The 60,948-nt window shown below is 35.9% G+C and overlaps 2 protein-coding genes across 2 annotated transcripts; both read left to right on the top strand.

Moving 5' to 3' along the window:
* Window positions 1-1,040: 1,040 nt before the first annotated feature.
* On the top strand, window positions 1,041-11,203 carry LOC123565551 (fibropellin-1-like). Its single transcript, XM_053550309.1, has 13 exons — window positions 1,041-1,053; window positions 1,906-2,028; window positions 3,053-3,178; window positions 4,041-4,163; window positions 4,932-5,057; window positions 5,432-5,554; window positions 5,881-6,006; window positions 7,178-7,300; window positions 8,833-8,958; window positions 9,236-9,358; window positions 9,791-9,916; window positions 10,862-10,984; window positions 11,193-11,203. The coding sequence occupies exons 1-13, from the start codon at window positions 1,041-1,043 to the stop codon at window positions 11,201-11,203; spliced, it is 1,392 nt and encodes a 463-aa protein (XP_053406284.1).
* A 235-nt stretch (window positions 11,204-11,438) lies between these two features.
* On the top strand, window positions 11,439-54,867 carry LOC123523191 (matrilin-2-like). Its single transcript, XM_045300878.2, has 11 exons — window positions 11,439-11,559; window positions 13,366-13,500; window positions 15,239-15,358; window positions 19,859-19,981; window positions 20,310-20,435; window positions 21,710-21,835; window positions 23,417-23,518; window positions 25,970-26,210; window positions 34,363-34,543; window positions 45,873-46,011; window positions 54,175-54,867. The coding sequence occupies exons 1-11, from the start codon at window positions 11,553-11,555 to the stop codon at window positions 54,183-54,185; spliced, it is 1,311 nt and encodes a 436-aa protein (XP_045156813.2). The 5' UTR covers window positions 11,439-11,552; the 3' UTR covers window positions 54,186-54,867.
* The last annotated feature ends 6,081 nt before the right edge of the window (window positions 54,868-60,948 follow it).

Raw genomic sequence — 60,948 nt, 5'->3', positions numbered from 1 at the left:
CAGTTGTGACTGACATATGCATCCCATGTCATCTACCTACTTTATATTTTAATGAGTTACGTCAAAGGGTAACAATTTCTTGTAACAGTAGATAAAAGTAACAGAAAGACAAACCAGCAACTATTAACAATACTAAATTTTTATTGATGAATTTAAGTAACAATTCAAATACCTTAAAAAATGTCAAAGTGCCGTAAAATCCAATAATATGTAAAACAATACAAATCCTGTCCAGGTCAAATTTAAATCCAGTCAGAATAAATTCCAGAATATTTCACAACAGTTCAAAAGTAATTTTAGTATATCCAAATATTATAAGTCCTCTCTTCAAAGATAACGTTTTAAATCCACAATTTAAATAAATCCTTCAAATACTCCTTCAAAACATTACGCATCCACACTGGTAATATTTTGCTATTAAGAAATGAACGTTTTCATCTAAATTTTATAATCTTAAGTTTTGGTCTGTTGTCAGATAGCACACTACTTAATGTATCATGGAGGGTTCCAGAATGTTCATGTATCACTAAGAATAAAATGAACATTCTTGAAAAAACAAGGACAGTCCTTTTAAAAAGTAACTGTTTATCAGTATTGTTATAGAACACAATAAAATATTTTGGAATACCACAGAATTTTATTGTAAATACAGGATGTCTTAAAACTAGGTAAGTAAACAATAATTTGCCTCAGGGGAATGACCTGTACAAAACACATGCTTTAAACTGCAATTTAGAAAATGTTTCTGAGGAAATTATTAACAATTAAAATAAAATTGTTATTCATTTTCCCCTTGTTTACATAAGCATTTAAAATCGCTAAGCAATACTGGCATATAGTTAACATGATTTTGATAGAAGAACACGGCTATGGGTCATCCTAGTACAAAATTCTTGTTGAACAATCTTATTTTTAATTTATTTAACATGAATTTTGTCTCAATGAGACTAAGTGAGGCGCGCAAAATCCAGGCTCCTGTCTCAGAGGTCAAGGCCACACTAAGGATCAAAAGTCAAATATATCTTGCCTAGATCATAAGCATGGAGCAAGCTTGTTGGTTGTTTAACTTTGAATTGTATGGGGGCTTTGTTTTTCATTGGATGAAATATTGGAGTTATTGAGGCGGTGTGTCAACAAATAACAAGCTCGACATAGCTGACCTTATGTTCAACATTCTAGATTTTATTTGATTTTCCTATTCTGGATGTGGAGACAGAGTTATTTTAGCACAAGTATAAATTTATTATACAGACTTTGCTGTATGAAACAGACTTTGTCAAAGGAATAATACAAATATAAAATATGTTGTGTTATATGTATTAGAAATTTGCATTAACAAATATATGTATTGCTTAAATTCATGAAAAATACAATGATTACTACCTCCCATTGCGCCATCTAGATAACTTCGAAATAAAATAAATGAAAAACGTTAGACATTGTCAGATTAAAAACTTGCCTTTTGGTTCAGAATGTTGAAATATTCCGGTATTTACCAAGTGCTAGACTAAAGCGGGTGCTTTTATTACCGACCACAAAACTAGAAAATTATATTGAAATAAAAAATAATACTCAGGTTTTTGAAAAAAAAATATTAAAGGCGTTTTATTAATTTTTTGATTTGAAAAACAAAATACATTTGCAACGGGAATATGATACTATATATATAGGTTCCTTAAATAGATCTCAATGTACTTAGTAAAATAGTGCTTACTAGTAAATTTGACTGACCACCTTTATCTCGGGTTTAATTAATCCTTATTTTACATAGATCTGTTGATATATCTCATCAGGTATCACTGAAGTTGCTCAGCAGTATGATCAGTTATTTTCTTGATTGTAATGCACAAGTACTGGAATTTCCACCTTTTAAGTATTGTGTTTATTTGAACTTATCTCTTTCAGCTGGCACGCTTGTTGGTGAGATATGTTTATCTCATTTTGATGTGTGTATAGACGATCTTGCAGCCTGTAACGGTACAGTATGTGACTGTTTACCTGGATATGCCTGGAATGGTTCTCAGTGCGGTATTTAACTTTATTTATAAGCTTTGTTTTATTCTGTCTTTTCTTTGTATATGTTTAAAGGTTTGACTATCAGGTCCATTCCTTACTTTTTTACTTCTTCCCGTTTGATAGATTTAAAAAGAGTTAGTTTTTTTTATAGACTGAATGCAAACATAAATAGTCAACAATTAAAAGTAACAACTGCTTTAGACATTTATATGTGACAGTTTAAATTATCAACATAAATTTGAATTGATATTATTACAACTGTACTTTGGAAATCATCGAAAACTAATAAACTATAAAACCTTGATGTATATTTTTATATCACAATGTGAATAGATCACAGAAATCTTGAGGAGAAGTCCATGACGTTAATTGAGCTTTATCTTTTTTTCTATAATTCAAGAACTTTCATGTTTTTTTCTAACGAACGATGTACATCCTGAATCACTAATAAATTATATAAACGTAAAAACATACGGTGTTTGCGATCATGTACTGTAAGCATGCAGTATTTGCACTGATGGACTATAAACATACAATACTTAAGTCATTGACTTTAAACATATAATACTTACACTCATTGACTATAAACATATCGTACTTACACTCATTGACCATAAACATATCGTACTTACACTCATTGACTATAAACATATCGTACTTACACTCATTGACTATAAACATATCGTACTTACACTCATTGACTATAAACACACACTTCATGCACTCATAGACTATAAACATACAGTATTTACACTCCAAAAATAGATACATTAGAATCTGCACTCATAGACTATAAACATACAGAACTAACACCTACTGACAATAAAAATACACTACTTACACTCATAGACTATAAACATACAGTATTTACACTCTTTGGCTATAAACATACGGTATTTACACTCATGCGTTATATACATAAGTATTTGCACTCGCGAACTATAACCATAGAGTCAATACACTTGTAGACTATATACATTAGTATTTGCAACATATAATATTTGTACCCATTACCTATAAAGTTTAAAACTTTCAGTTGGGACTGAACTATGCGACCCCTGTCATCCGCCTACTTTATCTTGTGCAGCACCTTTAGTATGTGGTGCAAGTACATACAAATGCGAATGTCCTTCAACATTAGTACAAGTTGGTGATATATGCGGTAACTATCAATTTCTATTAAATTTCTGTTTAGGAAATTTAATATAGTACAGATTTCCTATTGTTTGATCCACCGATTAAGAACCTTTCATTTTAGAAAAACATATTTCTTGATTTTGTAAGAATCAGTTATGGGATAGAAACATCATTTTTATCTGTACGGATAGTAACAGGAACAGTTATCTTTAATCGTGTTTTCGAAATACAATTTTCAAACATTCACGGAAACATACAGAGTCAAAGCAACTTTTTATATATAATGACAAATAAAGCCGAAAACGAGGTTTAGGCATTTGCAATGATTCGTTTCTGTAATTGCAATAACATGCCAAATGTGAAAAGGTTTCAAAGTTGAAAATTGTTAATCTGTCTCGAGTTATTATTTTCCCTTGGCCATTTTTGTATAAATATTAAGTCATTATATGCTTTATCATTAGGAAAATTATAAAGTCACAAAAAAAGGTCGCTTACGATTTATTTTATGAGAAAAACTATACTGGTTTTAAAAATATTGCGAATTTTATTTATTTGTATTCGATTCGGTAATCATATTAAGTCGATGACTGTCCTCGTTGTTCAAAACGGTTGTTTTCTTTTGTTATTTTTTGTTTTTTTGTTTTTGGTTATTTTTTTGCTTTGTCTTATTTTTTGCTGTATGAACCAAAACATTTTAATGGGTTAACATGATACAATCTGTAAGAAGATCATTTTGAAGCACAAAATGAAACAAAGCAAAAAAAATAGGAGAGAGACACTGAAACACTTATCATACCTCGCATCCCAAGCACCAGTTGGAACGGAATTCTAGTATAACAAAATTAAATTAACTCTATGATACTAAAGGATCCATAACCTATTTCTAGTTGGAACACTAATTACTGAGCCCTGTACAACAACACTTGACACATGTATTGATGATTATGCTGAGTGCAATGGTACTGTGTGTGACTGTATACCTGGATTTGTGTATAATGGTTCAAGATGTGGTAAAGTATGAGTTATACTTAGGCCCTGTTTCAGTTATAGGTCCTCATTTTGAGCCCTATGATGGGATACTGACTTGGATCACCATGACAAGCGGGTTAAGGTAACTAGCTCTGGATCACTTTCCCATGACCTCTATTTGTCCAAGCCGTGCTCGTGCGGCCATGTGATGAAGCTGTCACCTTGGCTTCTTGGAGATTATGTTACCATGGTTCCCGTCTGTTCCTGAAATATTGCTCAGATAGACAACTAATGTCTTTCTCCTCCATTCAAAGTTTGAGAATGTGACCTTAATAATATTGGTGTGTGACATAAACCCCAACATACAATCATATATTTGTAATAGAGGTTCTCTACGGCCGAATGATCGAATTGTTAAGGCCATTGACTCGAATTATTAGTCCATTACTGCTTTGTATTTGAAACATCGCTTAGTAGACACTGTTGTCAGGAAGCAATCCAGCTGACTTACGGAAGTCCGATGGTTTTTCCTCGTACCCTAATATTTGGGGTCTTTTTCACCATCAAATGTAGGGAATTCGCCATCTGACATACAGTTATGTCAATGAGAATTTTGACTATACAAAATGTACCGTTAAATAGTATTAGCTAAAATATGAAGAAACGCCTTTTCCGCAGAAAAGGTTTAGTATATAACAGGTTATCAGGTCTAATGCTTCTTTATCACTTATATGTTTCTCTCCAATAATGTGAGTTTTAGCTTCTATGTGCTGTTGGTTCACTAATACATGCCTTTAAATTTATGACAGTTGGACCTGACCTATGTCATCCATGTGATCCTTCAACGCCGTCCTGTGCATCTCCACTTGTGTGCAGTCCGGACACATACAGATGTGAATGCCCAACCAATCAAGTGCAAATCGAGGATATGTGCTGTAATAAAATATATTTCATATTAGTTATGGAATTAAGTATAAAATTACAGGAATACATGTACATGTGTATTTTAAGCCCTTAATATTAATATATTATTTTATATTTGAAAACTTTATGTACTATATGAAAGATGTTACAGATAAATATTACTGATTTTTATTTAGTTTAAATATGACGATTGATGTAGAAAAAATGTCGCTTTAGTAAACTAAAACCATCTATACGATAACGCAATATTGAGATTGTTTCTTCGTTTAGTTTAAGTTACATTGAAACAAAGACACTTTTGTTGATATGTGTCCTTTTTTAAGTCAGCTTGATAGTTACAAACAACGATCTGTTATTAAATTACCATATTATCTTATGCCGGTAGATGGAACACTTGTAACTGAACCATGTACGACAGCACTTCCCACTTGCACTGACAGTTACGCTGAATGTAATGGTACCGTGTGTGATTGTGCTCCCGGGTATTTTTGGAATGGCTCGAGATGTGGTAACTTTTCTTGTGCAAATTTCAACAGTTATTAACTATGAAATGTTTCTACGTATTCAGAATCAAAGAAAGATTTCCTGTACAATTGCTAAAAATATATAAACGCTATATACTTTTAAGAAATTAGACGAAATTCTTAAAAGCGCAGATCAGCCCTTCCGTTTTTTAACTTAAAGACGTATATATATTCACTTTGTTGTTCCATTATGTCAAATCCAGAATAATATGCAGCAAGATTCATAAAAGACAAAGGGTAAGGGAAGATTTCCCGGAAGTAGTGAACACCCCAAATGCAGTAATAAATTCATTTAACATTATGTTTGCAGTTGGAGAGAAACTGTGTGATCCATGTGATCCTGCCGATTCAACATGTGCGTCACCACTGGTTTGTGGCTCAGAAACATACAGATGTGAATGCCCAGCAGAATTCGTTCAAATTGGCGACATGTGCTGTAATTGCAGATATATTTCAACCTATATTTCGTTAAAAGATACTATTTAGCAGTTAACAATTAAAATTCGTCAATTCTACGCTGACTATTTCACCACAGGCATAAATGTTTTGCTGTACTTTTATCATGTAGTCTTTTATACAAAGTTTATATAAATATTGACAGATATACGGTCAGCATTCGATTGTTCTTAATTAAATTATATCCAGCTTACGGTCAATAAATGGTCTAGTTGGTTGCAGCATTACGGGGGCAAGTCTAACAAAACAAACCTGACAAAACCTTGGTTCAAAAAAGTCTTTTAGCTCATCTGTGCACGAAGTGTTGGGCGCTTTTGGGATAATTGGATGTCCGTCTGTCAGGCGTTCACAATTACTTTAAAATACATTTCCTTCCTAATCACTACGCCAATTTCAATAAAACTTTACAGAAATATTTCTTGGGTGGTCTCCTTGCAGGGTCCTTAAATCTATGTCATCTTTTCAGAATTCTAGTTTTCATGGAAACAAAAAAGAAAACCTTTCTCACACAATTCTCTTCACAAAAATCGGTTCCCCGTTTTGAGATACTTTCACAGAAATGTTCACTGAGTAGTCCTTATAATCATTCTGTTTTGTTAGAACATGGCCACCAGGGTGTTTGGTTAGTTTTCCTTATTTGGTTAAATGAAATGCTTTGAAATTTTTCTCTGAAACTATTGGCCGATTTCAAATTTATTTCACAGCAATTCACAGCAATGTTTCTTAACGGACCCTCTAATAAATTCTTTCACATGATTTATTTTCGTTAAAAAACATGGTCGCCAGTAGACAGGGCCAGTTTCTCTGTGTGGCTTTATGGAAAACTTTGAAAATTTCCATCTGTCAGACAGCTATTCCGGTATCAAAGTAATTTAGCAGCAGTGTGCCCTTAGGTGACCCTTTACGACATTTATTCAAGCCATGTTAACTTGTTAAAAAATATGACCTCCAGATGGCGGGGTAAGTTTTCCTTGTATTGCTGTGTGGAAACCTTTTTAAAAAATCTCTGGGCCTAATGGCCGATTTGAAAAATATTACTAAGAATGTTCGTGGGTGACCCGCTACCAAATTATTCAACTATACCATTTTAGCCATCATTGGCTTCTTTTTTTAAAAAAAGATTGATTTTTAGTCTAAATTTACAATTACAGATGGGACACGTGTCACACAGGTTTGTACTAACATCCTCAACACATGCGTCGACTGGTATGCCGAATGCAATGGGACAGTTTGTGACTGTATATCTGGTTATATATGGAATGGTTCAAAATGTGGTAATGTGTTTTGTCTCTAAATATAATGAACTACATTATTGGAAAATGTTTTAATATGTGGTTTTTTTAAAGAATTTTGCTGATGTATTTCTTAACAAACAAATCAAAAAAGAATCACAGTACCTATAAGTAGAAAAGGTAATTGTCACTACACGTAACGAATCTTCTTGCGCAACACTGGGAGTTATATCTTTTTAATATCCGAAAAGTTACCTAAAAATAATTCTGAAATTATGCTTACGTTATAGACAATAATAGTTTAAATGTCATAAAGAAAGTGTAATTAATCGAATCTAAACAGTCGATAAAATGTTAAAAGCCACAGAGCCTCTCGGACAACAGTCTTCTACTTCTACATATTGTATTTGACTTCCAAAACCTCACACAAAAGTCTGTAACCGCACAAATGAAATGAAAATATTGCAATATCAACAATATTTGTCTTATTAAACATGTAAAACACCATGTTTTCATTTCACAAGCTCTGATTTTTTGGCTCTCCTGGTCAAATCTGATGACGAAATAAAACCCATTTACCTATGTTCACGTCGCTGCAAATGATACCACCAGTAACGCAGTAAAATCTAAAAATAAATGAGTCGCATCAAGAGAAAATCAACATAGTGGCTTTGCGACCAGCATGGATCCAGACCAGCATCCGCATCCGCACAGTCTGGTCAGAATCCATACTGTTCCCTAACGGTTTCTCTAATTGCAATAGGCGTTGAAATCGAACAGCATGGATCCTGACCAGACTGCGCGGATGCGCAGGCTGGTCTGGATCCATGCTGGTCGCAAAGCCACTATGTTGGTTTTCTCATGGCACGGCTGAAATGATAAATGTAAAATGAACATGAAATTTAATTTTTCATTCTGTCAAGTGTCTGTACATGAGTTATCTCTTAAAAATATTGCGGCAATAGATTATTATCACACATGTCAAATTTTAAAATGGAGTTTGAAAGAAACTCTTTTTTACTGTAAAAAAAATTGGAACGAGTAAATGCAGTTTATTTAAAAATGTGTCCTTTTCGTCTTTTTAAAATGTGTTGAGGTGTTAAAATAAAAAAAAATGAATCGGGTGCTGTTTACTATTTTTTCACTATTTTCGGGCATCTTTTATTTGATTTGTTACATCAATAATACATTTTATGTTATCATTAATTCATTTATAGATATCACGCATTAATATCCTGGTAATATTTACGATTTTTGATATCATAAAATTCATTTAAATATTTCACTAAATGTTTTAAAGATATATCGATAATTCGATGTTTCGATATCTTAGAACACACTAACATTATAAATAGTAAAACGGCTTCCCGTAACATTTTCAATTTCGCTGTAATGTTTTGAATGTAAAACTTGGTCAGTCGGACTGTAAATGCAATAATTCATCATTTTTAACAAGTCTTACAACTTAAGGCTACGTAGTATCACATATCTGTTCTGTTCAATATAAAATAACAAAAAGACCACTACGTATTTATTCGTCACACTTTCTGATCGAAATCGTTATTTTGTTACAGTTAGTTCTACACTGTGTGATCCGTGTGATCCTTCAACACTCATGTGTGACGACGGTCTTGTCTGTAGTGCGGACACGTACACATGTGAATGTCCAACGGGCCAAGTACAGATTGGAGATAACTGCTGTAATGCTATTTCCTTGTTAAGACATTGTATTTAGAGTTACCTCCCATATATGTAGATCACGCGACCAATCTAATTGAGACAGAAGCTTAAATTTACAATTAAATGAAGGTAGTCTTAACAATGAACTATAACATGCAATTTTTATGCATGTACTCATTTTCTAATATCTTTCGCAAACATACTGAATATCAAACTTTGAATAATTTTCCGAATAACTTGTATTTATTTTTAACACATGCAAACTATCGAGATTATCATAAGCGATTTTCATTGAAGATGGTACCCTTGTCGGCGAACCATGCACACCAGTTTTGAACACATGCAGTGATAATTACGCTGGCTGTAATGGTACAATATGTGATTGCTTAGCTGGCTATATCTGGAATGGTTCAGAATGCGGTAATCTATTTTAGTCCATATTTTTAAGTAATTTCTTAGTGAGATCTAAGCCGTGGAATCAGGATGGTCGTGATTAAGAAGCGTTGGCTGGAATATATCTTGTTTTGTACATACTAACATTCACTTAACGAACCATCTTAAAACAAGATCCTCCATGGCCAAATGATTAAGGTCGCCGACTTCAAATCACTTGCCCCTCACCAATTTGGGTTCAAAACTAACTCGGGGCGTTGAAATCTGCATGTGAGGAAGCCATCCAGCTGGCTTACAGAAGATAGGTGGTTATACCCAGGTGCCCGCCCGTGATGAAATGGTTTTCCTCCACCATCAAAGCTGGAAAGTCGTCATATGACCTATAATTGTGTTGGTGCTACGTTAAACCCAACAAAAAATTTAAAACATTAATGTAGTACCTGTTTCTTGATCTTGCAGTTGGAACTGATTTTTGTGACCCGTGTGATCCATTAAGTTCTACATGTAACCCTTCGCTCGTTTGCAGTCCAACTACGTACAGATGTGAATGTCCATCTGATCAAGTTCAAATCGGAAATAGATGCTGTAAGTGTGACGGCTATCTTTCTTTTTTACAATGAAAACACATACTTATTTTTATAGACATAGTACATGTACTTTTTATTACAACACTTCAGTTGATGATTCAAAGCATGCTATGGATGACTTTCTTAAGTTTCTTATTTGGTTTCCACTAAGCTTCACGTGTAGTACTTCTACCTGTCGAGTTACTTTAATGGGTGTAATGGGAGATAGAGATTTAAGGCGGATGTCAATTACATATATTAAAATGTAAATACTTAACTAGATGACTTTAGAAATTGGCTACATTCCAGAAAAATGTGCTCAGATCTACTTTCTATGCTAATGATTAGAGACAAAATTACACATTATAAGGGTATAGAAAAACACAAACGTTCCCCAATATAAACTGGGATATCATGACTGGTCATTGCTGCTTTGAGTCGGTTTGGAAAATCCTAGATAGGACAAATATTGTGATTATTTGGCCATTTTTTTACATTGTTGAAATACGTGCACATTCCCTAGGCGTAGGAGCAGGGATGGGGAGGGGAAGTTGCCGACAAAAGCACTTTGAGAGTGGTAGGCTTATACTTCGGCCTCCAACGTTTTGTAAAAAACAAACATTTGACAGGACATTTAGATGTAGTGGTAAGGATTTTATGGCAATGATAATTGGAAATAATTGGAAGAAGGTTTCTCTCACATTTTTTGTTGTCCAAACGTTTTCTAGAAAATATCAATAGGCTTGGCTGGCCCCCACCCTTTTGCCCCTACGTACGCCAGTGCAGTTGACATTATGTTTAGATTGAGTATTTTATTTCGATTTGGTATTTTAGATAATAGAAATTAATAGAAATTAGCAAACACTTTTAAAACAAGAATCTTATACGATATATTTTATTTTATCCATACCACTGGCAGTTGAATTCTACCTTATTATGATATTGTAAATTTTTGCTTTAAAAGATGGAACACGTGTGACAGAGGCGTGTACAACAACCCTTTCCACGTGCGTCGATTATTATGCAGAGTGTAATGGCACAATATGTGACTGTATACCCGGATTCGTATGGAATGGTTCATATTGCGGTAAGTTTGAATGATTATAGGTGCCTTTCTACCTTTGGAATGAACATAAAGACTGCTTTATTGAGCAATTTCTTATTGACGAAATCTTATTTTTCATAATTGAATACAGCAGAAACAAAAAAAAACATTGTTACCTTAAATCATTTGGTCTACTTTATTGACACTTAATAATCACTAACAAGAATGCATGGTTAAATTTGTATTCTAGTATCAAAGTGATGATAGTGTTTTCTTAAATGCGTGTTTTAACTTGAGAGTAACTTGAGAGTAAACATGTGTGAACAAGGAGATAATTGTTTACAACATTTTTTTGTATTACCGTTCCAGTATGAAAAGTGAACGTAGAATGGCCCAATAATGCACGGAATGCTTATCGGGATTTTTACAGATGCTGTAACGCAAAAACCTACCATTGTATTTTGTATCGCAAATATTTGTATTATCAACAGGTGGACCTGATTTATGTGATCCCTGTGATCCTTCAACACTGTCCTGTGCAGCTCCACTTGTGTGTAGCTCGAACACTTACAGATGTCAATGCCCAGCCGGTCAAGTTCAAATCGGAAATATGTGCTGTAAGTTTCAAATATCGCATACACTATTCCCCTACAATTTTTTTATTAAAAGAAATTTGCCTTTAAAATACCCTGCATCATTAAGGACCTCGGAGAGTTTACTTTGAAATCTGCCTATTTTTTTTTTTTAATTATGTGAAATAACTCACAGTCGTCTGAATTGCACACACACCAATTTGGAACCTTTGCCGGTATTAACGCTTAACAAATGTAAATCAGTAGGACATTTTGCAAATGCGTTACGTTTTATGTCTAGGTCAAGGGTATTTTTTCGAAATGTGAAACTATTATGAATTTCAATTTTACTTTTTATGTTCCTGTTTTGTTTATACACCACACTGAGATCAGTAAATATTGAAATTAATCAAAATTGCCGTTACGTTTTTACATTTTTGAATACATAACAAATTCTTTGCTTTGTATTTTATTTTGAAACAGTCTTATGTGTACCTTTTTAGTATGATCCTATCAAGTTGTATAGTCACTTAAGATGATATTTACTAACTTAAGTAAGATATTTTTTCTATACGATACACATAAAAGCTAAAATGATGTACCCTTGTGCACTTCTCCAACTGGACCCTAACATATTTAAGAAATTAACAAAAGCGATGGCAAACAGGTGCCTGAAAATTAATACAATTCAATAAAGTGTTATATTGTGTAAAAGACCATTTCTAACATTAACACATTTCACAAGGGGCACCTCGGCGATCCGTAACAAGATCCTGCAGTCAAATGTAGAATGACTTTGGTCATATTGTACTTATTATTAAATTCTTTCGCTCAAAAGGCCATTTCATCTAATTACATGAAGCAATCTTTGTGCCTTAAATTTCTGATATGTCCTAAAATGATTCGGATATGTTTTTTGTAACTTTACAGAAAAATGATTTAAAATAGTACATTTCTGAACGAATATCTGACCACTATTTAGACCGCGTCCTTATAATGAACCAAAGATTCATCAGGCCTAGTAATTTCAAAACCAAAAAAAAAAACTCATTAGTAAATTAACAGAAACTTTTCTGTGGCAGTCAAGCTCCGATCATCCTAACTCTTATTTTTTTTGCGTTTGAAGCAACATTTTGATGTTCTAAATTCAAAGATTTTGCTTTAAAATTACCACAGTTAAATGTATATTATATCCAAATACCATATTTAAAAACATGAACAATTACTTCATATAGTTTATGTAAAAATAAAAGAAAGAGCGCTATTGTAGTTCGTCTACTGTTTTAGATTTAGGGCATATTAGAATCGAAATAATTTATAGCAAAAACGTGTTTTAACACTATTTATACACTGGGGCGGTAATACGTTGTACAAATAATTCACTTGGGCTGCGCCCTCGTGAAATTATTGAGCCCGACGTATAGCCGCCTATCGTGCATAAACAGTGTTAAAACACTCTTTTGCTATAAATTATTTCTTAAACACATTATAAATGTGTACTACCATTAAAAATATTTTAAAAAATGGCTGTTTTTTTCAGCATTTAGTTATGAATATAGCTCTATCTGCAAACTTAATTTATATATCAAGTAAAGCTAAATACAAAAGGTTAGGATTTTCTACATTTAAAGTAAACGTTCAAAGATGAATTATTTAGTGAAAGATGTCCATTGGATATCTTTAATTCAAACTTGTTTTGGTTCAATACGACCTTCCATATTTCATTGAAGATTCGTATAAAAGACTGTTTGCTATATTCTTATATTGCAATTGATGCGGATCGTGTTAGAATACGAACTAAATCATAGAAAAATGTCCTTGATAAATACTAGATTTTTATATATTTTGCAGATGGTAGACTTATAGGTGAGAATTGCACAACGGTCGCCGACACGTGCATTGACAACAATGCCGAATGTTCTGGAGTGGATGGTGTGTGCGAGTGTATTCCGCCTTTTACATTTAATGCTTCACTTGACATATGTGGTAATTATTTTCTTTTTTTCTTTCCTTGCAATATTAAAATGATTAAAACATGTTTTCTATATGTATCTGAAAGAGTTAACTAATTACTCTGTTCTAATATATTACTCATGCCAGATCTCTAGACATGTAATCTTCCCTTGTTCGATTAATTTATGTTATTACCTCTATGATTTAACTACACTTAAAATCAACAGGGTCCGTGTGATGGGGATAATATTATAAGCATATGTAAACCTATATAATTAAATTTTGGGGGAAAACCTATAGTCCCATATTTCTTAATATATACGCCTTACTTAAAATATACTACTTTAAATTAACAAAGAAAAAGTTATAGAAAAGAAAACATGTTGTTGTACGGATGGTATTTACTGACCATATGCGTTTCCTTCGTTGGCGCGGTTTCCTTTCAATTTCTATCAAATCCCCCTGGTCCGTTCAAGAGATCATGTTATCAAATCTCCCCGATGGTAGATCGTTTAGGAAATCATGTTATCGATCCCCGCGATGATAGGTCATTCGAAAGATCATGTTATCAAATCTCTCCAATGGTCGTTCAAAAGATCATGTTATGAAATCTCTCTGATAATAGGTCATTCAAGAAATCATGTTTTCAAATCTCTCCAGTGCTCGTTCAGGAGATCATACTATAAAATCTCCCCAAAAATAGGTAGTTCAGGAGATCGGTTGGTAACGCTTGCCTGCCTAAGCGCATTTTAACCAGGCGTTGCTCGCGGAAAACGTGTATGGTGACGCGACGTTAAGACAACGTAGCTAATTTATGATTTTGTCGTTTAAGAGATGAGATTAATTTCTTCAGAGGTACACAACAGTAGACCAGCTAAAACGACCTGAATGAAAGATAGAACAAAATTGTTAGCCGTGCAGTTGAAACATGTCCGTGTATTCAATACCTAAATTTTAACTACACGTACTAAACAGCCATCCTTGTCTTAAAAATGTATATCTGCTCTATTAAAGAACTTTATAAGAGTTCGTTGATATAAATATTGAGTTTGTATTACTTTGATGTCAACAAACAAAAACCGATGTGGCAGATCAAAAAGTGTACACCCAAGAAAAACGTTTTCCAATAGAAAAGCCACATGCATTTCGTGAACGCAGCCCCTTCGATCTGCAACCCTATAGCAGTGAACGTATTGACGTTATATACAAAAATGTGTATAGACAAGAAAAATGTATAGACAACGAGCCTAAATTATTCAAATGTCTTGAACAAAAATATCATTACTGGTTGTTTTAAATATCAAAATGCTTAATATATACATTTGTATCACTGTGTTTAGTCCGTTGTCTTTAAAGTCAATGTTACAGTCTAAACAGATCTAAAACAATGTTACGAACCCCTGTGCTAAATTCGCCTATGTTAAAACGTGTTAGTTTTACCTGGAAGTTTGTAATTTTAGAATAATCTTTAGCGATACATGGTGCTTAACTTTGACAACTACGGTAAAATCGCGATGCACAATTAATATCTTATACTTATAAATATTGTGTCTATAACATATCCATACATTTCCATTTCATATTTTGATACTTACCTGATGTTTTTTTTTCTACGTCTTTATAGTTGTTAAATCTAAAAGATATTCATCTCTAAAAAAAACGAGCCCAAGCGGACTACTGTAGCACGCCTTTTAGAGTTAACAGGTCAACGCTCAACTAGGGGGTCCGCTACACCTACAGTAACACTGTGTTATTTTATTTTTCAAACCAGTTGGACCAAACTTAGATGACCCGTGTGATGCTGATTCTTGTGGTTCGGGACTTACCTGTGGCAGCACCAGTCAGAGGTGTGAATGCTTATCCCCTCGCTTACAAATCGACAATGTCTGTTGTAAGTACGATATAATTTCTTGGAGCAAACTCAAGTTTCTTATTTAAGCTGCATTGACATGCAGAAAAATTAGGTACGGTCGAGCACCTGAATCATTAAATAGATTCACCGGTATTCCGTCAGCAAGATGAATGACATGCCGAGCGAGTCTTGCAGCAAAGAGAGACAAGTGATTCCATGTCGTCGGGTTTGATCCTGGTGACACGGGATCCCAACGCACCTTGAGCCGTGTGACCGTAAGATGGAGAGCCGTGTCGTCGGGTTTGATCCTGGTGACATGGGATCCCAACGCACCTAGAGCCGCGTGACCAAACGATGGAGAGCCGTGTCGTCGGGTTTGATCCTGGTGACACGGGATCCCAACGCACCTAGAGCCGCGTGACCATAAGATGGAGAGCATTGTTATGCCTTAGTACCAAAACCTTGGTAACATATGGTATTTTGAACTGCCCGTCCGTCTGTGCGTCACACTTTCTTGTATACTCAACTCCTATGACCATTTTTGGCATTTACTCACCTCCTACTCACCTCCTACAGTTTCAATTCAGTTGTAATTAAACTTTGCATACAGTTTCAACATAAAGGGGCCATGTGCATATTTCCAACTATTTTTTCTTGACTTTTGGCAGCTTTTCAAACTTTAAAATATTACAACTGCATCGTATGCACTCGACTTGTACAGTTTCCGTCCAACAGAAATGAAACTTGATATACATCATCAGCATATGTATGTTACCGGGACATTCATGTCCGATTATTTTTTCTATAGTTATGGTTCATTTTGGAATTTGAAATTTTACAACTTCATCACTCCTACGGTTTTTGTTCAGTTCATGTGACAAGAACACATGTGCATTTTATCTGGAGATTCGTGTCAGGTTTTCAAGCGATCTCCCTTTTTGGACTTTTATAATAAATTGAGGATTTTCGAGTTGAGTCAAGTCGCTGTGTGACGACATCATTCTTTGAGCGTTGTTGCGAGGGGTGTTCTGAAAGTCATGATACTAGCCTTACAACGTTATTTTAACTGACTGGAATCATGTGCAATAAAAGGGTCTGACCTGCGCCTTAAAATGATATGAATTGCAGGTATACATCTTTATATTGTACAAATTCATATAGGTACAAACGTGGTGTGTCAAATGCACTGGTCTTTTGGCCACTGTACAGCTGTGAACTCACTCAGGGGACTTTGTAATAACCTGTACTGTGTTTTGATATTATTAGTCCCCTACTGGTTGAAAAACAGTTTCGGGGACTATAGGAATGCACTTTTCCGTCATTCCGTCCGTCCTTCCGTCCGTCCATCCGCAGTTTCGTGTCTGGTCCATAACTCTGTCATCCATGAAGGGATTTTAATATTACTTGGCACAAATGTTCCCCATGATGAGACGACGTGTCATGCGCAAAATCCGGACCCCTAGCTCAAAGGTCAAGGTCACAATTGGAGGTCAAAGGTCAACAAGGCTTTTTTCCTGTCCGGTCCACAACTCTCCCATCCTTGAAGGGATTTTAGTATTACTTGGCACAAATGTTCCCCATGATGAGATGACGTGTCATGCGCAAATCCCGGACCCCTAGCTCAAAGGTCAAGGTCACAATTAGAGGTCAAAGGTCAACAGGGCTTTTTTCCTGTCCGGTCCACAACTCTCCCATCCTTGAAGGGATTTTAGTATTACTTGGCACAAATGTTCCCCATGATGAGATGACGTGTCATGCGCAAATCCCGGACCCCTAGCTCAAAGGTCAAGGTCACAATTGGAGGTCAAAGGTCAACAGGGCTTTTTTCCTGTCCAGTCCATAACTCTCCCATCCATGAAGAGATTTTAATATTACTTGGCACAAATATTCCCCATGAGGAGACGACGTGTCATGCGCAAAACTGGACCCCTAGCTCAAAGGTCAAGGTCACAATTAGAGGTCAAAGGTCAACAAGGCTTTTTTCCTGTCCGGTCCATAACTCTCCCATCCATGAAGGGATTTTAATATTACTTGGCACAAAAGTACCTCATAATAAGACGATGTGTTATGCTCAACTTTCAGACCACTAGCTCAAAGGTCAAGGTCACACTTAGCAGTCAAATGTTAACATAGCATGAACAGGGTCTGTTTCGTGTCCGGTCCATAACTCTGACATTCATTAAGAGATTTTAATATCACTTAGCGCAAGTGTTCCCCATGATGAGACGACGTGTCCTGCGCAAATCCCGGACCCCTAGCCCAAAGGTCAAGGTCACAATTGGGGGTCAAAGGTCAACAGAGTTTTTTTTCCTGTCCCGTCCATAACTCTGCCATCCATGAAGGGATTTTAATATTACTTGGCACAAATGTTCCCCATGATGAGACAACATGTCCTGCGTAAAGCCCAGACCTTTAGCTCAAATGTCAAGGTCACAATTGGAGGTCAAAAGTCAATAAGGTTTTTTCCCTGTCTGATCCAGATCTCTGTCATCCATCAAGGGATTACAATATTACTTGGCATAAATGTTCCCCATGATGAGACGACGTGTCATGCGCAACACCCAGTACCCTAGCTTAAAGGTCAAGGTCACACTTTGAGATCAAAGGTCAAGAGTATTTTTTTCCTGTCCGGTCTATAACTTTGTCATGCAAAGCAGAATTTAGATATCATTTGGCACAAATATTCCCCTGGATGAGACAACATGTCATGCGCAAGAACCAGGTCTAAGGTCAAGGTCATATTTAGAGGTCAAAGGTCAAATTCAAGAATGACTTTGTACGGAAAATTTCTTCTTCATGCATGGAGGGATTTTGATGTAACTTGGACCAATTGTTCACCACTATGAGGCACCCTTGTTTTTAGAATTACGTCCCTTTGTTGTTACTATAAACAGATTTTATTGTAACTTTTTTATTACTGGCGGTAAAGAAAAACCAAGACCACTTTTCTGTGGTACAGCATGCATGTTACGTCCAATTTTTAGGTGTATTTTGACCTACCTCTACCTGGTAAAGAGTTTCTTGTGGGCTTATATTATATAGATTTTTTTTAAGATTAATTTCCCTTTGTTGTTACTACTACAAATAACTTACATGATAACATTTTCATAATCAGCCAAAAAAATTCAATATGAAAACAACTGTGGGTTTTTATATATGCACATTTTAATCCAAGTGTGTTGTTATAATATATTGTATATGTAGTACAGTATTGCTTATACATCATTGACAGATATCAGTTCATTATGTTATACTGCAGTAGAGAAAAATTAGGTGCCTTCCAGTAGGGGACTTTGTATTGCATGGCAATACTTCATTCACTTGTTTTAATTGCTTTAAATTTACAAGCACTACGCTGATAATGCTTACAATATGACAGATATCAAACGTGACTTTTATATCACGGTTATTAGATTTATCGAGAAATATGCATGAGTTCTGCACGGAATATGGGATTCAGAGCGCAGTATCATTCGCAAGAGATACTGTCAGTTATAGTAAATTGACATAAACCTTTTGTCTGCGCCAGATAAGTGCGAACTGACATTTGATTCAGTCATATTTTGTCTGCGCCAGATCAAGTCATTACTAAGAATCAAGACAAGCTCCATTGCAACGACAGCGTTCGCCTAGTGGCTAAGTCGCCGACTGCGCAAACCCAAAGTTCGTGGGATCGAGCTCTACCTTGGTCACATCTACACATTTTTTATTGTCGAGCCCGCTTGCGGTGAGCTCGACTTAGTCGCCACATTTGGTGCGTGCGCCCGTCCGTAAATGTGTGCGTTCGGACCATAAGTTTGACATGCATCGAGCAAACTTGTTTATGTTTGGCATGAATGTTAACCTCAATGAGAAAGAATGTCACGCGCAAACCTTATGTTCCTATCTCAAAGGTCTAGGTCACAGTTGGAGGTCAAAGGTCAAATTGAAGAATGAGTTTGTCCGGAGCATTTCTACTTAACGCATGCTGGGATTTTGATGTAACTTGGCATGAATGTTCACCATTATGAGACGGAGTGTCATGCAGAAGAACCAGGTCAATAGGTCTAAGGTCAAGGTCACACTTAAGTCAAATGTCAGATACAAGAATGACTTTGTCCGGAGCATTTCTTTTTCATGCATAGAGGGACTTTGATGTAACTTGGCACAGTTGTTCACCATCTTGAGACGTAGAACCTAGAATTACTTCCCTTTGTTGTTACTATAAATAGCTTATATTGCAACTTTTTTATTACTGGTCGTGTGGAAAAATTAAGACCACTTTTCTGTAGTACAACATGCATGTTACGTCCAATTTTTATGTGTATTATGATCTATCTCTACTGGTAAGGATTTTTGTTTGGACTTAGATTTTTTTGCTCTCCCAATTCTTTTGACAGCTGGCGGGCTCGACATGTTGCCCATAGGCATCTTGTTTTTATTGGAAAGTGATTCAGATAAGAAACGGGAGCCCAGTCCGGCACCAGTACTAATGTAAAGATAGCAAGTGTAAAATACTCTGTCTAATATTCAATATCATTTACTTTAACCTCTTTATAGATGGCACACGTATTGGTGAAATATGTACAACAGCGGAAAATACATGTATTGATGACAACGCAAATTGTTCAGGTGGAGTTTGCGCATGCAACCCTGGTTTCACTTGGAACCATATAATATGCGGTAAATATAACTGAATACCTTTTTACATGAACCTTACCCAGAGGCTGTACAATTTTAGTGTTTTAAGAAATGAACATATGAAAAAAATGTTCTTTTTGATAAATTTTCTTATGTCTGGATATATTTGCCACAATTTTGTGAAAAGTTATTCTTATCCAACAAATGCTCTTTGTTTGTATTGAATATTATTTATTGTATCATTTAAGTTGCTCTGTCACGTGTTACGTTGTCATGAACTCGTGTTGCAAAATGTAGACGTGGCTTCACAAGTACCGTAGTTAAAATTTGAGGTAGCATACGTCTTTCTAAAGAAATCCATATATTGTAGTTGGGAAGGAGCTGGATGATCCATGTGATAATTCAAACGTGTCATGTCTTGCCAATGGACTTGTTTGTGGCCCAGAAGGAAAATGTGAATGTCCCGATGATGAAGTACAAATTCAAAACCAGTGCTGTAAGATAATCTATTTGTCATTTCAAAGTCAACTAGATTATTGAAAAACTATTATCTGTAGGTACAAAGTAATTGTTAATATTGTATGTTGAAACCAAAGTCTTAATATATGATCGTGCTAAAGAAACCAACATAGTGGGTGGCGACCAGTGATCAGACAGCTGCGCCATCGCGCTAGTCTGTCAGGCTCCATGCTGTAGCTTTTAAAGCCATTGGAATTGAGAGAAAAACTGTTGCGAAAACATTTGGATCTGACCAACTGGTATGCGCAAGCTGGTTGATCCTGTGGTCGCAAAGTCATATGTTGTTTTATCTGGCACGCTATATTGCCTCTTCGAACTGTAATCATAGGGTATGTTTCCTGGAATATAAAACAAACTTGCAATAATATAAGGGGCCATACATAGAACAATTGACACTGTTGTGTGTATATGAATATATCTGAAGAGTAAACAAAAGAAAATATGGGAAACAGTTTACAATTTAATTCTTAGAGTAGTCAATTTAGCTTTGAATCATTTTGATGAAGTGATTGTATGCTAATTAAATATATAGGTGAACCTTTTCTTTGTATTATCTCTAACATCAAAGTATATATAAGTTATGCAAGTTATATTAAGACAACTAAAACTTGACGTTAACACTAAGACTCCTGCAGTGTCTTTGCAATATTTACAATAGCTATGACTTGAAAAAAAAAACGTCATGAACATGAAATAGAAACTGTATTACACTAGTGTTAATACCATTTTGACATTGACGTGGTTTCAGATGTAAGATATGTTAGTCAGACTGACTTGGTCAATAATAGGTAATTGACTGTTTCAACAGAAAAAAAACTATGATGAGGTGGTGAAAAGAATATTACATCATTAACATCGAATTTATTAAACGAGTCGACTAAAATGATAAGATGATGAATTCGTTTTATACATTAATTAAGAAAAGACACTCATTTAACAACTTGATAATATTTTCAACTTGGTGAAATGTATGCATAACTTCCAATAGATAGCTGTAACAGTAAAATAAATACGACTCCCGTATCAGAATGCCTTAAATTACCTTCGTAGTCATTATTAGAGCCGAACCATGAGAAAACCAATATAGTGCGTTTGCGACCAGCATCCGCGCAGTCTGGTCAGGATCCATGCTGTTCGCTTTCAAAGCCTATTGCAATTAGAGAAACCGTTAGCATGGTCTGGATCCATGCTGGTCGCAAATGCACTATGTTGGTTTTCTCATGGCGCGGCTTATTTTCTGATGTGTTACAGTTTCCCTGACTTGTGAATCTTGTGATGACGATGACGATTGCCTTGGAGATCACCAGGTCTGTGAAGACCACATATGCAAGTGTGATACAGACTTTTACCTCGATAACTGCGGTGAATGCAAACACAGTAAGGACATAAAACAGTTTGAATTATAGTATAAGGTATAGAATGCGAGGCGAGGATGTTAGTCAATCAGGTTATGATGTTCAATTGTACGTTTTGGGTGCTTTCAAAAATGAAGTCTTTCGGCTATATTTTCGTGTGATTTTATCCTCAAATTAACATAAATAGCAGATGTATGCATTCGGTGAATTTTGTTTAAGCGGTTCTTTGCTGATTAGTTAATATGGTCTCACAAATGACAAAAATGTCCGTTGCTTTGTTTGTTTTGGGTGTAACGCCGTTTTTCAACAGTACTTCATATATGTAACAGCGTTACCAGTGTTCTTGGAATCTGCACCAGTACAAACATGTTCTACGCAGGTATGAATCAGAGGAGGAGGATGGATGATTTCAGACATAATGTCTTTTATCAAATCGTCACAGAGAACATATGCCCCGCCCAGGGATCGAACTCACGGCCCCGTGATCCGTAAATTACGTTCTCCCTATTGAGCTAAGCGGACGGGTATTTACTGTGTTGCATTTGCAAAACTTAGTTCAAGCGAAAGTCTAATTATTAATATAAATAGCTGTGACAATTTCAAATATCACGCATTTTTTGCCTTGCTAAAATATCCGATTTTACAGTGTATAATAAAATTTATAAGGTCATTTGTTAGCATAGAATGCATAATAAAACGCAAAATAATACCAGACTTTGTTTGGGTCGTAAAAAGACTCCGCGTACCTTCAGTCATAGCTGTTATATTTTTTCGGTCTTTGCAGATCGTTCGTCACGACATTCATGTTGAGTTAATGTAATGTTTATTTTTTCAGTTTGTAAATTTCGGTTGTGTAGTTCCAATACTCCCGCTTTAATAGCTTTGGGTATTGTAAACCACCCCTTGAATATAGTGCCTGCTCTTTTAATTTTGTCTTTTGGCAGTTCCTGTGATATGCATGCTCCATAACCTCAGACCTCTAGATGTCTAAATTCCAGTTTGTTTAGTTCAGCCCATTGTTTTCTCGTTTAGGCAATGGGGGGGGGGGGGGGGGGGGGGGGGGCATACTCCGCATTTCATGGAATTGCACTCTGTGTATCATTGAAGGTTCCATGATAGAATACATCCGCGGCTGTTGTCTCTGAATTATATTGTTGTTCTTATACTATGTATAATGTTGAGTTCTGCTCAACCCGGGGCTAGAGGGCGTGGATGGTAGCTTGCATTTCCACTACCGTCCATGAACAGGCTCAATCAAACCGAGTCTGCAATATTTTCGCTTATATCGTGTTTGGCGACCTGTGGTTTTTGCACTTATCTATTTGACTTAGTCTGTTCAAGAGAGGCGCTGGAATGAGTAACAACCCTCATGCCACCCTAGTACCAGCTTAAGCGGAATTCTGTTGAAGGTATATTGAATGTACTCCATCATGCTAAAGTATTCAGTTTACAAACCTTGCAAAACATTTAGTTAAATGTTTGATGCAATTGCTGTGGCTTTTTTGTGTGTAAGCCCGATTTGGTTTTGCATAAAATAACTGTCTCGTTACATTTGAGAAATTTGTTAGTACATATAATATATGTTAATTGAATGTTTTTGCAGAGGTCGGAGATCAAGGTGCATGTGACGATGACGAACAGTGTCAGTCTGGATTCTGCATCTGCGGTATATGCCAAGAAAATGATGATGATGACTGTTGCGACGGTACGTCTTGTAACGGTTTTAACCCTTACCCTGCTAAATTTCTATAATGAACTTGTCCATCTTTCAATTTGGACAGTACCATTAATTGGATAAAGGGGTGCTTACAAAAAAGAACTGACTGAATAGCGAACAGTGCAGATTTTGATTAGACAAGCCGAAAAAAAATTAAAGGAGCACTGTAGGGCACTGCCTTGGAACGGTCAGTAGCAAAACCACCACAGGGGAGCTTAAACTGGTTTATGGTGTGTATGGTGTACTAACCTTACTCTTACACTCACAATGATCCAAAGTCCCAGGGCAGTATGAATAAATGTTATTCCCGCCAAGTGAAACACTATTTTATGCTCTTCAGTGAAATACTGAAATTTCATACGCTTGAATGCGAAAGAATATGAATCATAAATAATAGAAAATTCCTTGCAAAATATACTTCAGTAAAGATATAGATGTATAAAAATACTAACAGGATTATAAATATATCCATTCTATCGTAATAAAATGTAAAAGAAATCGGGAAACGGAATAGAACTATTTAGGCTACAGTTTGTTCTACAAAAATATCATGGCGTCACGACATTATGACGTCATGATGTCATTCACGTCAGGTTGCGCGGACAAATAGGATATGATTTGGTTAAAACCATTAAAAGCACATAAAATAAATAGAAAATGTGTTTGTTTCATTGTAAGAGCAAAATATCTTTCACTCGTGAACATCATAATTTAAAATATTGCATTATGGTGTTCACTCGGCGAAATATATTTCGATCTTACACTGAAACAAACAAATATCCTCTATAACATACGCAATGATGTTATGTAAAACACAAAAATACTCTTGTATATTAATATAAAAAGAATTCCTTATGAATATAAAACGCATGTACTCATGTACTCTATGCCTTTGCAGAACACAGCGCATCAAGGGAAGCGCCTTTGAGGCCTTAACGAAAAAGGACAAAAGACAGAAATCGAAATAGCACAGTCCCTGTTAATAACTTCCTATCAGAGTTCCTGTTCCGTCAGACAAAATCAAAAAGGAAAGTGTCCAACTGTTAAGGGCCTGAACACCAAATATGCGGTGTGTCTCAAAACAGTTGGGTCATAATATCTTTTAATAAAACGTTTGATAAATTTGCTAAATATAATTGGAATATATCAGGTTTGATATACTTTGTCGCAAAAGTGTCTTTGAATTACTTTTAAATTCTGAACCCAAATCAGATTTACGATAGTAATTAAAAAATAAATAAATAAACTTATTTACGTAATGTATGATAACGGAACCCTTGTTGAAGAAGCTTATTTGTAATTTATTGATTACGTTCACAGAAATTCTACACATGACTTTTCGCTCTTGCAAACCAAACTAATTGAGAAATATATGTCTCATAACATGTTTCCTGGGGTACATCCCCATCCAAATGGGGGAAATTTACAATACTAAAATAATCACATAACATGTTTCCTGGGGTACATCCCCATCCAAATGGGGGAAATTTACAATACTAAAATAATCACATAACATGTTTCCTGGTGTACATCACCATCCAAATGGGGGACATTTGCAATACTAAAATAATCACATAACATGTTTCCTGGGGTACATCCCCATCCAAATGGGGGACATTTACAATACTAAAATAATCACATAACATGTTTCCTGGGGTACATCACCATCCAAATGGGGGACATTTACAATACTAAAATAATCACATAACATGTAAACAAAGTTTCGTTTTTTCAGGAGTACTCTAAACTTTCTCAAGAGCGTGTAGTCATGTTGAGAATTTCAATGAACGTAATCAATCTATTACAAATAAACTTCTTTAACAAAGCTACCATTGTTACAAATTCTAAATGTTACTATCGTAATTCAGGTTTGGTTTTGAAATTCAGAAGTAATTACAGACACTTTTGCGAGAAGGTATTTTAAAACCCGATTTATATGGGGATGTGGTTAATATGTAAGATTTTGGGTCATGGTAATTTTCCGATTGCATTTGGTAATATTTTAAAACGCTTTATTAAAAGATGTTATGATGCAACTGTTTCGAGACGCGTCGCATGTTAAGCATGAATTTCATAGGATTAGCGCGCAACTATTGAATATTGGCGCGAAACTATTGTATCTTGTATTTCATTTATATACATGTACACTTTTGCGCTGAGAGCCAGACTTGTTGTTTTTACAGCAATTAAGTCCTAAGTTGGGAAAATTATGCAATTCAGAGTTTGACAATACTTTAACAGCATCAGTCCGATTATCTTGAAACTTACACAAAAGTAACGTAATATGATGATATATCAGTACAAATCACTACATTCACAATGATATTCACATAAATCAACATTTTATTAGCCAAAACTCAGATTTACAACAACTGGCAAAAAAACAAAGAAATTTGTTCGACATTTCTCCAGGCAATGTTTTGTTTATTCTACTTGCAGACTGCGACGAGTTTATAGCCGACATCATATTTGTCCTTGATAACTCGGGTTCTATTGGATCATCAAATTACCCAATACAGATAGCCTTCGTAATAACCCTGATAAATGAGTTCTTGGTATCCCCGACGGATGCACAAATTGGTGTTGTCGATTATTCCACAGGAATAAACGAAGATGATACGTTTAATATGGACGAATTTACCGACAACCTCGCTATAACTCAAAAAGTAACGGAAAATGGGTAAGTTTTAGTCCATTCCTTTTATAGCAACAAAGGAATAAAGCGGTATGAGTGTACTTATAATGAAACAGGGTTTTACTTACAATTACAAGTTTTCATTTGATATATTTAATATTTAAAATTATACTTATGTATAAAAGTTGTTCAATATTTTTAAAATGTGGGGTATTATATAAGATGCTGCAAGGGACCTATATTTAATTTTCCGACGCCTTAAAAAATAACCGCAGAAACTGTCCATGTAGCGATTATTAGTCGTGAAAAAGGACATCATTTATATCAAGTCAACCTTTAAAATGTACTTATATCTTGGAATCACTTTGTTCTGTCTTTGTCACTTTGTGATTGTCCGTCCCTGTGCAGTCCTATCATGGCTTAATCGGAACCCATAAAGATACCATTTGGAAACTTAAAAGGTTTACGGGATCATAAAACACGTTCATATACAGGGCCCCATAACTCAGACATTTGTTTAGACACAGTTATTCCATTTTCTCTTGAAAAAATGTCTATGTGATTAATACACATATTATTATACACTGATATAAAGGATTGTATATAATAATACAGTATCTATACAATTTGTACTACGCAGATAGTCCAAAAATATAAACGAACACATATGTTTGACATAGCTTTTGGACTTGTAAATGAAAATAGAAGCTAGGTGGCAAGGGAGCTGGGTTTTTTTTTGTTTTTTTTCCCGATTTTCTGTTTGTATCATATAACTAAAAAACTATCAGCGCATCTACTTGTTCCGGCATTACAATTTCCTAGTAGTATAGTCAACTAGAAAATAGCTAAGAAATGAAGATTCCTGTTTATCTCCCTAACATACAAGTGCACGGGAATGGCCACCACTTATGAAAAACAACAATATCCAAGATGGCCACCAAGACGCCGCCACGATTTTGATAAATACCCCCTTTACATATATGAAACATCCCAACTAACTTTAAAATTTAATTGTTCCTAACTACTTGTGCTTTGTTAAGTTACATGGCAAAATACTTGATTGAACTATTTTCTGAAAGAGTTTGCTCGGTTGTTAGAAAACGGGCGAAAAGTCACCATGTTTTGGCCATATACATATTTTGTCACTGTTATATATAATAAATATCCATATTTTCTTTCAAATCATCTGATGATAATCATGTGATGTTTCATGAAGTAAATTAACTGTTTGCATTTAAATTGTATGTATGAAATGGATATACATGTATCCTTAACCCTCATTGTTCAAGGTTACTGTTTTCAGATTTTTTAGTAACATATAAGTAGTTGAACTCACATACTATTCCAAAACAAAATATTTCAGTACTTTGGAAAAGTTAAGTTTTCCAATTGTATACAGAATTTATAAAAGTTGAAGATTACAACTTTCAATATACACTTTGGTCTTTTGTCCATATATTTCAAAAATGTCAAATAATAGTAAAGTGTACAATGCATTTCTGAAATGTTCTTCAAATACCAAAGACGGTTGGAAAATGATGATGATAACATGATGGGGTGTCCCTAGAGAGCGGTACATATCTTGAAACAAAATAAATGTTGCTTTCATTTTAAGATGAAGTAATCAAAGAATGCTTAAAAAGGAAAGGGAATAAAACAGAAAGGAAGGAAAGAAAAATAAGCTTAACTGCTTAAAAGAAAATTCTCTACTGATATGCATCACCATGAAATTCAGTCCATTATGAATGGTACATCTAACTGTCCTTCGGACAATCAACAATAAATTCTATATTGATTCATTTCTGAAGATAAAGCTTAAATAAATTAAAACCTGAAGTTGTTTAACTGTATCTATTTTTAAAATTGAAATATTTTGCTTAGACTACGAATTTGATTTATGTCACATTCCTGGAACATGTGGAATTACTAGTATGTTTCTGGAAACATGGCGCAAAAGTCGCATAAACTGACATTCCAAGAACATGCGGATATACTATAGTTTGTTTCTGGAAACATGGTGCAAAAGTCGCATAAATTGACATTCCTGGAACATGTGGATATGCTAGTATGTTTCTGGAAATATGGCGCAGAAGTGGCATAAACTGATATTCCAAGAACATGCAGGTATATTAGTATGTTTCTGGAAACATGGCGCAAAAGTGGCATAAACTGGCATTCCTGGAACATGTGGATATGCTAGTATGTTTCTTGCAACATGGCGCAAAAGTCGCATAAAATGACATTCCTAGAACAGATATACTAATATGTGACTGGTCAGCCCGGTGTCAGTATAATGTGACTTGGTGGGGTATCATGTGACGTGTCTACGGCGCGACATTCCAGTGAAGCAGCACTATAAAGTTGGACTTTGTGCTCACTGTTACAAGTAGACACCGTCGTTTATATGACTGACAAAATGTTGAAAAAGGCGTTAAACCCGAACACAAACACACATGTACTAATATGTTTCTAGAACCATAGCGCAAAAGAGTCGCATGAATTGATATTCCTAGAACATGTGGATATACAAGTATGTCTCTGGAAACGTGGCGCAAACGTCGCATAAATTGACATTCCCAGAACATGTGGATACAGTAATATTTTCTGGAAACATGGCGCAAAAGTCTTAAAATTAATGGTAGAGATAGTTAGCACGTATTTCAAAAAGCATAATTGGGTACAAGTTTCATCACATATTTATATTGGAAAGCTCTAGGCTTAGAATCAATTGCACACTTTATAAAGTTACTCCCGATTTAGACTGTTTGTTAGAAATAATGTTCCCGTTTATCTTTCTGAGTTTTGGGTTGAAACATTGTGTTTAGTGTTCCACAGATCGTACGTACATCGCCATCAACCGTCTTTGTATAACGGAACGTTAATATGCCAGCTTTTGATATCAGTATTATAAGGCAAGGCTGATATTGGCTGGACGAGGAGAGGTTTACTGTTCAACCCCTTCTGATAACATTGATATCAAAAGACAGTAGTCTATTATTAAAGCCTTCAGGCATTGGAAAGCAACAAGTAGTGTAGCACATGTGTGTATTCAGGCAATTTTACCGACATGCGATTCGCTTATCGCATTATGGAACGCCGTTATCTTTGCGATAAAGCTGGCATATATATTTCCTACATTAAAGCGTAATGGTATAATAAAAACACAAGCATGCTATTCACCCATAAATTACTTTTTAGGCTGAGTGGTCACACATACATGCATAACAATTTCTGGTCTGTACAACTTCTGACCGCATGAAATATTCTGACTTCTATTAATAACATGATAAGAATCACATTGCTACAAAGTAGACACCGTCGTTTATATTGACTGAAAGGAGATGTTAAATTATGAATTTAAATACGTTTACATCCAGTTTATCAAAAATAAATGCCACAAATTAGTTATAATCAAGAATGCACGATGTTTATATAGTATCACAACATTTCAAGAAGCTATCTACGTAAACATTGTGATGTTTTGATGTAAACATGTCATTAAATACTGCTGTCTGTTGAGTAAAAATGTAAGCATACTGTGAAAATAAAATTACTAGTTGAAATTATAGAATTTATTATGAAACAAAGTCATACAACATTAAAACTGGACTATAATAGAAGTGGAACTGGTGTAAAAGCTGGCCTGTCGGAAGGGGCGAGCCTATTTTGTTAATTGACTCTATTTTGACGTGAGAAAAAAAATAAGCAAGTATTATCGAGCAGTTTCTAGGGTAATTCCAAGATAAAAAAGCAAGCCATTTATCTAAGTGATTATGACAACTGATTGACACGGTATAGCGTAATGGACAAAACTGATTACTACTGGAATGTGTTGTAGAGAATCTAATGACACTGTGCAAACAACACAACAATGTAACAGGTTGATAAAAAAATGGCACATTAACATGTTGGCACGGTTATATTTTGTTCTTAAAGAGGCACCACAAAATAACTGTATTCTTTAAGCAACCATTTTAACAGTTACTGGTACTGTCCAAATTGAAAGATGGAAAAGTTCATTATAGATATTTAGCAGGGTAAAGGTTAATGCATATGCATATTATAATATTTCAGTTCATCGCATTTTTATATTATTAAAAAACATGAAGAATACTGTTAGTAATACATTTTTATTATCAGATTCAAAAATTATTTAACTCACCATGATTGAATTAATAATAAACTTTACAGAATATGTGGACAAACATGAAGTTTTACTTATTTATGTTGACTGGGCCGTCACCAAGTGCTCACGTGCAGCTTGTTTTGAGAAAAGTAACAAAACACCATTTGAGTTTAAAAAATGGGCTTTTAATAAAGCCATAAAACATATATACACATATCAGAAGTTAACAAAGACCAAATATATTACATTTTAGAAATATGTGGACGACTGAACCGCCCATAAAACATACACATATCAAAAATTAACAAGACAAAATATGTATATAAAAAAATTAATTGACTAGAAAATGGTACAGACATGTATCCAAATGCTGGATTTCTATAAAATCAAAGCAAAACAAAAAATAAAAATAAAAATATAATAAAAATAAAGATGTATATCGATCGAAACATCTTCTTTAAACAAAGGAAACCGTGAAATTATGGTGATGAATCGCGACGCATATCACTTGTCTATCGCGACGCATACCACTCATGTTTTGTTGTACTGTAAAGAATATCTCGAAATAAGGAGTGACTTGCTCAGCAAAGCTAGCTTAATAGATAGTCACTTTATAAATTTGTCTGAAAATGAAAAATTGAATTTCGTTTTATCCGATCATAGAATTATGCGTCTGGCGGCAAAATCCTGTTTTCAAATTTTAAAACGTCGTAGGGAAAAGCTGTACTCCGTGTAGTGTTTTATTGTTTTTGTTTTTAAAACTTCTTTTATGAATATGGGAAGTGTTTTAAAACTGTAAATAACATTTTGTACTATGGTTTTAAAACATAAAATTATTTTAGATGTTCAACATGCAAATGGAGTTAGGGGTTTTATTTTCAAATACATTGGGAAGTGATACAAATTTAGAATGGTTGTATCCATTAATAAGGTCAGTTTTTTAGCCTGACCTTTCGAAGGAAATAGTAGAGATATTGCACCTTGCGTCGGCGTCGCCGTGCGGTGTTGTAAAGTCAAATATTTCTGTTACTGTCTATTGTCTACACCAGGAGAGACAATCCCCATAGCTCTGATTTGAATTTCGATAGGTTTATGTCCCTTTGTAACTTAGAATTTGTGGTTAAAGTTTTCGTTAGGTCAAATGTCTCTGTTATCATTGAAGTTATCGACTTGAAAGTAATATACTTCTGTTACTATTGACTTCAAACTTTAAATAATTCATTTATTATTAAATATTTACCAGGAGAATAACTCTGATTTGAATTTTGACAGAGTTATGCCCCTTTTTATTTTAGACTTGTTGGTCAAGTTTTGGCTTGAACTTTAAAATAGTTGTTTAATATCAAAGTCTACACCTGGAAAGACAATCCCCATAGCTATGATTGAATTTTGACAGAGTTTTAGAAAGTTTATACTGGCAAAGCTCTTAGTTTAGGGTTAGGCACTGAGAAAAGTCGAACGCACTGTTACTGTTACAAAGGCTACTGTTTTATTTAAGGCAGGTTTTCACGAACTATATGTGTCTCTTGTAATTCAATAACTGAATGGCAATGTACTGTATTTTATGCTTTTGCTTTTATTATGATGTGTTGAATGTGTACATTGATGAGACTATAATAAATAAAATATATATACCACTTGTCTGCGGCACCCGCTTATTATGCGACACCCACATATTGTATCCAAAAGTATAATAGACCAGCACATAAATGATTTTATGAAACATAAAATTCCATTTATGTTGACTGGGCCATCACCAAGTGCTCATATGCAGCTTGTTTTGAGAAAAGTAACAAAACACCATTTGAGTTGAAAATGGGCTTTTAATAAAGCCATAAAACATATATACACACATCAGAAGTTAACAAAGACCAAATATGTTACATTTTAGAAATATCTGGACTACTGAACCGCCACACACTGGTTTGTTGGTTGACCAACCAGCAAAGCACTACGACCAGACAAATATGAGCACTTGGCGTAGGAGTATGTCTTAGTGACCTTAGCAATATTGTGTAGAAAAAGGAGATTATATACAGGAAGTAATGAATCTTAACCAAGAAAAAAGATAAAATAGAATATTTATACAAAGAACAAACAATAGATACCTTTATTCCTACACTAGTAAAGTGCACAAGCCTAATATCAGCAATTTTGGAACCTATCTTGCGTCTAAGTAAGTAAGGAACACAAATTTGATTTCAGTCATTTTGAATAAAATTGTTGTCTAAGCTTGTAAAGAACACAATCATATGCCAGTAAGGTATACAGTAAGGTATACAAACATAATTTCTAACAGTTCAATAAGGCTGCTTAGCAGCGTTCTAAAGACGTAATGCTGTGCTAACTAGTACGTAATATATCATATCTGAAGCTGCTGAAGCGTCAGTACGTAAATTCAATTAGTTGAGTAAGGTGCTAAGCGTCAGTAACAAACATAGTGATAGCTGCGCTAGCGTCATACTAAATCAATAGTTGAGAAAGCTCAAGCCAATTAAAATACAATAGTTCTGAAGTAAGGCCTGCTGCCTAAGCCAGTCAGGTACGTAAACATAATATCAATTAGTTCTGAGTAAAGCCTGCTGCCTAAGCCAGTCAGATACGTAAACATAATATCAATTAGTTCTGAGTAAAGCCGGCTGCCTAAGCCAGTCAGATGCACAAAAATAATATGACAGTATATAAATATTGCATTCCTGAGAAGGTGATATGAAAAATGTTCACCGCGAGATATATGAAAATTGACCGAGGCGCCAGCCGAGGTCTATATTCATATTTCGAGGGGTGAACATTTTTCATATCACCCTCTCAGGAATGCAATATTTATTTTATTATGCCGAAAGATTATAAGGGTCAAAGCATTTACTGGAAAATCAACATAGTAATTTATTTAACATTAAAAAGTAATTACTAACCTAATAATGAAGACAGAATTAAAGAGTCTTTACTTGTTAGCACTCATAATTTGTGGCGACTTTTCTGTGTAATAAGACTTTTTTGATAGATTTAGTCGAGAGGTTTATAGCTGGCCCCTATATTTATTCTAATATTTCAACATTGCGCCAATCAGTAGCATTCGAAAAACGGCGATAACTGTCTTTTTTCTAAATTAAACATATATAAGTATGAACACTCATTTTCATAGTTAGATCATTTCCAAACTTATTGTGGTAGTTTCGATTCAATATTTAATGTTTTCTAAATATTTTGCACGTAGCATAAAAAAGAAACTTCGGCCGTGTTCGCATATGCAAGAGCACCAGAAAAGGGTAATTTAATGCTTACGTATAATTATATAAGCGCCTCGTCTGAAAATTTATCGACTCAGTCTTTTAATCAATGCGAAAGTATCAATCTCTCAACGGGTGATATGAAAAAATAATATCACATGCGCAGAAAAACAAAATAACGCTGTTGCGCATGTGATATAAAATTATGGATCATATCACCTGTGCAGAAATTGAAAATAACGATTTTGCGCATGTGATACAAAATCACTGGGGAATATGATATATTATTCAAGTTAATGGACATTTATGTGAGGTATAATAATTATGAATATTACCTGCTGCCTAAACCAGTCAGGTACATAAAAATGATATCAGTCAGTTCTGAATAAATCCTGCTCTTAAGCATGTCAGGAACACAAACATAAAATCACTCAGTTATGAAAATTGCCTGCTGCCTAAGTCAGTCAGGTACACATCATAATATCAGTTAGTTATGAATATTACCAGCTGCCTAAGCCAGTCAGGTACTTATTTATCAATTCAAGTTTTGTAAACTTCGAAAAAAATATCAAAATGTTTCATGGTCCAGGACATGTAAGATATCTAACTTATAGATACAAAAGATGACGTTTAGAATTGATGTATAACTTGCATTTTAATATTGAAGATAAAGCCGCAATTTACTTTTAAAACGTTCCTAAATAAATGTAATATTTAATAAATCAAACAAAGGCGGCAAAAATTTGTTTGTTTGCAGATAACGACATAAGTTAATTGGTTGGTTTCTGTGAGCAGTTAAGACTTTAGCTAAACTGTTTTACGATTTATCTTTTCGCTAAAGGTACGAAACAGGCTGGACAAGAACAGACTTAGCTTTAGACAGAGCTGTCTTCTATTTCAACTCTGCAGCTGATAGGCCTAGTGTGGACAACTATGCCATAGTTATAACAGATGGGAATACCAACAATGGTGGAGAGAATAATATAGCGACTTCTGCAAGCAATTTAAAAAATGTCGCGACGGTAAGATTGCCCCATAAGCAGAGCGGCAAATAATTTTATACTTTATTTCTCTATGTATCTTTATACACTCTTTCGGACAATGTAAACTAACGAAAACAAGTGAAATATTTGTTTTTAAGTGAAGTAAAGTAGAAGAACAATGAAGAAAAGTATGGGTTATGTTATGACGTATCACATTCAATTAAGAATTCTTGCTGGCGAGATATGTATTAGTGCATCCGTAAAGAAAATATTTGATTGTATGGATGATGTTACGACGTATGCATTCAATTAAGAATTCTTATATAGGTGATGCTGTTACTGTAAGACAACAAACGACGCTGCTTTATATTTAGCTGAAACAAACCTGAAGAAATTAGTGTTTTTCTACCCATGTGGTCATGCATAACATCTACTTGGACAGCTGTTTCATCTTTTTTTTTTAACATAAATTTATAGCTTAACGGAACTTTAATCAATCTGAATCTTGTCTGATGACAAGTCACTTGCCTCTCATCGATGTGGGTTCGAGCCTCACTCGGGGCGTTGAATTCTTCATGTGAGAAAGCCATCCAGCTGGCTTGCGGAAGGTCGGTGGTTCTACCCAGGTGCCCGCTTGTGATGAAATAATGCACGGAGGGGCACCTGGGGTCTTCCTCCACCATCAAAGCTGGAAAGTCGCCATATGACCTTAAACTGTGTCGATGCGACGTTAAACTCAAAACAAGAGGGCCATGATGGCCCTATATTGCTCACCTGATATCATTGCACTTGAGGACAACAAGGTCCTCAGAAAAAATATCTAAGTCCAAAGGACAGGAACAACAAAGGGAAGAAATTTAACCAAAAAGAAAAAAAAATCTTAAAAGGTACAGATATGTCAAAATACACCTAAAAATTGGAGGTACCATCCATGTTATACCACAGAAAAGTGGTCTGGGTTTTTCCCTACGGCCAATAATAAAAAAGTTACTAAAAATAAGCTATTTATAGTAACATAGAAGGGCAGTAATTAAAAAGAAAATTATTGTAAGTGAACAAAAGAAGGATCTGCCAAATAAATCTGTTGACATAAATGAAATTTCAGATCAGTATCTTCATTAGTTACGGAGATATACCCATTTTAATTTGAAAAAAGGGAGGTAATTTGACATAAATAAGTCCATAGTTATCTACCCTGATTGGCTCAGTCCAACTAATGACAATAATGCAATTTCAAATAAATCCTATAAGTACTTACTGATATAAATCCATTTTGATTACAATCAGGGGAGGTGATCAGATATAAAATAACTCTGGAACCTTCGATTGGATCTGATTTGACATGGAATCCAAGATTTATTGTTGTTGAAGATATTTTGGAAGTTTGTATCAAATAAAACCCGCCAATGTTGGACCTTTAGGGGGCCATAACTCTGGAACCCATGATGGAATCTGGCCAGTTGAAGAAACGAAGCAAGATCTTGTCGTGATACAAGTTGTGTGCAAGTTTGGTTAAAATCAAATCATAAATGAAGCTGCTATTGTGCAGACAAGGTCAAAATAGCTAATTTTGACCCTTTCAAGGGCCATAACTCTGAAACCCATTATGGGATCTGGCCGGTCCAATAAAGGAACTGAGATCTTATGGCGATACAAGTTTTGTGCAAGTTTGATTAAATTCAAATTATAAATGAAGCTGCTATTGTGCAGACAAGATCAAAATAGCTAATTCTGGCCCTTTCAGGGGCCATAACTCTGGAACCCATAAAGGAATCTGGCCAGTTCAAGAAAGGAACCAAGATCTTATGGTGATACAATTTGTGTGCCAGTTTGGTAAAAATCAAATCATAAGTAAGCTGCTATTGTGCAGACAAGGTCAAAATAGCTAATTTTGGCCCTTTCAGGGGCCGTAACTCTGGAACCCATAATGGGATCTGGCCACTTCAAGAAAGGAACCGAGATCTTATGGTGATACAAGTTATGTGCAAGTTTGGTTAAAATAAAATCATAAATGAAACCACTATCATGCAGACAAGAAATTGTTGACGGACGGACGCACGGACGGACTGACGACGGACGAAGGGTGATCACAAAAGCTCATCTTGTCACTATGTGACAGGTGAGCTAAAAAGGGGGGGAAAAGTCTATAACACTGAGGAAGATGACATGCCTTACGGCGAATAAAAAGGGACAGACGGTTTGATGATCAGGAAGCCCTGTGTGAAGTTTCAATCCTGATACATAGATCTGTTGCTGAGACACAGCCTGATAGTTAGTAGCATGCAAAAGTTTAACCAAGTTTTCTTAGCTGAATAAGAGTCATTATTTGTACGACATTCATTCAAGGATTATTCAGTAAGACCCCTAGGAAGCCTTGTGTCAGGCATTCAGTGGCTAATGAGATTAGTTTACAATAAAAAAAAGCCTAACCAAAGTGTGACGCCGACGTCGGACGACTTCGACGACGAAGGCCGGTGCTCGGGCAGGTAGAAAAATAGCCCTATTATTTTCTGATTTGGTATTAATATTTGTATGAGAAGACTACATGCCGTATGCAATATCTACAAACATTTTTACAGTAGGTTTGCTGATATTTTTGATAGGGGAGACATATTGTTTTTGCCTTTGCCGTACGTCCGTCCGTCCCTCTGTCCGTCCTTCCTCATTAAGCTTATCCGGCTTTCACAGGTAGAACTGCAGGACGGATTTCGACGAAACTTATATCACCGGAATGTTTCGCTCCGCTGCACATAATGACCGCTAGAGCTAAAAATAGAAAATTCTCGTCCGGCTTTAACAGGTCAAACTACTGGCAGAATTTTGACCAAACTTCACAGGATTGATCAGTACCAAGCCTAGTTGTGCATATTGCTGGTATGCTCTGCTTTGCCGCACAAATTATATAATTATCGTGTTTCCAAATGTACGCTGTAAACATTTAAATTACTGCCTACACACGGTATGTGCATACTGTAGTGTTATTGACTAGAAACTTCTCGAGTGTCGTTAAGACACGCAGCCGTATTGTCAGCTAGGCACACCTTAGGCAACCTAGTTGTATCCAAACGAAATAGTATATCTCTCTGGAATCAAATCGCTCAGATATGTGTTATGATATCACTCGAACTATGCCCTCGTTATGTAATTCCTTCACATCTGAACTCCAAATAAGCCGTGCCATGAGAAAACCAACAAAGTGGCTTTGCGACCAGCATGGATCAAGACCAGCCTGCGCATCCGCGCAGTCTAGTCAGGATCCATGCTGTTCGCTTTCAAAGCCTATTGTAATTAGAGAAAGCATTAGCGGACAGCATGGATCCTGACCAGTCTGTGCGGATGCGCAGGCTGGTCTGGATCCAGGATGGTCGCAAAGCCACTATTTTAGTTTTCATATGGCATGGCTCAAATAGTGATTATATCCAACCACAAATCATTGTTTTTGATATATTATGTCTTAAATAAAACCTTATCATCTGTATCTTCAAATGTAAACTTGACTTCTTTTTTCCTGGGACATTCGGTTGTTTTGAGCGAATGATCAGTACAAAATTTCATGAACAGAAATTTCGACATGTAAAGCGATATATTTAAACGATCTTATCCAAAATGATGTTTCATTAAAATTAGGTAAAAAACTGTAATATTGAATATACTGTTGCGTGATTATCGCTTTGTCGTTTTTCCTACTTGTCATGTTTACGCTTAGTCTTTCTAAAACGAGATCATGAGACTTGTCCTCTTTTGATGTATATAATCGGCCATAAAATACTTTCTGACCTTTAGCCTGCTGGCGGCAATATCGGTGGCAAGTGCCAGCCTTTGCGACCAGTGCAAACCAAGCTGATCATTGTCTGCACTCAGTAATTTTTCAGTGAACATCCCTTTAAATAACAAATGATATTGCCCAAATTGAATAACAGACCAGTCATATTTCGAAATATAGCAGCTAAAGGTTAAGTCAGTATGCTGTTACTTGATAATTAGATGAAAATGAGCACTTTTCTGTAGAGGCCTATAAATGTTACGCATTATTTCAAAGAACTTGATGCCTTGCAACCGACTGCGTCTTTGAAAAACATATTGGAACTGCTGTAATTGTACTGACATGTTTATGTGTATTGTTGCGCGTGGTACTTAAAATTTAACATATATAATGAAGCTGTTTCCGACATTTTCCTTTCTTTTAAAAAGAGACGTCAACTTGTCGAACTTATTTTATTATCTGGTATGATTTTATCTGGTATGATTTTGAAAGCACGTTTATACTACGTCATTTCTCTGATAGCGAACATGAAAGCCGGATTTCTTCCATTTATTCTAAATCTGCTTTTTTTACTCACAGTCTATCCTGTCTTAAGCAGCCAGCCAGGGGAAGCAGACAGTTTTGCCGTTTAGGCCAGGTGACCGCTAATCGGAGGTGCAGCCAGTATATGTATTTTCAGACTTCTGACCAATTTAGCCTTTAGGCCCAGGATACATTGACGTGCATTTGCCTTCGTATTCTTCTTAGTAATCTAAATTTACTTACGCTTACTGTCTACGTTAAAATCTAAGTTTGCCGTTACGTTCCGTAAAAGAGCGAGTGATTTATATTTCTTTCAAACACAATGAATTCTGTATGAATTTAATAGTATTTTGATGAACGAAATATAAAAAAAAACTACTATTATGCTACTAATTAGATGCCGAGTAATATCTTTAACCGAGATCAAACTGTGAGCAAATCTATGACCAGCACAAGAAGAGAGGTTAAGCAAAGCCCTGAGAGGACTGTAGGGAAGCGTAGCTGAACTGGTATGCATTTTAATCGCGAAGCCTGGCAAGAAAATAAAATATTTCACTAAATGCTTCCAGTTTAACTCATTGAACCCAAAAAGTAACCCACATCCCGACCAAAGTCAGTAAAGGTTACTCAGATCATAATCTTTGACTTCACTCTAGATCTAATAGGGAACCACTGTCTGTATGTATGAAAAAAGCAGACGAAGGCTTTAAAGGTCGCTTTTACCTCGGCACTAAAATCAATAGGGGGTTGTTTATGTCTTTGGCAAGGTTGTCAGAAAATCAAACGGACTAGACTGAAAGCAGGTTCGACAGACAATCATGGCATAATCTTCCAAAGTAAGATGTCACTGCATAAAACCAAGAGAACAAACAGAGAAAATGTTAAAATATTTATTTTATCAAGTGTGTAACAAATTTTAAAAAATCCTACCAACCTGTGTAACACATTTTTAAAGGTCTTACAAAACTGTGTAACATATTTTTAAAACTCTTACAAAAAACAATGTGAGATAAAAATTCAGTATATTAAAAGTCCAACATTTTCTGCATGTCAAGAGATCCAACTGATTCACTTAATAGTACTGTGTGCGCACGTGAAATTAATTGGGCCAGAGTAGCAGCATTTAAAAAAATATACCACAAGAGGGTTAGCAAGAGTAGCATCATATCAGTAATATAAAAGAAAAGGGACCTAACGGCATTTTTTAATTATGAGTGACTACTATCTTTTGCAAATAAAAATGTACTTAATAAAAAAATCCATATCCGTGATTTCACGTTATAAAGATTTGTGCTACTGACGAGTTATATTTTTAGCGGATTGATATAGTTTTCCGTGTGTCATTCGCCTTGGTCACACGAGAAATATTTACCGCATAAGCTAAGTACAGTCCGTGTATGATAACTTCGGAGTGACGTCACGTTTGTTTATGTTTTCTGGACTTCTAAAACTAACAAAATAGGTAAAGCAGCTTACATAAACAATAATATTGGGTATATTTTATTGCAACATGTATGTCAGTCCCGGTAGCTCAGTGGTTAAAGCATTGGTGTTTGAAATATCGAATTTTGCGGGCCGTAGGTTCGAATCGAGGAAGGTGTTGTTGTTGTTTTTTTTCTCTCTTTCAGGGTAACCACCATAATCATTTCTCCTGGAATATATTAATATATTTAGATAGACATATTATTGAATTAATTTCTGTTTAAAGAGGACCAGGCATCAGCTCTGTGTAAACACATCGTATTATGAATGCATAGTCACGAAAACACTCGAGAAATTCGTTCAGGTTAAATTCATCTCTCGTATATTGCCAGTATTAGTGTAGTCAACATGTCCGAGGCGTCCACGTCTTTTTTTTTTTTTGCAAAGAGAAACACTGTTCAGTATAAGAATGATGCTTGATACATACTACAAACTACTCCGAAGGTTATTTCAAGCATCATCATTTTTCCATATTTCAGTTCGTTATTGTATACCGTAGTGCTGTATTACTGCATTTTGAATATTTTCAATTGTCTTTGAAAAAAATGTAATTAAAACATAGATAAAAAGCAAAGATTTAAAAAAAAGTGTAAATCACGGTGGGATTCGAACCAACGCGACAATGGAAATATAAAAGAATCGCACATGTAAGACTAACGCTCTATGACCGGTACTAATCTTCTACTTCAAAATAGGCGTTCCAGTTAGTAGTATAATATAAAAGTGTGTACTTAGATAATGATATTTATCGATTATCCTCCTGACTTGGACTCGTCCAAATAGTCACTCCGCAGTTATCAGACACGGACTGTAGTTCAACGCGTAAACAAAAATCAACACATTCATAAAATGTACAAGTGTAATCGGTCAAAACCACATTTTTTATTTAAAAATTAATTGTGTCCACATTTATTGCATATCTATAATAAAATTGCATCGATCTGTTTACTCACATATCTTTCAATTTCCTTGTAAGTATTGACCTACTTGTACGGTTCATGCATTGAGAAAGGTAGCGCTGAACCGGAACCGGTATAACTGAATAGCGAAATTCTGTATGCGCAGAAATCTCAAGTGTCAGGCAAAATCAAGACATACAAGTTAAAGCATAGCAAAAGTTCCTTCTAGGGCACATCTATATAAATATAAAATGATCATCTTGTAAAATTTTGGTTGCAATGTCTGTTTTATACTGCCATAAATGTCAGGTAAGTATTTACACTAGTTATTTAACATAATTTGTTAAATCCAACAACAAATTAAATATGTTACCACTTTCAGTAGAGTAAGTACGGCAATAAGACATTGACCCGGTCAATCCATTACGACTCGATGCGTGAATCTGTTGCGCATAATTAGAGGGTGGCGGTGGGGTTTGTTTTCAAATATTAACCATGCATTTGAATGTAACGATAATATTTAGTTGTCTACATTTAAATTTGCTGATATATGTCTATCTGGTCGACTGAATGTACATATGTTATGTTCTTCAAGAATGGAGGAAATAAAAGAATCAATAAATCATCCTCGGGTTTAGTAATATGTAATCCACGGAACGCGTTCAGTCAGAGAGTCGCCTCAATTAGGAAAGAATAGTTTAACGTCAGAGGTTATTTCTAAGGTCACGGAGTTTAACTGGCCAGCTTGTAATTACAACAGCTTTCGATATCAGTAGCTCAGTCAAGTGTGACTTATCGAAATAAAATATTCCTTCTCAAGAAAAGGAATAATAATCTAACGTAATGAATATTTTTAAAAATCCTTTTGAACTTTTATTAGGAATATATTTCTACGTGTCCATGTCAAGTTTCAAGAAAAAATATTTGTATTTGGCATGGTTTTGAAAAGAAAATCCTATGCGAGTGTTGATTTCGTCCTATTCTGCGCGGAAGCAAAATCAAATCGTAAAATTAAAAGTTTGTATTATTTATTAAAATCGTGTTGAGCCGTTATTGAGAATATAATGCCACATTTATATGTCGAAAAATAGTATTGTTTAGAAAAAGAAACGTATACGGGTGTATCTTGGTGCATTATTTCGATATTAAATCTAAGTTGGGTTTTAAAGTTATTACTTATTTTCATAATAATCCGGTAATGCAATCAATTAAGGAACGTGTGAAAATAATTAAATTAGACCGTGTTGCTGTAAGTGGGACTGTGTTACATGTAATGCACGCGGCGGCAATATACAACACAATACACAAATTTTATGCAATCATTTTTCGTTGCCATGAAAATACAAATGACAATTATTTGTAAAATATGGCAGAATTTGATTTAGCTTAAATAACGATATTGCACTTAACTTGTTTCTAGTTTCTACACGAACATAAGATAAACATTTTTTTCTAGTAATTTAAAGTTCTTGTTATGCAAACTTCATATTATGTCACTAATACAGGTTTTCTCGTGGAAAGACCCATTGTAATATGGGCCGTTCCATAAGAAAACCTGTATTAGTGACATGATATAAGTTTTGCATAATTGGTAGTTTAAAATACCTGAAAGTCATTGTTTTCTTATGTTTCTTATGTTTTTTTTAGCTCACCTGAGCACGATGTGCTCAATGTGAGCTTTTGTGATCGCCCTGTGTCCGTCGTCCGTCGTCGTCCGTCCGTCCGTCGTCCGTCTAGAGGTCACAATTTTGGCCCAATCTGAATGAAACTTGGTCAGAATGTTACCCTCAATAAAATCTTGGACGGGTTCGATATTGGGTCATCTGGGATCAAAACCTAGGTCACCAGGTCAAGTCAAAGAAAAAGCTTTTTAACACTCTAAAGGTCACAATTGTGGTCCAATCTTAATGAAACTTGAGTGTTAGCTAGCTTTAAAAAGCATTTATGAATTATCTTCATGAAACTTGTCAGAATGTTAATCTTGATGATCTTTCGGTCAAGTTCGAATCTGGGTCATGTGGGGTCAAAAACTAGGTCACCAGGTAAAATCAAAGGAAAAGCTTGTTAACACTCTAGACGCCAAATTTGTGACTGGTTATCGATGAATGGATCAGATGATCAAAATCTAGGTCACAGTTCAACGTCAAAGGCAAAACTTTTACTATCTTTCAAGGGACAATGTGGCAAATCTTATAAGAACTGAGTTTAGCAGCTTTTAAACCCCAATATATGAATTATCTGCCCATGAAAGGTCTAAATCTGTAACTTGATATCTGTAGGTCAAGTTCGAATCTGGGTCATGTGGGGTCAAAACCTATGTCACTAGGTCAAATTCAAGGGAAAAGTAGTTAAAGGCAAAGAAAATCTCCTATATAAGTGACACCCCCCCCCCCATACCCCATACCAGACTTTTTAATCCCCAATATACAAGATCCTGTCTGGTCCACTCTGATAAGGGTCCATAAATTCCCTCGTAGACTTGACTAGAGGACACATTTATGACAATACCTTAATGAAACTTGGTCGGAATGTTAATCTTGATGATATTTGGGCAGTAGGTCAGGTGAGCGATACAGGGCATTCATGGCCCTCTTGTTTTCAGAAAATAGAAACTAATTTATTGTAATTCAATTATCCAAGGCTCGTTATTCTACCATATTTTTCATATAAATGTTTTTGTGTTGTCATGATGTTTAGTTACTAATACGCATAAGTGTTTCCTTTAATGACATGCAAAATACACGCAATACACGAAGACGTATTACTGCTTACTGACTCAAAATAGTTTGTCTTCCGTGACTTCTTAAAAGCTTTGAAAAATAAAGTAAAAGAGTGTTTTTCATAAATATTTGGTCATCTCAATTTTGGAACTTTTGTCACTGATACATGTTTTCTCGTGGAACGCCTCATATATATGTGAGCCGCGCCATGAGAAAACAAACATACCATACGTGCATTATGGTCAGGATCAAGTTTTACTAATTGCAATAGGCTTTAAAAGCGGACAGCACGGATCCGGCGAGGCTAATGTATACTATGGTTATGTACTATATTATCTGTTAATTCTGATAAAATCAAAGTACTGATAGAACGGCTTGGAAATGGTACCAATTATAAAAGACAGATTGCTCACTGACACAGGTTAAAAGGAAAAGAGCTGAGAGATCTAAGACTACATCAGCGAAGAGGCGCCTTGTGGAAGAAAAATGAAATATAAAATTAACTAGAAACGTGAGAGTTTAATCAACTGAAGAAGATGCTACGCGATTTGTCGGAAAGGGCAGCCTTTTGACTTTACCGGGTGTTCTACACTCCGACTTGACAAATAAGATGAAGAGGGGAAATCAACACAGGCCATGACTTGAGCGCCTCCACGTTGATGTGGTCTGGATGCATATGGATAAATCGATCATGATCATTCGCTGTAAAAATTGTAAAAAAGTGTTTTTAAACATGATTAGATTTTGATATATCCATATGTAACAGAACGCTCTAATGTTGATATACTTTTTAGTTTCAAAACCATAAAAAAATAATAGTTGTTATTGAAAATTGACATGCAAACTATATTTATATTCCTGATAAAAGCTTAAAAGGATTTTAAAAAATTATTCATCACTTTAGATTTTATGTCTTGATTTTGCCTGTTATGGTAGCATAGAGGGGACATAGGAAATATTTTATTTATCATGTGCGCACGTGTTAGCTAACACGTGCGAACGTGTTAATTAACACGTGCGCACGTGATAACTATCACGTTCGCACGTGGTAGCTGTCACGTTCGCACGTGGTAGCTAACACGTGCGTACGTGAAAAATATTTCCTATGTAAACGTGATAGCTATCACATGCGAACGTGATAAATAAAATATTTCCTATGCGAACGTTATAGCTGTCACGTGCGCGCGTGTAATTTACACGTTCGCACGTGGAAGCTAACACGTGCGCACGTGATAAATAAAATATTTCCTTTGTTCCCTCTATGCCACCATACACTTGAGATTTCTTCGCATATAAACTCTGGCGAAATCAACACCGGTATACGTTTTTCGTTTTAAAACCAAACTAAAATCATCACTTTAAATTTTATGTCTTGATTTTGCCTGTCACTTGAAATTTCTGCGCATATAGAATCTGGCGAAATCAACACCCGTATACGTTTTTCGTTTCAAAACCACCTTATATATAAATATTTTTTCTTGAAAATTGACATGCACACGTAGATTTATATTTTTAAGAAAAGCTTAGAAGGATTTTTAAAATTTTAAATATTCATTAGTTTAAATTTTATGTCTAGATTTCGTATTTTGATTAGATTTCGCTATTCAGTCATACCCAACCGGAACCATGTTTTCCTGGTCTTGGTCACGTGATAAATATATACGTCGTAAAGTAGTACAACGTGTACACAAAGTTCTTTACTAGAACTTATAATTCCTGCCATATTTTTCATTTATTTCTAATCATAAGTGTTTACATTTATTGCATACGCTAAATAAATGGTATTGGTATGTTTACTCTCAGGCACTTCAATTTCATAGAAGTACTGAACTACTTTTACAGCGTATGTATGGAGAAACGTAGTAACGGCATTTGTAACTACAATTTCGCCAATGTCGGTATACGTAGTTTGGCGACTTATGGAATTAATGATAAACCCTTCGGCCGTTTTAAAATCTGATTGATATGCTTTTTGCTTTTAGGTATACGCTGTTGGTATTGGAGATGGTATTGCCGTTTCGGAACTACAACTTATAGCATCTGATAATTCTAAGGTTTTCATTGCAACTGATTTTGATACGCTGGACGAGATAACTGCGGATCTACTGGCTTCTATTTGTGGTAAGTATGTTTGCTTTACCTTTCACAAGATTCTTTCATTTTCATTGATTAAAAGTTCTTCGGAGGAATACATATACACACTGGCCATAGCTTTCGCAGAAGCGGTGGTTCCAACGTCGCGGATTCGTCGCGGAAGCGGTGAAGAAATATGACCGACTGACTATATTGACACCCTCATAGGTACTTTTTCTAACGAGTGTTTCACGTTTGACTGAAAACAACCAGTGAGACAGGAGCCCAAATGTGTATTCTCCAGCCACAAACTCTTGTTCAGTGCAATTCTTTGTCATTAATTTAAAGACTTCTGTACAGTTTGACGAGGGACTGCCGTTTTTGTAGAATTTCTAACAGAAATGGTAAAATCTTGTACAAAACGACTCCTGAACACGTTTGCATCAAAATGTAAGTCTGACACTATCATGCAAAAACTTTTTCTCCGTAGTCGGTGATTTTTCATTGCAAGCATACAAAATGACGAATTCCAACGCAGTGTGCGGTGGGTACAGCTGCAACGCATTACGGTGGATCTTGTTTCTTTAATGTTCGCTATTGACTTTAAATTGGAGTAAACAGCATTTTCCCAGAATTTTGATTGGGTAGGGCCATGAAATCACTTTGACATTAGATAGCAACAGAAACTGAAAGAAATAAATACGACATTGATTTGGACATCCGTAAATACATAATATCAAGTGATGATATTTAATTTCTGATTTGACCACATGCGACTTCTGCATCGTATGATAAACCAACTTGAATAAAGTACAATACAATTACTAATACATAACATACCTTAACAAAATGCCATTGAGCAGCTGTGTTACTGGAGTTAAGACTTTTTACAAGTAGGCTAATTTACCTGTTCTTCAACAATATCCTTTTTTTAGACGTTTACCACAGAATCTCAAACTGTGAAGGGAAACGTTTATATTTTTTTCTTAGTGACAAGTTGAGATTATTTAATTGCCCGTCGTCCGTCAGTCGTCTGTCCGTCCGTCGTCGATTCACAATTTCTTTTGAACACGATAGAGACTTATTTTTCAACAGAATGTAATCTCTGAAGGTGCCAAAATGTTCACCTTATGAACATGATAGCAGTGACATTTTACTTTCGACTTTAACCACACTTACACACAAAATTAAGTCACAATAAGATCTCGGTTCCTATTGAAAACCAGCTAGATTCCTACATATGTTCAAGAGATACTATCCCTGAAAGGGGCAAATTTTCTATTCTGGCCCTCTCAGCCATATAAGGTTTCATTTATGCTTGGATTTGATACAAAGTTGCATATGTGTGCCCAATCACATGATCGCGCTATGTCATTTTGAGCTCGAAATTGAAAGTGGAAACGTAAACAAAAATTATAAATAAGGGCATAATTTTATTATTCAATATATTGTGTTAATATCATGTACATCATTCGAAACCTGTTTGAAAGTGCTACCCCCGGTACTACAATTGTCCTGCCAAATCAACCACTTTCGACAGTATGCGCTCAATGTGCAAGTCAATTGAATAGGAATAGCATTAAAACGAAAAGCTTTTGACGGGAAAACCGTAGTACTGGGGATAGCACTTTCAAATAGGTTTCGAATCATATGCGTGATATAAACACAATATATAAATTAAAAAACTTACGCCCTGATTTTCAATTTTTGTTTACCTTTCTACTTCCACTTTGAGCTCAAAATGACGTAGCGCGATCACGTGGTCCATGCACTCTGTGCATGGAATTTTTATCTTAATAATCTCTAGGTCAAGTTCGAAACTTTGTCATGTGGGGTCAAAAACTCGGTCACCAGGTCAATGATGATTCTAAGGCTAAGTTTAACATTGAAAGATAAACGGAGAAACAGAGTACAAACAACTAACAACAGACAAGCAGAAAGAAATGTTACAATAAATGAAAGACAAAACTTCATTCTCCTCTGAAAACTGCCACAGCGCCAATCAAACATACTAAGATACCTTTAACTCCTTGTTCTAGTGCCAGAGGACGACAAGGAATCAACTCATTTCAGTTATTCTTATTATAACAACTGAAGAGAAATTACAGCTGGGAACATACTTAAATATGCTAAAACATGATTAAAAACCCAATAAAATGACAAATGGTTGCAGCATGTACAGTGTGTTGGAGAATACTCCCCCGCCTCCACCCCAGTGCGAACCCGACTTCGATATTATGTAGACAAAACAAAAACAGGGGACGGCAAAAACCCTGTCAGTTTATATATGAGATAAGTTGGTCTGTTTTATGATGTAAAAGTCGCATGTGGTAAGCATTTAATCAGACAATCGATATTGTCAGTTGATATTTTGTATTTAATAAGGGAAAAGGAAAATGAAGAAAACCTCCATGCTTTAGTATCAGTAATCATAATTGAGGTGTATTTAGTACGAAAGAACATGGCGTTATTACTTGGCAGTTGATTTAGTAAAATAATTATGGTTTTAAAAAAGCGTTTCGTGTGTGCATTCAACAGAATGGAAGTGCAAATCAATAGAATATTATTACTAAACATTAAGTTTCTGTTGCTGTCTCATGTCAAAGTGATTTCATGGACCTACCCCAATCAAAATCCCAGGAAAATGCTGTTAATTAATTCAAAAGTCCATAACGAACATTAATAAGAAACAAGATCCAGCGTAATGCGTTGCAACTGTACCCACCGTACACTGCGTTGGAATCATTTTTGGTCGATTTTTTCATATGCCTGTAATGAAAATTCACCTATTACGAAGATATAGTTTTTGCTTGACAGGGCCGTACTTACGATTTGCTACAAACATGCTCAGGGGTCGTTTTGTACAAAATTTTACCATTTTTAATGGAAATTCTACAAAAACGGCAGTCCCTCGTCAAACTGTACTGAAGTGTTTACATTAGTGACAAAGAATTTCACTAACAAGTGTTTCTGATTGGAAGAGTACATATTTGGGCTCCTGTCTCACTGGTTGTTTTCAGTCAAACGTATAAAGGTCATTAGAAAACGTACCGATGACAGCATAAATGTAGTCAGTCGGCCATATTTCTCCACCGCTTCTGCGACGAATCCTCCACCGCCGCGGCGTTGGAACCACCGCTTCTGCGAAAGCTATGGCCAGTGTTATATATTCAAGTTTGCGTATGATGCTATGAAATCTTCAACGATTCGTGTCTTATTTGTAACATTTAGAAAGTTATACCTATACATCTATGAAATGTCGAAATGATACCATAGTCTTTTGGACGGGTCAGAGGGGACAATGTCACATAATTTAGATATCTGTCTTCAAATTAATTAAATTAATTAATCTGTGACGTGGTTGCCATGCGTATTTGGGTATACGGGACTACCTTCAGACATGGTATAAGCATCTATGGGATACTTGACTCTAAATTCCATGTAGATCCTAGTTTAATCTTTAGCCTGCTGGCTGCAAGAAGTTTGCCTTTGCAACCAGTGGAGACCAAGATCGGCTGATTATGGTCTGAACTGTCGCTATCTGGTGATCTCCAGTCTGAATGAAAGACAAGTCCATTTTAGAAATTTAGCAGGGTAAAGAAACAAGTATAGTCAAGAGGCAATGCCAAAAATACGACAAAATTTCCACACTTATCACATCAAGGTGTTAATTATATTCTTACTGTGTTCAAACGATTACTGGCCATAAGCTCAGGACAGATGTATAATCTATAGATGCAAGAGTATTACCAACCCCTCAGTATAACAAAAGAGAAAATTCGAGAACCATTCTAAACTTACTGACAATCGTGCTGGCATATGGGACATATTCTATGTACAGACTTCAAATTATGTGTATACTTTCAACGAATTCGCCTTTGACTTCCACACACTTCCGCAGTCGAGAGATGACGCTGCAGAGTAGTCTCCCCTTGGTATGGTAAATACCACTCAATGGTCACAAACAAACCCGCGGGCTTCTGCAGATGTTAATACACACACACACACACACACACACACACACACACAAAACGTGTATTATCCTTACATTCCGACCGTCCGCAGTTTAGTTTCAGGTCCATACTCGTGCCTTTGGAAATGTCTATAAAGCACAATTGAGTGGTATTTTACTTTAGCATAAATGTTCCCCATGATGAGACTATGTGTCATGCGCAAAACCCAGACCCCTAGCTCTAATGTCAAGGTCACATTTGAAGGTCTAAGGTCAACAGGACTTTTTCCTATCCAGTTTGTAACTTAACAATCCATCGAGGAGTTTCAATATCACTTGGCACAAAGTTGCCTTATGATAAGACGATGTGTCATGCACAACTTTCAGGCTGCTAGCTTAAAGGTCAAGGTCCTAGGCCTAGGCCTAGGGACCTAGTTCTTGCGTATGAAACTCCGTCTCGTGGTGATGAACATCTCTCCATGCATGAAGAACAAATGCTCCGGAAAAAGTTTTCATTCTTGTATCCTTTGTCCTCTAATTGTGACCTTGACCTTAAACCTAGGGACCTGGTTCTTGCACATGGCACTCCGTCTCAAGATGGTGAACAATTGTGCCGAGTTACATCAAAATCCCCCATGCTTAAAGAAGATATGCTCCGGACAGTCATTCTTGAATTTGAAATTTGACCTCTGTGACCTTGACCTTATACTCAGGGACTAGGTAATTGCGCATGACACTCCGTCTCATGATGGTGAACAATTGTGCCAAGTTTCATCAAAATCCCTTCATGCATGAAGAAAATATGCTTCGGACAACGTCTGCGAACGCCGACCGCCCGCCCATCCGCCCGCCCTTCCGCCAGGGGCGTTCCCATAATACGTCCCGTTTTTCAAACGGGCGTATAATAAATAGTTGCCTTTCAGTACGGGAATTTGTGTTGCATGGCAATACTTCATTCACAATATTCAAAAAGTTACAATATTCGAAAAGATTTTTTTTTAATATTGTAAGTATACAGCCTAATGGGACAAGTAATGGACAAGTGGATAGATGGTAATTGATACTTGTTTACCAAATAGTTCTGTATTCTGATGATATATTCATAAACCTTTTTTTTTTTTCAAAATTCCTAAGCAAGACCTAAAGCTGATTCAGCCTGTATCCGTTCACACTGACCATTTAGATTATACAAGTTAAAGCATAGCGAAAGTTCCTTCTAGGGCACATCAATATAAATATATAATGATCATCTTGTAAATGTTGGTTGCAATGTCTGTTTAAAATATTGGTCATCAGTGTGCGGAACCCCAGGATCGGACACAAGGTCAAGACCATTCTACCTTATTGACATTCCGTATCTCCCGTTTAATCAAGGAGTCAGTGGCGCAGTGGTTAGCAGTTTGGACTACAACACAGCGATCCGCGTTCGATTACCGGGTCCGTAACGATTCACGGTCGCGGCTGATATCCCGACTAGTGTTCAGTGCTGGGTGATTTACTTTAATTTAGTACTGTTTCCAACAGTATCGGTCTAGACTGGATGCTGTGGAGGTAAATGATACGCCTGACGTGAGCTCGGCTGGAAATAAGTTGTTCTATCCATTCCAGGTGGGGACTTTCGTCGACAAAAAACTTTACTTATTTTTAAGCGCCCTGGGGGCATTACATTTTGCACCAAGAGTGCGTTTATTTCTGTACCAAAATACGAAGAAACTAAAATTTTGAAAAAGAACTATGTTGTTTTATACTGCCTAAAAATGTCAAGTAAGTATTTACGCTAACATAAATTGTTAAATCCAACACCAAAGTAAATGGTTACCACTTTGAGTGGAGTAAATACGGCAATAAGAATACACTGGCTATACACATTTGAGCCGGTCAATCTATTTCCACATGTTGCGTGAATTTATTGCGCATAATTAGAGGGTCGCAATGATGTTTGTTTTCACATATTGACCATGTATTCGAAGGTAACGATACTATTTATTTTGTTGTTTACATGTAAATTTGCTGATATACCGTATGTCTATCTGTTTGTACATATGTTATGCTCTTCAAGAATGGAGGAAATTAAAAGAATCAATCAATCATCCTATGTTATCCACGGAGCGCTTTCAGTCAGAGAGTCGCCTCAATCAAGAAATAATAAGTTTAACGTCAGAGGTTATTTCTAAGGTCACGGAGTTTGATTGGCCAACTTGTAATGACAACAGCTTTCGAGATCAGTTGCTCAGTCAAGTGTGACTTACCGGCCCTAAGTGTTCCTTCTCAAGAGAAGGAACAATAAGATCTGTCAATGATAAGGTTTTCCAGCTCGTGGTTACGTCACTAACTAGGTCAGACAGAGTTCATCTTAGATATGAGGCACATTTGTATTTTTTCTATTTTGTTTGTTTTGAGTTTAACGCCGTTTATCAACAGTATTTCAGTTATATAACGGCAATTAGCCTAACCAGTGTTCCTGGATTCTGTACCAGTACAAACCTGTTCTCCGCAAGTAACTTTACCACATGAATCAGGAGGATTCAGATTAGACTACCTCCTAGACTATGATATATCTTTTTACATGTTTATGGTTGAATGTAGTGAACTGAGCCAGTCTATATCCTGTGTCCAATATCATAGTATAGTACAATCCGAAAATTCACAAACCTCTTTTTAGGTTTGTTATCAATCAATGTCAAGAACTGACCACTGCCAAACTGATAGAGATCAGTGGTTTACTGCCACATGTTTATGCAATTTATTGAGACCATCTGGTAGCTGGGATTTACAACTGCAGGGGTTAGCTGAGTTGAAATTTTGTCAGAAATGAATTTTCATTTCTCTGTATTGGTACTTGCAGTTAGATTGGAAAATCTGAAAGATACACATTCCTACGGTTTGTCATTAAATGGACATAACGAATTATAAACTGTAATTGAGCAGTAAAGGGTAGAACGGATGTGTCCCTGTGTGAAAATCTCTAAAATAGACTGGCTTTTGTCCCTATGAAATTGAATTCGTCAAAAAAGGAAAAAATATAGAAATACAGTTATTATCAGTCTAGTGGCTAGCCTAGATTCAGATTTATACGAAGTATTTTATAAAACACACAATCGATGTGCATATAATTACGCAAATGAAATGTATTATAACTGTATCTATCTCTTGGCAACTGTACTCTCTGACTCCCGAAAACTACTACACAGCCAATGAAAACTCATCATGAATGTTTTATATAGGGACGTATCATGTGATGGCACTGTTTCTTAGTATTCTATCACGGCTAACATACCTAACCCCACAATCCATACCCACAGCAACATATCACCCCCCTCCCAATAACCCTTTTCCTCTATGTAGAACTGCGGGCGTATATTCTTTGCGCAGCCTTAATGGAAGTTTTTATGCATGACAATGATAATGGAAAAAAAATATAATTACAAAATGCATTAAATGAAATGAACAAAATTACACCTCAGAAACTTTAACTGAAAAGAAATAATGTCGTTCGAGTATTGAACACAAGACACCTATATAATAGACCACTATGCAACCACTACACCATTCTAAGCATATGTTCTGTTCTAATTAATTCAGCCTTACCCTGCTAAATTTCTGTAATAGACTTGTCCATCTTTTAATTTGCACAGTACCATAAACTATTAAAGGGGTGCTTACCAAAACGTTACTGACTGAATTGCAAACAGTGCAGACCATGATCTACACTGGTCACAAAGACAGAATCAGCCGTGTCCAGCGTGATTAGAGTTAAAGCAAAGCAGATCAAGCTGATTTCCCAAACTGAAATAGGCAGACGAGTCTATATCAATAAAGTGAACTCTGAACTTCAAAATTAAACTTAAGCTTGCGAAGTTAACTACAGTGATAATCTACCTCTCGTGATGTAATTGATATTGCTAATCAAACAAAATTCTAATGGGGTAGACGTAGACATTTGTGCTATGCTTTATAATTCAACAAAAAAAGAAGAAGAAAACACAAGAAATGCCGATAATGAGAACTCGTCAACGCTGGTTCTCACACTCGGCAACGCCGATTCACAACGTATGTTTGAGGAAGCAGCTTTCCCCAGTCAATCGACCATTACTATACGCCCAATTCAATAGGGGAAAACTAATGTTTACGTGGATAAGTCTTAAGATAGTACCCACTGTGGGTTGGTCAGACAACTTTTTCCATACCCTTCGTGATCAGTTTTGTTTGTAAGATTTCTTAAAGCAGCTAGTGACCTCGTTTTGTGCTTTATTCCACAGGTGATGATTAGGACTAGACATTACAGAAAGAAGGAAGTGGATTCAAATTTATGATATTGGAACGCAGACAGTACTTTCAATGCATAGTTCACTAACGTGTTTTCGTGAAACTATGGCATATATTAAACTTTTAACTGATATTTATGGCTGATATGCCGTTATGTGTCTTATGTATTTATGTGTAAAAAATGTTTCTGGTTACATGCTAAAAAGAAAATAGGGTTTATAGAGTTCTATTAAGTCGTGATCTTCGGAAATTATTTTCGTGTCAAAAAATGAATACAAATAAGGGGGTTATGCCTTTAGAGCATAAAATATTTAGACCAAAAATTAAGGGTAGGCCGGGTTATCGGAAAAAAATTTTTACGCCTTATCTGGGGAAAACATATGATAATCTAAAGTGTAAGATTCATTTTATTACAGTATTTCAGGAACTTTTAGTACTTATAAAAATGGTTATTTGTGTAGAGGTTAACATGAATTCAATATTTTGATTTTGTAGACAATATTACTTTCGTAAAGTTGATAAGTTCAATATCTTTCAGCACTGTTACAATTTCCGTCTTCTTAAAAAACTAAACAAACTCCTGTTATACTGAGAAGAAATAAAATCTCATTTTCTTTGCATATTTTGTGTTTCTTTCACCTCTTTCATTGCCCGCGAGTTTTATCTAAATATTACGTTTCTTTTTGAGAATTCAGTCTCAAATTTGACAAAAGAATATGGTATAAATCGAAGGATCGTGAAAGCACTACTTTTTTTTTGTTTCAATTATACACTCTTATATGCGTAATTATGGCCACCTTTTAAACCCGGGGTTTTGCATCACATACTTGTTGGAAACTGTTTCCCGCCAGTTGCTGTCAACTTTCCGATATGTATATGATATAAGTTACTATTCTTATGTCAGTTTGCTCCGACAGTTTGTCCAAAGCCAACAAAGTCTAAACAAAAATCCCAAATTGACATAAGTCGCTGATCTGAAGAGGGCCTTGATCATCTGACCTTGCCTCTGTCCAATTTTGGTAAATATCCTTAAAGAAGTTCATAAAAGTAAACGTTATTAAAGTTTTTTTTTCTATATTTTAATGTGACGGCCAAAACATCGTCACCATTTGAACAAACAGCAAACTAAGAAGGCTTTTTTTACTATTTTTAAAAGCTCTGGTGTCCCCAAACAAGAGGGCCAAGATGGCCCTAGGTCGCTCACCTGAGAAACATACCATAACAGTGTAAACATGTTTGACCTAGTGATTTCATGAAAGTAAATATTCTGACCAACTATCATTAAAATCGGAGCAAAAATCTTGAGTATAAACAAGTATTTTCTTTGATTTGATCTAGTGACCTAGTTTTTGACCCCAGATGACCCATAATCGAACTTGACCTAGATTTCATCAAGGCTATCATTCTTACCAAATTTCATGAAGATCAATTGAAAAATACAGCCTCTATCGCATACACGAGGTTTTTCTTTCTTTGATTTGACGTAGTGACCTAGTTTTTGACCCCAGACTATCCATATTCGAACTTGACCTAGATTCCATCAAGGCAACCAATCTGACCAAATTTTATGAAAATCCAGTGTAAAATGCAGCCCCTATTGCATACACACGGTTTTTCCTTGATTTGACCTAGTGACCTAGTTTTTGAACCAGATGACCCATATTCGAACTTGACCTAGATTTCATCAAGGCTATCATTCTGACTAAATTTCATGAAGATCAGTTGAAAAGTACAGCCTCTATCGCATACAGGAGGTTTTTCTTTGATTTAACCTAATGACCTACTTTTCGACCCTAGATGACCCATATTCCATTTCTATCTAGACTTCATCAAGGCAATCACTCTGGCTTAATTTCATGAAGATCAGTTGAAAAATACAGCCTCTATCGCATACACAAGGTTTTTCTTTGATCTGACCTAGTGACCTACTTTTTGACCTCAGATGATCCATTTTCAAAATCGGCCTAGATATCATCAAGGATATCATTCTGACTTAATTTAATGAAGATCAATTGAAAAATACAGCCTCTATCGCATACACAAGGTTTTCCTTTGATTTGAGCTAGTGACCTACTTTTTGACCCCAGATGACCCATATTCAAATCTTACCTAACTTTCGTCAAGGCATTCATTCTGACCAAAATTCATGAAAATTAATTGAAAAATACACCCTCTAACACATACACAAGGTTTTTGTTTGATTTGACCTAGTGACCTAGTTTTTGACCCAGGATGAGCCATTTTCGAACTCGGCCTAGATTTCATCAAAGTTATCATTCTGACCAAAATTCATGAAGACTTATTGAAAAATACAGCCTCTATCGCATACACAAGGTTTTTCTTTGATTTGACCTAGTGACCTAGTTTTTGACCCTAGATGACCCATTTTCAAACTCGGCCTAGATTTCATCAAGGTTATCATTCTGACCGAAATTCATGAAGACTAATTAAAACAAGAGCTGTCTCCATAGGATGACACATGCCCCCGATGGCACTTTGAATGAATAGTTATGGCCGATGTTAGAGTTTAGGACCTTTCACCTACGGACCTGGGTCTTGCGCGCGACACGTCGTCTTACTGTGCCACACATTCATGCGTAGTTATTTTAAAATCCATCCATGGATGACAAAGATATGGACCGGACACGAAAATTGCGGACAGACCGACAGACGGACAGACAGTGCAAAAACTATATGCCTCCGAAGTCCCTTCGGGGCATAAAAATACAGCCTCTATCGCATACACAAAGTTTTTCTTTGATCTGACCTAGTGACCTAGTTTTTGACCCCAGATGACCCATTTTCAAACTCGGCCTAGATTTCATCAAAGTAATCATTCTGACCAAATTCCATTAAGATCAGTTGAAAAATACAGCCTCTATCGCATACACAAGCTAAATGTTGACAGACGACAGACAGACGACAGACGCCGGACATCGAGCGATCATAAAAAATCACCTGAGCATTGCTCATGTGAGCTAAAAAGGGATCAAGTAGAATCATTTGAACACATTTGAAGACTTAGCAAAGGACCATATAATGATGCTATAGACCAAGTTCGATAAAGATCCATGAAGCAGTTCATGAGAAGAAGGCGTTTAATGGCTTTTCTATTTTAGCTCGGTTGGCCCGTCAAAGGGGTCAGGGTGAATCATTTGAATACACTTTATAGAGGTCCATGCAAGGATGCTACTGACCAAGTTTGGTGTAAATCTGACAGTAGTTTCTGAGACGTTTAAGTAAAAATGTTGATGCAGGACGATGGACAATGGAGGGGTGGCGGACGCCGGACCATCCACCTATACTAAAAGATTACCCACAGGCAACATGTCGAGCCCGCTGGGGTCTGGGAGTTGCACGCGACTAGCTGTCAAAAGGATTAACATTTATGATACTATTACAATACATGTCAAAGTTATGGCACAGGCAAGCTCTAAAATGACATCTGACCCCAAAATGTTACCTTGACCTTTGAGGTAGAGACCAGGGGTTTGAGCATGGCACTCTGTCTCATAGAGGTGAAAATTTATGTCAAATAAAAAAAAGACTGCTCCATACTTATCGAAGATATGGCCTGAACAATCTCTAAAATGACCTTTGACATCTAAGTGTGACCTTGACCTTTGAGATAGGAACCTGGGGTTTGCACATTCATGCCAAATATAAACAAGTTTGTTAGATGCATGTCAAAGTTATGATCCAGACAAAAAATCCGGACGGATACACGCACGCACGCATGCACACAATACACTGACACCGCACAGCCATTTGGACAACTATGTCTTTGCTTCCGCAAGCGGGCTGGACAACAAAAGTTCAGGCCAGCTAAAACAAGACTGCAGAGAATAGCTAGTATCCAAGAAAACATGCAAGATGAAGAGAGGGTGTAGACAGAAGCGAAAGCAGACAGCCAATGGCTGATTATGTCACAGGGCGAGAAAAATAAGTCAGTGCAGGGCTCGAACCCGAGACCACCAGCTTACAGAACGGGTGCTCTACCGACCAAGCTAACCAGCTGCCTGACACACATCTTCCATATTGTGGCCAAATTTACACCATGACATATTTTCCCTTATTTTGAAATTTGTTCAAGTACCTTACAGCATTTACCGGTGTAAGAGACAATCCAATGTAATGACGTTACAGTCCCATGTTGGACGATAAATGTAAAAGGGTAAGAAATATGCGCGCAGTTCAGGGTTACAACATGGGACCCCTCGTTTACAGACTGAATGCTATGAATGCATTGAGCTAACCAGCTGCATATTCTCCCCAAGTTCGTACTGCAACAAATACAATGTATACCACATCCATATAAATGTGTCACATACTCTGGAAAGTGATATACACTTGGGGAAACAATGGCTGATTATATAAATGCACCACATCCTCTGGAAAGTGATATACACTTGAACAAACAATGGCTGATCATATAAATGCACCACATTCTCTGGAAAGTGATATACACTTGAACAAACAATGGCAGATTATATAAATGCACCACATCCTCTGGAAAATGGTATACACTTGAACAGTGGCTGATAATATAAATGCATCACATCCTCTGGAAAGTGATATACACTTGAACAAACAATGGCTGATCATATAAATGCACCACATCCTCTGGAAAGTGATATACACTTGGACAAACAATGGCTGATCATGTAAATGCATCACATCCTCTAGAAAATGATACACACTTGAACAAACAATGGCAGATTATATAAATGCACCACATCCTCTGGAAAGTGGTATACACTTGAATAATGACTGATAATATAAATGCACCACATCCTCTGGAAAGTGATATACACTTGAACAAACAATGGCTGATCATATAAATGCACCACATCCTTTGGAAAGTGATATACACTTGAACAAACAATGGCAGATTATATAAATGCACCACATCCTCTGGAAAGTGGTATACACTTGAACAATGGCTGATAATATAAATGCATCACATCCTCTGGAAAGTGATATACACTTCGGGAAACAATGGCTGATTATATAAATGCACCACATCCTCTGGAAAGTGATATACACTTGAACAAACAATGGCTGATCATATAAATGCACCACATTCTCTGGAAAGTGATATACACTTGAACAAACAATGGCAGATCATATAAATGCACCACATCCTCTGGAAAGTGGTATACACTTGAACAATGGCTGATAATATAAATGCATCACATCCTCTGGAAAGTGGTATACACTTGAACAAACAATGGCTGATCATATAAATGCACCACATCCTCTGGAAAGTGATATACACTTGAACAAACAATGGCTGATCATGTAAATGCATCACATCCTCTAGAAAATGATACACACTTGAACAAACAATGGCAGATTATATAAATGCACCACATCCTCTGGAAAGTGGTATACACTTGAACAATGGCTGATAATATAAATGCATCACATCCTCTGGAAAGTGATATACACTTGAACAAACAATGGCTGATCATATAAATGCACCACATCCTCTGCAAAGTGATATACACTTTAACAAACAATGGCTGATCATGTAAATGCATCACATCCTCTAGAAAATGATACACACTTGAACAAACAATGGCTGATCATATAAATGCACCACATCCTCTGGAAAGTGGTATACACTTGAACAATGGCTGATAATATAAATGCATCACATCCTCTGGAAAGTGATATACACTTGAACAAACAATGGCTGATCATATAAATGCACCACATCCTCTGGAAAGTGATATACACTTGAACAAACAATGGCAGATTATATAAATGCACCACATCCTCTGGAAAGTGGTATACACTTGAACAATGGCTGATAATATAAATGCATCACATCCTCTGGAAAGTGATATACACTTGAACAAACAATGGCTGATCATGTAAATGCACCACATCCTCTGGAAAGTGATATACACTTGAACAAACAATGGCTAATCATGTAAATGCACCACATCCTCTGGAAAGTGATATACACTTGAACAAACAATGGCTGACCATGTAAATGCACCACATCCTCTGGAAAATGATACACACTTGAACAACCAATGGCTGATCATATAAATGCATCACATCCTCTGGAAAATGATACACACTTGAACAACCAATGGCTGATCATATAAATGCACCACATCCTCTGGAAAATGATACACACTTGAACAACCAATGGCTGATCATATAAATGCACCACATCCTCTGGAAAATGATACACACTTGAACAACCAATGGCTGATCATATAAATGCACCACATCCTCTGGAAAGTGGTAGACACTTGAACAATGGCTGATCATGTAAATGCACCACATCCTCTGGAAAGTGGTATACACTTGAACAAACAATGGCTGATCATGTAAATGCATCACATCCTCTGGAAAGTGATACACACTTGAACAAACAATGGCTGATCATGTAAATGCACCACATCCTCTGGAAAGTGATACACACTCGAACAAACAATGGCTGATCATGTAAATGCACCACATCCTCTGGAAAGTGATACACACTCGAACAAACAATGGCTGATCATGTAAATGCACCACATCCTCTGGAAAGTGATACACACTCGAACAAACAATGGCTGATCATGTAAATGCACCACATCCTCTGGAAAGTGATACACACTCGAACAAACAATGGCTGATCATGTAAATGCACCACATCCTCTGGAAAGTGATACACACTCGAACAAACAATGGCTGATCATGTAAATGCACCACATCCTCTGGAAAGTGATACACACTCGAACAAACAATGGCTGATCATGTAAATG

Source organism: Mercenaria mercenaria, chromosome 8 (assembly GCF_021730395.1).
Source record: "Mercenaria mercenaria strain notata chromosome 8, MADL_Memer_1, whole genome shotgun sequence".
Taxonomy (NCBI): Eukaryota; Metazoa; Mollusca; class Bivalvia; order Venerida; family Veneridae; genus Mercenaria; species Mercenaria mercenaria.
Note: the sequence above shows the minus strand (reverse complement) of the source record. Positions and strands in the feature narration are given on the sequence as shown.

Bases quoted from the DNA above. Each gene is read 5' to 3' on its own strand.
- LOC123565551 (XM_053550309.1), top strand. The intron at 2,029-3,052 runs GTATTTAACTTT...TAAAACTTTCAG, and splicing joins CTGGAATGGTTCTCAGTGCG to TTGGGACTGAACTATGCGAC. The intron at 6,007-7,177 runs GTAATTGCAGAT...TTACAATTACAG, and splicing joins TCAAATTGGCGACATGTGCT to ATGGGACACGTGTCACACAG.
- LOC123523191 (XM_045300878.2), top strand. The intron at 21,836-23,416 runs GTAAGGACATAA...ATGTTTTTGCAG, and splicing joins CTGCGGTGAATGCAAACACA to AGGTCGGAGATCAAGGTGCA. The intron at 23,519-25,969 runs GTACGTCTTGTA...TTCTACTTGCAG, and splicing joins TGATGATGACTGTTGCGACG to ACTGCGACGAGTTTATAGCC.